This window comes from Phaethon aethereus, assembly GCF_964289735.1.
Source record: "Phaethon aethereus genome assembly, chromosome: 4".
Taxonomy (NCBI): Eukaryota; Metazoa; Chordata; class Aves; order Phaethontiformes; family Phaethontidae; genus Phaethon; species Phaethon aethereus.
This window is the reverse complement of record NC_138578.1, coordinates 30,397,211-30,450,333: the sequence shown is the minus strand read 5'-3', so window position 1 is coordinate 30,450,333 and position 53,123 is coordinate 30,397,211. Positions and strand designations below refer to the sequence as shown.

Below are 53,123 nucleotides of genomic sequence, written 5' to 3'. Positions count from 1 at the left end.
TTCAATGTTTCAGGTCTGGAGTTTCTGGTCCAGCTATAAATGCAATACTTTTAACTCAAAAGATAGAAGACTTCTTTGTAATAGATTACATTTCCCATCTCTACAAGGTTGCAAGATAACAAACTTCAAAAGTATGATATTGTTAGAACTACAAAAGATAGTCTTTGATTCAAGATCACTTCATATTGGCTATGTAGCCTCGGTCGTGTGTCTTTTTTGAGAGAGAAGGGCAATACTTGTCTGTCAGGTCTGGTAGCTGTTGAGAAGAAAAGCATCTGCTGAAATGGATCCATGAAAATAAGCAATATTACCGGTAAATGAGAAATTAATGAAACACATCTATACCATTTGACTATAGTTTACCACGTGAACATTATCCCTGTGTATATTGTTAGAATATTGTTAACACTATGTCTTTGCAAGACCATCCATGGGAGGAAGGTAGAAAAGGGTGAATAATTAGTCATGTGTAGGTTCTGTACCAATGAATAAAAGCACATCACCACTTACAGTAGGGTATGGTAATAATGTATTATATTAAGGTGCTTCAAATATTGGTGACAACCTGTACAAACATTCATAATATTACTGTCATAACACCCTACTAGCACCATGTGTTGACACCCTTTAGCATTTCAATGCTTCACGGGCAACAGGAAAATATTACAGAGTAATATTTATTATGATAAATTCAGTAACAATCTCAGATGGTTTACCTATTAATCCATTCATTCACAATCAAAAACTTAAAAAGAAGTGCAACCTACATCAATTATAGCATCATGTTACATGACTTCACTTGCTTTCTCAATCGAGAATAATATTATTGTTGCCAAGTGTCATTTTAAAGTCAAAAGCATTTCACATTGTCCCATCATCTGATCAGCTTAAGGAGAACTTAGGACATATGGTGCTAATGGTTAGACTGCTCACCTGAAGAGGGTGTTGAACACAGAACCCTGCTCTTTTTAATTCACTTTGTGTGTACAGTTCCCGTGCAGCCTCAGAAATGAGCAACCGGACAGCAAAGGCAACAGAACAGCTTTGATGTAGGTAATTGATCTTTCAGAACGCCAGCTGGAACAGAGTCCTCTGCACCTGCAGCAGCCTCTCTGGTTTACAAACACATTTTGTCTCCAGTCCTAAACAAACAGGGATAAAAGGAACCCATCCTTTGGCTTTGTGCCATCTCTTGTGGATTGCTGCTTACATGCTTTGGCCACCTAAGTCTGGAAACTGAGCAAGATGACTGTGACAGCCCTTTAAATTCACTGTCAGTTACCAGTCAACATCGAGTTCCAGTGAGATGTTTTGGCACAAAAGCCTGAGGCAATACTAAGCAGGAGCTATACTACCTTTCCTTGCAGTATGGCAAGACAGTTACTCAAATTCTCTGTGTTTATAGTTTATCTGACTAGTCACAGGAGTACTCATGGACAGTATTTCAATGACAAAATAATCTTTCTAGTAGCACAGTGTTTTGTAACACTAGGCAATGCTTTGATTTACTACTAACATCAGAGAAAAAGTCCCATCCAAATGATTAAATCTACTTCCTATCTCTAAGGTGTCAATACCAACGGACTTATTGTGACCTAAGACTGGCCAAGTCTAATGCTAGTAAGTGCAGGAAGATTTAGAAGTTCGTATCTTAAAAGGGGTATAGTTACAGACTCTGAAATTCTTACTTCCCACCAAGTGAAGAGCTCTCATACCAATTCCGCAATTCAGTCATTTCTTAGATCCAGCACCTCTGTCTTTGTGTCAGCTCCTGTTTTTTGATCTATGAATTCTTTGACATTTTCCAGGGAAAAAGAAATGCAAGCCTGAGTGACTGGAGATGAGAAATGGCTAAGCAGCACATTGAAGACTCTAGTTCCATGAGTTATCACACTGCTAATCTCACTGCGTGCCACATTTAATGAGATAAAGAGTTGTGGTCTAAGAAAAGTTCAGTGTCTGTGTCCCTAAGTCTAGCTATTTCTTAGACACTTCATTATAGTTGAAATTCATGGGGTAGCAGTATTTTTCCATGGGGAAGCCATAGAGCTTTCCGACATTCAATATTTGTAGAGTCAGAGGTATTATCTACCTCAGAATATTTTTCAATCTAAGTATCATACTAGCTCGTAATGCCATTTGTGTCCCTTTGATAGTTTTATAATCATGAAAACACTTTGTTTTCTGCTTAGCAAATGCGTGACCACTGATGAGGGGGTAATTTTAGATTTAAAAGGAGTTCTGAGATAAAAATTTCACAGGACCAAACTCAAGTGGTGACACAAGTTGTATTGGCCTTGGTGGAATTGCATACCGTGTCCCAGCTGTGAGCACAACTTCAGCTTTCCACAGGCATAACATAAATCTTTTAATTAATGCACAAGTGCAAGTACTGACTAATTACTGTTATGGCAAACACTGGTTAGTGGCTTCTGGTGAGTATTGAGCTGCTTTTTCAGTATGAAACTTAGCTCTCAATACTGCATAATAATATCCTCTTGCAGGACCAAGCCAACATTATTATAGTTTGATAACAACAACATTGTTGTTAGGATGATTCACAAAGCATTAAGCATGCCTATAGATCCAGAGTTAGAGACCAGAATCTGAAGCTAAGACATACAAAATAATAACCAATAACCAATTGCATTATGGCTGATTTTACTTTCTCAAGAGAATGTGTATCTAAGCCTTAATTTTCTTTCTCCAAATGCTGTACTTTTGGTGTAAGGGTCTGTTATTTCATGTGTTCTTAAAGTAACAATAGCTATATAAAGAAAGTGCAAGTTGTGTTCACTCCAGTTCCCACCAGCATTTGGCAGGTTTTGGAACAAAGATGGTGAGAGCTACTAATTGGGGTGCAAATTACTTAAAGAGAGCTACCAATTATCAGCAATAATGGTGACAAAGTCTACTCAGCAAGCTTTACTGCTTGCAGTCTGCAAGCTGGTTTGTTCAAGATGAGCCCAGACAAGTCTTGGAGTAGTCTAAGCAGATAGACATGAAGACGCAGCCTCAGAAGTCCCTTTGGAGCAAATGTAGGCAAAATGAGATATGCAGACCGTTAATGCCAGAAATGCTACTTTGAAACCGGAGGGAAGAATAATGCACCCTGCCATTTCCTTCCTGTGAGAGAAGGAAGAGGTGTTTTTTGTGCCAGGCACCTTGAGCTAGGAGCTGCTACCTCTGCTGCTTGTGGGAGGAAGGGGTGGGAGCGGTGGCACGCTTCCTCCCTCATGCTGTGTGGTCAAAGGCGAAGGAGCAGCCGGGGCTGCAGCTGCAGCGTGGTGCTGCTTGGGGCAAACATTCAGAAACGCAGCTCTGTCTCTGCAGCGCAGTGCCTCAGCAAGCCCCTGTTCTGGAGGGTTTTACAGAGCTCTTTCTTATTAATTCCTCTGACAAGTCTATACAGCGGTGAAGCACGAATGGTGTGACGTACCTGGTCCATAGCTCGCTGTCACACAGTGGCTGCAGGTGTGGTTCCCAATGCTCTTACATCCAAACTGTCTCTGAAGTACATTAACTACAAGGTACTTCTTACAACCATTTTATACACAGGACACTGGCAGATCTTAATGAGATAAAACTTACGCATTATTCTACAAAAGAGACGCAGATTTACAGTCCTGAATTAGGGGTGGCTACAGTCTGAATATAGGCAGTCACCTCCCCTTTCATTACTGGTGCTACAGGACCATGGTTGTTAATGTGGACATAAACTCAGACTCCAGTAAGTGCCAAATTTGTCCTTCAAACTTTGTGTTGCTAAAGGCACTGGACAAACTCCGCAAATTTGGAAACTGTTCCCAAACACAGACTATTGCTTGTGCATACCTAAAGGTTCTGGTGTAATTCTTGACGATGATCTTCTGCCCAAAAGGGAAACCTATGTTTATCCTATGATGGAGCACTATATGATTTTCTTAAGTTAAGGTCCATTAGGTTTTTCAAGGCCCTCTGAGTTGCTCTCAGCCATTCTTCATCAAATAACACAGGACAACCTCACTTCACAGCTCAGAGGTTTAACATATGGTGTTTACTCTGTAATAGCACTCAGGAGAGCGAGGATTTCCTCTGAGTATGTTTTTAATGGTGATAAGATTTTCTGCAAATCCACCATTTTAAGCAATCTTTGAGTATGTTTCCCTTCAAGGGTTTCCTTTACGCAGCCCTAAGCCACCTGAGCTTCCCCCATCCCTTCTGCTGTACAGATTTTTGTTTTTCCTGGGAGCCTGGATCAGAGCTGTCCACATGAACCATCCCTCAGGAATCGGTCAGGCATCTTTTTCCAGGCAGATCTGTAAACCTGTCAGAAGGTCAGGGAGTGGAAGCAGAAGGTAGGATGAGAGAGCGCAAGACTGCAAATCTGCTTGTTGTAGGCTTTAAACGCAAGTTGCAGTCAGAGTGGTGGGAGGTGAGGCTGGCAGACCAATTAATCTCAGAGCCCAGCTTTTAGAAAAGCTTTCAGCCATGGCCTGGCCAAGAGCTCAGCTAAAAGGTATTGGAGTAGAAGTTTGGCCAGCCTGGTCGATTGTTCAGCCCCCAGACCTCTGTTCAGGTGGGGCCTTAAATCATCTTGCTGAGAACAGAGCGGGAAAAGCCGACTGTGCAACAGGCTCTCATTTTAAATCTAAGCAATGCTTTTTCCATTGTTTTTTGATTCAAATGGCTGTAGAGATGCTGTGATCCAAAGGAACCCTACGTCATTGCCTTCACAGCAGAGAGTTGATGCAAAACCTCCTGGGGAGAGTGATGAGGTGCTCAAAGGAGTCAGCACCTGCTGGAGAAGGCCCCAGATCTGCAGTGCAGTCCGGCTGCAGGGAGCCACCTCCCAACCTCTGGCAGGAACATGCTTTCTCATCTGAGCTATGGCAATAGCCGTGGCAAAAGGGTTGCCATCTTTGCTGTGACATCTGTGTCTCCTGTTAGACTACACGACAGAGCGTATCCAGGGCCTCTAACTGTTTATTAGGACCGTGCAAGAGTTCTGCACGTGATCTGATAATCCCAAAGGAAGGTGGTTGATATGTTTAACGTGATTTCCTCACACTTTTGTGTCTCGTTCTTCTTACACATCTTCTCTATTCACATCTGAAAACAGTTACCACATAGCAGGATCAAAGATACCAGTTTCCTTTACCTTTGGTGTTGATGCTTTTGATTTCTCAGCTGTTAGGTAAATACAGCTGCCACAGCAAACTTATCACTTTCAATGGCACCAGGGAACAGGTATTTTACAGCAATATTCTGTATAGTTTATATTGGTGTACCTGCTTAGGAACAAGGTAAACAAAATACATTTTTTTTAAACATTCTCAAAAGGCATAAAATAGCAGTACTAGAGTCATTACAAAACTATGCTGTGTTATTAGGGCTTCTTTCTTCCTGTAGTGTCATGGGAGGAATACTACAATGCCTGTGGTAATGCTACATCTTTGGCAGATAGTCCTCTGTGCTGAGCGATAGCATGCTGTTTGTGACAGGGTTAAGTAGCAGAAGACTCAAGTTAGCCACACAATTCCTCTACTTACTTGGGAACTCCGGTATTTTGAAGAGTTCAAAGAGCAAGCAAACTGGGTCCAGATTTGTTTATGGACTACTTCCAAGTGCAAGGTTACACTTCATAAATAACCTGCACATATTATCCTTCAGGCACCTTTAAAAGGAAGGCACTTCAGAAAAATCCACAATTTACTTGTTTGTGAGTCCAATAAGTGGAAATTTCCAAGCTTTTCATACTCTCTCCTGTTATATTAACAAAATCAGAAACCTTCCTGCAGATGAGAACAGAGTAGCCACCGATATTCTTCCTGGGTTGTACAATTACGTTTGAAGTCTGTTTTTCAGATGCTTGTCATTTGCTGTATGCTTCACTGCCTGTGTTTCTGTGAGTTTGGATGGGTGGAGTTTATTTTAATTTCCTGCTCTTCTTCTACCACACTAATTATACCATCAGCTTTTTTTGCTGTCGTAGTGCTTTAAGAAAATTTGACTGTGACTGACAGATACTGAGACAATATTTGAAAAATAAAAGAAATCCCACCCTACACCTAGTTCTAGATTCATCTTCATCTTACCATTTCATGTACCACCAACTTTAGGCACATCTTCAGCATATCTTCGGCCTCTCACAAAGCTGTTAAAGTGCCCTGAGATTTCCAGGTTTGATATTTCAAATTATACTACCCTGGAGGCAAGGACTATGTCTCCTCCTTGTTCCTGCAAGCGACAAACACAAAATGCTAGTGTTGCAACAGCAAAACAACTAAAGTAATTTTAATTTAAAAATGTACCACTCTGTTGTTTTGAACTCAAGGATACAAATACATGTATAAACACACAACGGGGACCCAGTAAATACAAATAATGGATCTGAAAATGTGAAGAAGGGACTGATAAAGGCAAAAAAGTTATATCTTCAAGAAACAGATGCATACTTTGTCTATTCCTCTTGTCTGCTTTCAGGCAGGAGAACATTTGTCTCTTGAACTAGGCCCCTTTGCTCTGTATAATATATCAGTCTGCAGTCATCTGGGAAGTTGACTTTTTCACCCAGAAGTATTAACCTTTTTGAAGATACCGACCATGAGCAAAATATTTTTTTTTTAAAGGAGACATAATTTTGCTCAGGACAGACATTTCTGTCCCAAATCACAACGTCAGTGTCTGAAAAGTTTTACAAATTTTTACATCACCAAATTCATCAGACTAAGATATGTGGCTGCTATGTCACGAGTTCTCAGGTCTTCATTATGCTATATCCCAGTCTGAGTGGTGAACTGTTATGTGTGTCACACCTATGCATACACCTATGAAATAAAAGACTCAATTAAAGTTGAAAAAGAACTTTTTTCCATTATATTATACATGTAATACAACTTAGGGAGCTTTTTCTTTTTGTCTTGCAAAACATCTATCATTTCCTTAGGTATTAGCACAGCTCTTTCAATATATTTGAAAAGGTTGAACTATTAATCATAAAGGTAAATTTGCTAAAAGCATCATCTTTAAAAATGTTAAGCTATAAGGGGGGTGGGCAGAGAGTTTACAAGAAGTCCGTTGTTCTGCTGTAAGCACTGTCACTCTGAGCCGGGAACAGAACCGAGAGCTGGACAAAAAGGAGGTCCAGCCATCTAGTGGTAAATTACGCTGATGCGCAGCCTGCTGATGTCTGCTTGCCACGAGGACGCTCACAGGGCCTCCATGTGCTCCGCAGAGTGAGAAAGGGACGTTTCCCCAATTTTGATAGATGCAGGGCTCGGCAGCAGTGAGATATCTAGGGAGCAAGCTCAAGTGCATAGGGGACCCTGCAGCCAAATTGGGAGAAAGGTTGGCAGGAGAAGTAACTATGCCAAACACAAGGTCATCTTTTGCTGGGTTGGCAAGGAAGAGCCTGCAGTCAGTGTTCTACACTGTGGAAGTACACCTGTTTACAGATGCCTGCTTACAGGGCTTATTCAGACAGTCTTTTTTTCAGAATATGTCTGTGTCCTTACAAGCTTGCAGTTGCCACCCTGCCTGCACCTGCACAGCAGTATTCAGGGAAGATTTTGGGCAGTTTTCCATAGTTCCATAGCAGAGAACAGCATGTCCAGAGGACACGCGCAACAGAATGGTGCAATACACTTAGATCCACTTCACACAAGGAAAAGAGAGGTGTAAGCCAAATTGTCACAAGTGAAATAAGAACGATGCAATCAAACAGCTACACAAAGAAATCCGTATGCTTAGTCCAAGCTAGGATAAAACACTTACCTACCAAATTTATTGAGAGTGAACTGTTTTATATTTTCTATATGGTTACAAACTAATAGAAAAAGCTTAATCTTGGCAAGGTCTGAAGAGACATGAAAATAGTAAACCATTAAATACTTCAAGGAAAGAATAAAAAACATACAGTCTGTATGCCTGAATACCTCTTGGTATTCAGCCAAGTATGCCAGAGTTCTCATTCCAAAATTGATCTCTGTGCTTAGAAGCCCACATCTCCTTGAAAGCAGTCAGATGCAAGTCTTACAGGGCCTAATATGCAACTTGATTAGGCAGAGAGAAGAGGTATCCAGTGGGATAGCCTGAGCAGTCTGGACATTAAATGACCATTAGTTTCAATGTCAATTGAACCTTGGTAAAAACATGAAGCCAATTATCTGTTTACCCAACTATAGGTGCAGATGCTTTACTTACAACAACTCAGATTAAAGATACTGCCTCTCTAGTGACAAGCAGTTGATTTCCATCTATGTTAACCTGTGGAGTAACAGCATCGTATTAAATTCCCTATTGCTACATTTTACTCCAAGATATTTTGACTGCTACTGAACTCTGTTGAAATATCAAATTTTGTCCAAAGCACATCCCGTTCTTGGCTTACATACACATGAAACTGCATTGCAGTTGTACTCAGCTACAAAACACTGGCCGAAGTACAGTCATGGTTATACCAGGCATAGCCAGGTAAATATGGAATAATTCTGCTAAACTCCAAATACTTACTTTGTGCTATAAGTGGAATTTTTTGTAACTGAAAACAAAGTTTTGTTCCAAGTAGTTACTGCAGCATGAACTGATTTTAGCAGACACATTTGTTCTTTACCAGAAAACATAGTACTGGAGGGAGTACAGCGGGTAATGCTTCCCTTGAGGTAGGGGATATCCGAAGTCAGCTCAGTCAGTGTTACTTGCTGACAGCCACTAGCATAGAAAAGAAATACAGCTGTTTCCTACTAGAATGGTATCAGCTACTATATCTCAAACTCTCTTATACTTGCGTAGTATTTCTGTAACCTACAGTGGATAGCTAAAAAAGCAGGGGCAGGGCATATCTGGTTGTTACTTTGAAGTGGTATTTGCCATTGATTCTCCTACCAAAAACTGGAAAGTAGTTAGGGATGCAAATTCATCATGAAAGTTTTGCCAGAGTTCTGTTCTGTGAGTGTTTGGCCATGGAGAGGTTGAAGCTCCCTATGAGCAATTATGCTCACATTTCATCTGGTCTTTACCAAACACGCTCTCTCACCTGATTAACAGGAGAAATTAACTGCTCAGTGCCTGCAACATTGTGTTCCCTGGTGGGATGGCTGCTTCATGCCATCTGGCTGTGCCCCTCTCGTTTCACTCATGGATCACACCTGATACTTGTGTTGAATCCTACACCACACCACTTTCAGAGCTGTCTGAAACCACAGACTTCAGAAGGAAGATGAGCAGAAAAGCTGTGCTTTTTACTTCTCTGTTTTACCCGCTGAGAAGCTGAGGCAACAGGTAAGGTTGTAATGGACTTTCTTACAGCATCTCAGTAAATCAGCGGTCAGGTTTACTGTCTGTTCCTGTACCCAGCCGTCAGTGAGAGGCTAGGGCAGAATGCTCGACATGGGCATCCTGCTTCAAAATCTCTCCATCTCCTTTTCCTTTTTTTCCAGGTGAACAGGGCCTCATTTTTGGGATGGAGTAGTGTCCAAATCTGCATGCTTCTGCCATACGTTTTGGATATTCATTGAAACAGGGTTATTTTTTAAAGACTTGAAACTGCAATTTAAAAGCTGCTGACTTAAGAAAAAGGAGCTGGGAAGGAGTGCAACAGAGAAGGATCAATGTTCTTGGGCAGAAAATATGGAAACAGCACCTCCTTCAATTTGTAAAACACCCACTGGGGTCAGGGTGGGGTGGTCTGGCAATGAAGTACAAATGTACACAACCCTGCAGCCATTTGGGGCTGTCTGCACTCAGAGCACCACTGCTGTCTTGCTTTCTTCTACTCCCCAGGTTGCCTGCTGCGCTGCGCAAACACACTCCTCTCTTGTAGTTATTTTTGAAGCAGCTCCTTAAAACAGATGTCCACATATGTGTCTCTTCCCTGCTACACAAATAACAGTTTGCCTCATGCTCTTGCCATCCTTTTAAACTAAACCTAAAAAAAAAAAAAAAAAAGGAGGGGGAAAGAAAAGCATCCCTTCCCACTGGCAATTTCTGTTGCAGGTTTCGTGGCACTGTCACTCTGGGGCATGTGTTGCTTTCATGCCCTTCTTAGGGTGAGCTACAAAGGCTTTTTCTTTCTGACCTTCTTTCTTGCTCTTCCCATGATTCTACCCTCTTTAGTCCCTTTCCAACTCTCTTCCACTTCTTCTCTGACTTATGGAAGCACTGCGAACACCACAAGTCTTATAGAAACTTCCTTTTGAGTAATACTACCAAGGAAGGATCCACACATACCAGTTACAATTTGTCCTCCTTGCATAGTCTTCCTGCAGTAGCAGTACCATTGCTTGTCACCCGTGCATGCCTCTTTAGGGCATCTCGGGCTCTTCCCTTGAATGGAATCATTCTTCTCAGTCACTTTGTCCTTCACTTCTCTTGGTGATACTAACATCAGTATATTCCTAAAGAAGCAAATTGACCACATGCAGAAGAGGCTAGCTTGAGAGGCATGGATGCTGATGTGTTCCTGTGAACCTGATAGAACCAAGCGCGTAACACCAACAAGAACCATCTGGTGACATCACTGGAAAATGCTGAGCCAAACTACCATGCTCTCTCTTGATGTCTCATTAGAAACCAAGCTTGGTACATCACTGCCAGCTCTCAGACGATCTGCTCTGCTCTCCCACAAAGCAGCAAGCCCCAGCTTGGACTTCTGGCTTCCAAAGAACATGCAGAGAGCAGCCTTAGCTCCAGGATTATGTAACTTTTAAACATTTATTTTTAGGTGTTGAACCTAGGGGAATCAGCCAAGAAATCAATCAGCCTGTCCATTCCAATGATTATGTGTTGAGTTGTGGAAAAACATATGAAGTAAAATATCCTTGATAGAATATTTGTCCTAAATGTCATTATCTGATGTCTTTTATGCAGAGAGGGACTGATTCTGCTAGCCTTGCTCACACAGTAGCCAGGAAGTATCCTTACGGGTTTGAAGAGGACTGATTAATAAGGTACTTTCCATGAGCAGCGGAGGCAAGCACAAGCCAGCGGAGGTGGAGGCAGAGGAATTACATAGGCCTGTGAACTTTGAGCCAACATGTGAAATCCCAGATCCAAGCAAATCAATAGGAGTTTTGTGATTTTGGCTGGGTTTGGAGAGGTTTTACCACACAGCTCATTGAGTGATGTTCCTACCAACGTAAAAAACAAAACCAATCTGCAGAGCCAAGGGCTTAGAACAAGACAAGGATATTTTCGTCCGTAGCCAAGGCTCTATGTATAATCACCAATTACACCAGTGGAAGCTGAAACAAGAAAATGTAGTCTATAAAATGCAACATCTCTGAGACAGTCCTGGTGGTGTAATAGCATTCCTGAATGGCTGTTGCAGTGCTGTTGTCAACAAGGCCTCTGGAATGCCAAACAAGGTTTCAACAATTGCTAATGCCACTCAGTTATATTTGCTTCGTTCTAGGTGACTGAAAAATTATCAGACTGTTTCCACTCCTCCTCTTTGCTTGATGTCTGTGAGAACAAGGTCCTACAATCTTGGGTACCTGCAGAAGCTTTGTTACCAGTGGCACAGGGATTATAAACAGACCATAATGTAGGGACAGGGTTTAAATTGGATTCATAAGGTTCAGAACTTCTTTTTCTGTTTGTATCTTTTTTTTTTCTTTACAATGTAGTGTCTTTCTCTTAACAGCTGTGCTCCCCCTAATGCCAGAACAGGAAAATAGCCTTCTACTACTCAGTGCTAAGAGGAGATTTAAAGATGCTTCACACACAGACAGGCCTTTCACACCCTGTGGAGGTTTTTAGCCTTACATTACATCTCCCAGCATGACCTGGCCAACAGAAGAAACTGAGAATGTGAGCGTTGCCCGCTAGGCACAACTCTGTGCTATGCTGTAAACTATTACACAACTGCTGTTTTACCATGGAAAACGGATCTCAGTTGTGATTTCAGGAAGAGGTCATTGGCCCAACTGCTCAATAGTGGGAAAGGGAAAACTTCAGCTGCTGCTCTGCCTCAAAAAAAAACCCCAAAAAACCCAAAAAAACCCAAACGCAGTGTGATACGAGCCTGGAGATACACGCTAAAGTTACACTACACCATTCCAGATAGTAGGTGTGTTAAAAAACACCCCCACCCCCACCCAAACAGAAAACGTAAACAAAACAATTTAGTTAGAGGAGACAAAGTAAGATCAAACATCCTCAGCCCCACAGAGCAGCTGTGTTGGGGCACACACAGGCTCCCGCCTCCTGTTTTCTGGCACACGGAACCCACGGGCAGCGATACGAACATGGTTACACAGAGCTAAAAGGACACCCTGACAAAGGGTCAGGCCATAGAACAAGAACAGGTTTCCTCTTCGTGGGCTTGCAGGGTAAGTGCGAGATCATAGCGCAAGCCTTCGTCGGGACCGAGAAACACTCGGTCTAGCTGTGGTACAGCATCCTCTGTCAGAAACACCAAAGCTCTTCACACGTTAGTGGGGGAACGAAGGAAACTAAGGCCTCTCGGTATCCTCACCCACTGCAACGGGCAGGGGCTTAAAATCTCCAACATACCTGTTTCAATTGCAACTCAGAATAAATCGCTCACTGACAGCGCAGTACAGGAGAAGGGAGGAGAGTGCGGACAGGACATTCTCTTTAGGGGAATAGGTTGAGGATGGTGGACAGTGGCACGGGACACCTGCTGTTGCTGGCCCTCCACCAGCTCTGGGACATGCTTTCCCATCCCCGCAAGGACAAGAGGAAATGGCCTCAAGTTGCACCAGGGGAGGTTTAGATTGGATATTGGGAAAAATTTCTTCACTGAGAGGGTGGTCAGGCATTGGAACAGGCTGCCCAGGGAGGTGGTGGAGTCGCCATCACTGGAAGTGTTCAAAAAACGTGTGGATGTGGCGCTTCAGGACATGGTTTAGGGGACATGGTGGTTCTGGATTAATGGTTGGACTTGATGATCTTAAAGGTCCTTTCCAACCTAGTGATTCTGTGATTCTGTGATGACACCTCTCCCTCCCTCCACCCAGACTTCACCTCTCCCATGCAGCCATCCTTGCAGCCAGGAGGCTAGGCCAGGAAACTCATCCCGGGTGGACATGACACCATGCCTCTGGCAATGGGAAGAGCTTGCTGCAGGTCATTTCTCTCTTCACCCTGCCACAAAAGCCTGATCCACCTCCTCCAGACACCTTCTGAGCCCTACTGCCATCAGCTGAGAAACAAAACACACTAGTGCTGTTTTAGTTAATTTTAAACCAGTGAAAGCTGATTATTGCTTAGTAAGCCTAATCCACGCCTGCTCTCTAAATACAAAGGGAAAAGCATTTTAGTTTCCCTTTATATAGCAAAGAAGAGTAGACTAGGACAAGAATCTCTTCAGGAATTACGAATCAGAGGACTGGATGAGCACTGTCTAGTTTGATCCTTTTTCTTTCAAACTACCATTGCAGGCAGGAGTTGAAATTCTGCTGCACTAACACTCTCAGCACAGCGTGGTCAGCTGTGTGCTATCAACACTCCCATCCTGCAGGCTCACTCACACATTGAAAAAAAATATTCCTGCATGTCAGAAGCAGTAAATCTCAAAGGCAGCAGCAGCCAGCAAAAAATCATGGAAACTTAGGTGCCCATGACAGCTGGAACAAAGGTTTAGCAATACATGCTATGCTGGCTGCATCACACCATGGGCAGCAGATGTACTTTGACACCAAATCCTCTTTCTTCACATTTAGGTGTATTAACTGTTTGAGTAAGGGCTTCCACATACCTATTTTCTATCTCCCTTTAATGCATGGCATTCTGCCACCCACAGAGCAAAATACATTCACCTTCTTCTTCAGGTCACAGAACAACTCCAGCCATGCTTGAAGCTACGCAGTCTCCCAGCTGCTGCCACTTGAGTCTCACATCATTTGATGCTGATTTAAAGGGAGCAGACATCAAAGCCACATCAAGCAAAACTGATACATTCCTCCTGCAAAAATTACACAAGGAGAGGCAAGGGCAGGCAATAACAGTCCACAGATCTTTTAAAGAATTCGGTGCGAGGAGCAGAGCTGTACTGAAATGAAAGCAATGCAAGGAGGCTGCTAGGTTGCCCACATCCCCTGGAGGCAGGGGAAGGTAGCAGCTCCCTCTGCAACCATTGCCAGTCTTGGCCCGCTGGCAACAGAGCCAGAGAGAAAAGAGCAATACCTGCACTCTGGTTCCCTTCTCTCTTTCTGCAGATGGCAAATACTCAAATTTTCAGACTGCTTTTCTGCCTTTCCCTGCCTCATCACAGCAAATATTTGCAGGACACTCAGTGCTTCTCTGTTTGACCTGTCTCCTCCTTGGACCCAAATCTTCCCTTCAGCCTCTTCTGCTTTGTGGTCTTTGCTTTTCTATTTGCATGGTTTGCTGGAAGGATGAAGGTGTTGCTCTCCTTGCCTCCCTGCAGTGGTGAAACCTGACAGATTTAACCTGAAGCCATAGCTTCTCTGTTGCTGTCATTGTAATGAGAAAACAGCTCTCTCCTCATCTTCTCAGGGTTTTCATTATAGATGCACATCAGATAAACTTGGCCCACCTGTACAAGGTTGAATGACAGTCTTAAAATACTTGGGTCCCTTTGAATTTGAGCTACAGTACAATTTTTAAACAGCATGAGGACTAGCAAAAAGGCCCCAGCATGACCTCATAGGTCTATGTAATCCCTGAATGAAAAAGCTTATATTAATCCTGCAAAGCTTAAAATCAGCTTCTGGTACAGATTGAAAAAAGTTAATGGAACCAGCTGCACTCAGTCCTGATGTCTCATACTAGGGGTGGACACCTTTTCTAGTACAGGCAAGATCTATATGAGTAACCCTTTGATAAGCATCACCCAAACTGGTCTGGAAGGGACTTGGTATCATTCACTTTGTTGCAAAGAGCCATGGAAAGTTTCTTGCAGGCTTCCAAACCAAAGCAGTGATTCTGATGAGAATGAAATAATGAGCATCTGGGGCTTCACGACATACGGTGACAGCAGAAAAACTGCAGATGGGTGCCATCATCAGTAACAAGATGCTGTAAATGTTCATAAGTTTGTAAGTGCTTTTCTTTAAGGATAGTCGTATACCAGAGCAGTACAAATCTGCCACCGAGAGCCTTGCTCCCCTGCAGACATCAGCATCTTCTAATCATCTTCAGTGCAGTTGCTTTATCGTTATCAGCAGGGCCCACAAAATTGTTTGCAGAACAGCAGGCTGGTCAGCTTATCTGTCAGCCTTAAAGCCGTCTCTTTCTGACAAATACCACATGTTCTGCTCTAGCAAGGGGCTAACCTTTACTTGGAAGAGTAAAACAAGCCTAGTGGTAAATAAGCTAAAGTCAGATCCCATGAATATATCCAAAGGGAAGTCTGGTAGCGTCAGGCAGCCAGGTGAGTTTGAAACCTGGACTTCTGCAAAATAATGCTGACAGCAGCTGCAGATCAGATCCGTTATCTGCTGTACGGCCCCAGACTGGCAGGAGCCACGTGCACTGTAAAAGCAGCAAGAAAAGGTGTCACCTCAGTTTATATCATCTGAGGCAAGATAACTAATGCAAGGTAGGTGAGAGAGCAAGCCAGCTCTTTAACAAGAGCTAACAGGATGAAACAACTGATTGGCACCATGCAGTGCTCAGTCCCATGTGACTCATACCAAAAGTGCAAACAGCTCTATCCTTTGATAGGATATGAACTATCACACAGTAATAACATCTTTTTTTCCCAACCAAATGTGTATCCATAAAGTCAAAGAACAGGAAGCACGTCCTTCCTCCCTTGGGTAAACCCACCTAAAGGCATGGAACATCCGTCGCTATGGAACTTTTTCATGGAGCCGTTTCCTATGGCAGACGTACATTTGCAGAAGGCCATCCTGGGACAGATACCACAAGCAATTGCTTGTGGGGAAAAAAAACCACTTTTGTCCTGTGATTTCATGTCCCTTTTCCACTGGTTTTTCATGGGCATGCCGGAGTTTTAACCTGACTCATTGCATGAAGAAAATAATCTCATCCATTCACAGTACGCTCATATTTAAGTAGTATATTTTATGTGTTCCCAGAGCCCCTTAGTAGCAACATCATCCTCCAGTGCAAGAATGCCTAATCACATTTAGGGAAAATTATAGAACAACAAGCCATGCGCTTTGGGCAGAGTCCCTGAAGTCAATGAAAATTTACTTACACCCTCAGTGATATCCAACAGCAAAGGAACTGCTCAGATTGGTTTAATAAGATGTTACACACAGAGTCAAAAAGCCAAAGCCCTACTTAACGGCACCAAAAACCTAAGTTTCAGAAGCCAAATCCTTTCCCTTACCGTCAGGTCAGAGACTAGCACGGCAGGTTAGTGCCTGCAGGACTTCTTCGGTCTTACCTCCTTGCTCAAAGAGATGCCCCGTTGCACTCTGAACCTTCGTTAAAGCTAACTGGGCCAAGCCATCAGCATGACTCGGCAGCAGTCACATCCAGTTTTCACATTTAGCTTTTGAATCTCCTGCGCGCAGTTTACCGTTGCATTGCACGTCTCTCAAGAAACTTTATCCAAGCTAAAGACACTGAATACAGCCTATGCATTACATCTAGGTCTGTAACAAGAATACACTTATTTCAATTAAATATGAGGCCTAAAATAAAATGCAAACCTGGTGTATCTATAAGTCTTACAATCTCCACCCCCTCCCCTACTTTTTTTCGAAGGAAAGTAGATTATAGCTGGAATTTTCTGTTATTTGAGCTTGTCTTCTATACTTCTTGAAAGATTTGTATCTCCTTACCTTGGAATGTAAACAAAAAGTATATTAAAGAAGCTATTATGTGGAATGGCTGATATTTTTATAAGCTTAAGCAAAGTTTTATTAATAGATTACAGTAAAGATGTGCAAAAGTTAATTTTATGGAGGCAAGATGAAGGATACTCTTGAAATTTCTCTTACTGGTAAAACTTGTGCACAAATAATGCACAGTTGGTTTTGGAAGTGTTTCTGTCTTCAACTAGATGTGTTTAGGTTTTTCAGTACTTAAACTTTAGTTAAGTTTTTCAGTAGGCAACACAATACATCAAAGTCTGATAAGACATTTCTTCAGCAGAGAAAAATTAACAGTTCTACATAGGAGAGTTGTAGCAATTACACCAGGGTGAGGCTTTTAATCCTTTGCAGACACAGAATCTCTCAAACATGGAAACTCTATGCACCTGAAATTCAGACTCCCGTAACAAGTCACATTCCCTAAAAAGTAAAATGAATATCTATGAGAAAGTGAGGGTTTTGTACATATTACTATTTATAATTAATAGCAGTTCCTTCTTTTTTGCAAGCTTCACCATGAACTAATTTATTCTAGAACAATCAAAGAAAAGAAAAAAAGACCCTTCCCCTCAAGCAGATCCAATCTTTACTGCTGTAAATTCACATTTCCGCTACATTTCCAGGTCTGCCGTTCTGTCATCCAGGAGAGGCAAGATCTTAATTGGTGACATAAAGAGCAAGTAGGAAAAAAAAAAAAGTATCAGAACATCCTCAAACATCTCTCTCACTTCAGCCTTTCTTCATATAGCACAAAGTAGACAACACAGGGTTCAGCTGACAGTGTTTATTCCTTTGAAGGTCAGCTTTAATATAAAGAGCTACTGTAGCTACCTCAAAAACCGGTGACACATTTTTTAGGGAAGAGGGAGGCTGAACTCTGGAAGAAGGCAGCATGAAGACACAAGCATGTACTCACCTGGGGAGCCACCCCCATGGAAATACGCCTCGTGCTTCAAAGTGAACCTGCCCTGCACCCAGGCTTGGTCTGCAGAGCCCAGAGAGAGAGGGGAGGAACATCTAAAGCTCCCTCACCCTGACAGAGAAAGATGAGTTTGCATGATGAGTCATCCCTCCCCCGTACCTTTTCTGTTTGACAACAGAGTTGAGCCAGCCAGCGCTGACTTTCCATGGCAAAATGCCCAACGTGAAGAAATGAAGCTGGCTGTTTCATTTATTAGGTCACAAGGTTCTCGAAGTAATCAAGAACCCAGGAGGCTGTTTGAAAATAGGTAACCACAGGCACTAGCAGAAGAGAGAAGGTTCCTTTGCAAGCATACACCATCTGAATTTGTACATTTTTAACTAAAAGAGGACTTACAGCTGCAGAAAAGTGAAAAGCACATGGTAACTATGGACAGGTCTCCCAAGCGAAACCTGGGCTTAATGATCCAACTATTACCAGGGTCAGAAAATAAGCCTTGCGTTTGAAACAAACCTGGTCCTTTTTATGAGGTGAGGTGGACTCGGAGGGGGGCAGAGGGTATTATTTTGGAAAAGTACTGCCAATTATCAGAGAGAGTTGCTGCTTCTAATTCAAAATCAGATTTTCTGCTTCTGTAATTCCATAATTTTAAGGCACAGTCTGCTAAATTGCAAGACTTTTATTTATATACTGTAACTGTGTGGTTTGCATTGCCCTAGGTGGAAGAAATGAAGTTGTTAACCAGATTTCCAGAGCTCAGCAACTGAACAACCCAACAGAAGGGGAGATGCAAACTAAGCCGTAAACAGGATTGGTAGAGAGAGCACAGATTAAAAACAAACAAAAAAAAGCTAAAGCAAAGATTAGTATCTCCACCTTCTTTTGTGAAATGGTAGTTCTGGCATGTCTGTCACCAGACTGAATTGGAAGGGGAGGCTCAATCTGAGACAGGTTTGTTTGTGGGAAGCTACTATGAAGGATGATACAGATGGAACTGCCAACATCTAAGACCAATACTATAAATTCATTCACAACGGGACTCACCAAATTAATGGAGATGTATCAATCAGTAGCTATTAAACACAGTGTGGGATTTTTTGCCAAGAACTGACAGGGTGTCTCAGAGGAAAGATCACACTATGGATCTTTCATTTCTTCAGCTGTTTTCTAATCATCTGTCATTAGCCACAGTTGGAAACAGTACACAAAGTTAGGTCAATATTTTAACCAAGTCAGTATAGGAGGACACCCTTGCTGTCAGCTCCAAGTTTAAAATAAGCATGGTCACGAATACAGTATATATAATTTTTTTTATACATATATATATAAATTTATAAAATTTTATATATATAAATATATATATAAAAACCCACAAAGGCAGGTAAATAGCAGAGCTCCAGGCTCCCAAGTGCACCAGAAAAGCAATTTTCTGCATGGAACACTCCAAGTAATAAAGTATCTTTTTTTGTAGCTCTACTAGCAGTAATGAAACCTTGGTGTTTGGGGAATTTTTGTTTTTTTAAACTGCCTCCAAAGAATAAACAGGCCCTGGATTTCACCAGATGGAAAAAAGTAAAGAATATCCCCTTTTTAGTGACATTTTAGTCTATGAAGCATGAGTTTAATGAGAGAAAACTCCTGTCAGTCCAGTGTTATAATTACACATAGTTTATTTTTCCGACTTATAGCACAACACATAGTAATAGGTAACAATTAACCATGAACAAAAATACCACATTTTTGTTTTCCTGAACTGAAGGGAGAGTGACAGGTTGAATGCTGAACACAGATATCAACACTTTCAAAAACATCTACTGTGGTTTAAGTTACCTTTCTAATCAGGACAGCTACAGAGAACTGCTGTAACTGGCATCTCCTGCTTCTTTGGACAGTGGCAAGGCACAAGAACATTTTCTCTAACAGTTACTTTCCTCTTGTACATCTCATGCCAGTAGACAAAAGAAACAAGCTCTCTAGAAGGGCTCAATGCAAAAGCCACCTCACGCCACATCCCCTTGCAGCTGAAGTCTATGGATTTTTCCAAAAGTGTTGTTTAAGTCCCTCTTGCTGGGGCAGATATGAACAGCTGTACAAGAGAACACATTTTGTGTGATCCTAAACACGTTACGGATAAACACAATACTGACTCTCGGGAAAAGGCAAAGCGCTGTTGGTTTCTACCTTGCTCCGCCTGTGCTTTTTAGCAAAAGTTCCATTTGGGAAATGCTGCCCACTGCCGTAATGCAAAATGTCTACCCCCACGTGTTTACCACCTGAAATTTTCTGTGTCAATATGTTATTACTGCTTGTGGGCAGATGATAGCTGGAGGCCAGCACCTGGAAAATGTGGTCTTGCAAGCAGTTGAATTCGTATCCGATCATTTTGGCCAGGAAGGAGGTGGGAACAGGCCCAGCTGTTAAGCCTTTCCAGAGCATATCTGGAAGTGATATGCGCAGCTGGTGCAGCTCTCAAACACTCCTTTGTGTGTGATCCGCAGCCTGCTGCAGCGAAATGCGCGGCCACGGTCTTTCAGCAGCTCAGCTCTGCTTGGCACGTGGAAGGGAGGATGCCCAAAAGCCAGGGATGGCACTAGAGTCGGAGAGGGATTTTGCAGCCCAGCTGGACTGGAGCTGTTCTAACCTGTGCCCTTGGCATACCGTCACCCTGAGGGAGCACATCACGCTGTTAGATCTCCCTAATATCTGCCAGTTTTGTGCCATTGAAGAGCTGCTTCACCCAGGGCAGAATTCTTAATCCACACACTCCTATCCCTGCCCCTTTTTATAGCCTCTGCAGCAAATCCTAGATCACAATAGACTGTCCCCATGTTGCTTAATGGCAAACCACAAAAGGAACTTTGCATAAATGAAAAAACCCAAGAGGCTAAATTTTTTAAACTGTCAATGACTGTTTTCTGCATGGGTAATAATATGGTAAGAACAGACCAGACCAGATGAACTTCAAGCCATAGGGCTGAAATTACTGGAAAACAAGAACTCAGTTGTCAGTGTTCACCAATATTTGGGGGGAAAAAAAAAATCACTAGGTCTCACTAAGTGACTAAACGATTTAAGTAGCAGCTTACTTGAATTGTTTCCCCTTCTACAAGATCTCAAACTCAGTTGAATTTCCCTCTGTAAAATATCACAAGGACACAGATAGACAACTGGTAAGGAAGCCCATGGATTGCATTTTCTACCCCAGCACTCCCCACACAGACATGAAGACCTGGGTGGACTCAGGCAGACTATCAGGAAGTCACAGAAATCTGTTTTTCTCTGCCTTTCCTACTTTCATGTCACCTAAGAGCCATCTGCTAACACCTGAGGCACATATTGGACTAATGCTCTCTATCCAGAGAACAAGTGTCTTTTCTTTTCTGGTTGAGTACTTGTCCTGGCTTTGCCTGAGACAGTTAATTTTCTTCACAGTAGCTAGTATGGGGCTGTGTTTTGGATTTGTGCTGGAAACAGTGTTGATAACATGGGGATGCGTTCGTCATTGCTGAGCAGTGCTTACACAGAGTCAAGGCCTTTTCTGCTTCTCACCCCACCCCACCAGTGAGGAGGCTGGGGGTGCACAGGAAGCTGGGAGGGGACACAGCTGGGACAGCTCACCCCAACTGACCCAAGGGATATCCCATACCATATGACGTCATGCTCAGCATATAAAGCTGGTGGAAGAAGAAGGGAGGGGGGGGACTTTCTGAGTGATGGTGTTTGTCTTCCCAAGTAACTGTTACACATGATGGAGCCCTGCTTTCCTGGGGATGGCTGAACACCTGCCTGCCCACGGGAAGTGGTGAATGGATTCCTTGTTTTGCTTTGTGTGCGTGGCTTTTGCCTTCCCTATTAAACTGTCTTTATCTCAATCTATGAGTTTTCTCACTTTTACACTTCTGATTCTTTCCCCCATCCCACCAGGCAGCTGCATGGTGCCTAGTTGCCAGCTGGGGTTAAACCACAACAGTACTAATGTTTACACAGGGACTTTGCTGCACAGAACTGCAAGATCATTCCCCCCCCACATCTTTGGCAGCTAAAAGGCCTTTACAGTCACTTGTCTCAAGCTCAAGGGAGAGCTCAGACTGCAACCTGGAAAATATGAACTGCCCTGTCCAACAAAACCATTTCACAAACTCCGACTCCTGTCTGCTTTAGTAAGGGAGCAGCACGGGGCGAATCAGAAAAACCTGACGCACTGCATTAAGGTGAACGCCTGACAGAACTGTTGCATGCACAGTAGTCACCTCACAGAGCAGGTGCTGTATCAAAAGGTTTTGATGCTGATTGAGGATGAATTGTAAAACTTGTTCAATCTGTGTCATGTCTGATTTCAGGCTCAGCATCTGCCCAAGGCCCAGGGGAATACTTTGGCTCAGCTGCCCTCAATTTGTCTTCACCACCACCATTAATACCTGTTTCCTCACTGGAATTAATGTTGGGATGATACTTGCTTGAGAATACTGTAGCTCTTGTGCCAGAGTACGAGTCATCCATCCCCTGATGCCATCACAAGGTATGGAGCCGCTTACACATACTATGCCTCGGAGCCCTTTTGAAACTTCACATCCAGTAAAGGGCTACTGATTGCTTACAGCCCAGCAGCTGGATTTTAACTACGCAAAAGACTACCTGAAGAGACAGTGCACAGCTAAGCCCAGTGCTTGAGGCACTCTGGCTGGCTCAAACACGCTCTACACGCAGCTGCCCTTGGTGCAAGACGGCACCGTGCTGCTGCCCACCTCACACAAACAGCTCTTCTGCTACTCTAGCAACGTTGTGCCAATTGTAAAAGCCTGAAGTGGCCTCTGAAACATGCAGAACAAGGTATGAAATGTTTCCTTGAAAGGTTAACGTTCTGAAGTATTTAAGCTCACACCTATAAAAAGGAGGTATTGAAATGTCTATGACAAAACCTACAGATTTTAGTAGTATTTTGGGTTGATCTCGTAGATCCAGCAGTTCAGTCACTGCTGAGTTAACAGTTTCACAGTCCTTTGACACACTCCTGTGAGCCTCTGCTCCTCCTCTACCTGCTGCTGGCCACCCCCCAAGAAGATACTCATGAGCACAACTGAAAGGCCATCATAACTACAGGCATTCTCCATTTTAATGTCACAGCTCAGTTTTGGAAAAAAAACCGAAATAGATGCACCAGGCAGCAAGAAGGGTCTTCTCTCTTCCTTTCCAAGCGAGCCAAGCCACACTGCAGCCAGCCCAGCCTGCAGGTGCATTAACCTGCACGCTGTTCAAGGACTGTTCAAACATCTCAGTGCTCTGGTGTTGCCCATACAATTACCATTGCGTGCAGCAATTTCTCCAGTAATGCTGGGGAAATCCTGAGAAGCTGTTATAAAATAGGCAAAAAGAAAGCCTCTCAAAACTGACACAACATGGGGAAGAAACCATGCTTTTTAAGCCAGAAGCATACTCAAGCCTAGTTAAGTGTCTGTACAAACCTCCTTACAAACTCAAGACCCAGCACTGTAAGGCACCGCAGCCAGGAACGGGCCAGCCAGCAAGTGACCTCACTGCCAACAGCTCACACAGCCCAAGCGTTTTATTCCCTTCCTGACACATGCCAATTCTGCTGCAAATTCCAGTAACTGCTTCCTTTAGTGGGCAGGAAGGCAGACCTAGGCTATAGTTGAAGCTCACCTATATTATAATGAAGGTATATACACTACAGCATTTCAGGAAAGCCAAGTCTCTGTTGTTCAAACCTAGAGAAACTATAAAAAAAGACGAGGAGTAGGACTGAGTTGCCTCAAGGTAATTTTGCTAGAGATGACCCTAAACCATACACTTCAGTGCAATTAAGATGGAGGCTCAAGAGGATAAACGAGGAAAGGTTGTTGGGGTTGCATTCAATTCAGAATTAATCATGTTCTGGCAGAAGACCTAGAATGTCACAAGAATATTCATCTTGGATTGTATCACAATATTAAAAACCATGCAAGTGACAGGGTTAGTGCAAGAACATGAGACGCACCAGAACTGGGAGCACATTGTTACGCTGTAATACGCATATAGTCAGAAATTACCTCAGAAGGTAGAACGGAAAACCTCATCTCTCAATCCTGGAGTTTAACTGACAGCACCCATAGCAAAAGCTTACAAAATACAACCACGGCTGCACGGCTGCACAGGGACGTCTCAACACCACCGCATCTATGGGGAAACAATGGCCAAGGAAAAGCATCAGAACTGCTAGAAAAAGCCAGCTCTCTGTTCTTCAGCATTTTCACATTTCACACACATGTGCAAGAACCATCTACTGCTTAAGTAGTCATCTGTATTTTTTTCTTTCAATACATTCCCAAAACAGTTCACTGATGATGCAGCTTATGACTCATCTCCACCAGTATTACAAACCCCCCAAACATTGGTAAATCCCCAGCTTAATGAAGATAAAATGAGACAAATCCATATGACCTAGTCACATTCACAAACTTTGGAGAACATTAATTTGAGGATTTGGGGCTACTTTTGCCATACTTAAAGGAATACCAGTTCCTCACAAAGGGAATTGACCTTACAATTACATTGCTTTTCAGCTCAGCCTGTTGGTGCTTAAATCTCACCTTCAATTTTTATTTCTCCACAAAATACCTTTGAAAAACCCTCATGGACTGAGAAAAATCAAATCCCAGTTCTGCCCTTTATCCCCCCCTCACCCCCGCACCCCTGTTTGCGTGTACAGGGAAGATATACCTCCACTGATGAATTAAGAAAGACTTAAGAGGCCTTTTAAGCTTTTTTTTTGGTTTTTACCCAACCGATCTGGAACATGTCTGTCCCCAGATGGCCGCCTGCAGGAATTTTTCCTTTGCCTTTCGGGAATGAACTCAAGGATGAATTTTCCAGGTCCAGGGAAACCTTGAAGCAGCATCTCCACTTCGGGAAGTCAGTAGTCACCATTTCCTCAGTACACAGGAACACTCCCATTTCAAACGTGAGAGATTAACTGAGGACACGTACTGAAATCAGTTTATAGCAGTCAAACATTTACTCTTGTATCCAAAAAATCTCCAGTATTAAGTGCACAGCTGTGCAATAATACACCTACAGAGACAGTTTCTTTCTGGCCTTAATACCCTTAATGGAGAGCATAAACAGACTAAAACCCCTCCTGCAAGTTCAATGTACTGTCTCCAGCTGTTCAGCATCAATGTGGCACAAATGGAACACAGGCACTCCTGTTTGGAGACCACCTGCAGTCTTCTGCTAGCTGGTACCACTATATGAACGTATTTAGACTACTCTTTCCGACTGGGAAAACTATAGTAAACAAGGGAAGAACAGTCAGCAGTATTTTTGCAACCACGTTACCCAAGATTTGTTTAGAACCAGGCTGATCTGTGGGCAAGCTGCAGAAGCCCTAAGCTACGCACAAACTCCAAAATGAAGAGTGAACACACATTTCAAAGCAGTACCTTACTCATTTATCTTTGGTTTGCATTTCTCTACACCCCATACAGAGTCAAGAAGCTGAGACGTTCAGTTCCTCAGAAGCTTTATTTTCATTCAAGCTACAGAAATAAAGTAGTACCTTCCAATTTCCCATTATACTTTCTGCGTATTGGTATGGCTCAGGGCGAGATGCACTAGGATAACTACCCTGTACATACGGAGGAAGATAAGGCTCAAAAACTAGCTTTACTTCAAAGAACACCAAACCTTACCTATGAGGTTGGCTCCAATTCCTCGATAACATTGCTTAATAGGCACAACATAAGGAAAAAAAGATTGACCTAAACTACCCACTGTAAGCAAAATCCAATAATTCATTACAGAAAGCCATCCAAAGAAACCTTTTTGAAATAACAAAGTTTTCTACTTTGAAAAAAAAAATAGAAAAAATAGATGAATCATTTTTGCTTTATATATGATATATTCACACACATGCTTTCAAGTATCATTTTCACTATTATCATACTTACATGGCTAGAGATAAAAAAAGTGAAAGTCCCATAAGCAGATTACTATGCCAAAGAAGTCACACACAGTCTTTATCTGGGTTTAGCAACACCTGGAATTCTCTGTGGTATCATAGTGACCAAAAAAGCAGTTACTCAGTATAATTTTCCCTTTATTAAACATGTTTTAATAAGGCTTGAAAAGTATCAGGATTTAGAAAAACGGGAGATGGGAAAAGCACAGGAAGTCATAAACCCCACAAATTCACAGCTAAGCTTGTCACAGGCTCAGTACTAGCAGGGAATAAAAAAAAAAAATCATATCTGAGTTATGTTTGGCTAGCAGGCAAACTGATACCAGACTGACTTCAGCTAGGATGTTTTTACATTTAAGGCAACACACAAAATAACAAATTAATGCTAGGAAGCATAATAACCATCATGTGCTTGGCCACAATTCACATTTAGCTCTGGACATCCGAACCTGCTTTATTTCAAAATAGGAAGGCTAGTAGGGCATCCATAGTCTTTTGGGAAAGTGCCAGGCAGCCACCAGGCAACAGCAGAAGTGACCATGTTTTTTGTCAGACAGGAAGGAATTTAAGTGCTTATTACAGGCTTTGCTGCAGTGCCAGAGCTGGATGCCTGAACAGAAGTTCTGGTGGAATCCAAAACTTTTAAGAGCTAAAAGGCAGAAAGTCTGTTCAAGCAGCTACAGTGACGAGTGCCCTGCAAAGAGATCAAAATGGAAAGTCTTCAAGATTTAAGAGCTTCTTGGAGATTTGAAATGATAATGGAGAGGTTCAGCCAGGCACATTCAATAGCCAGGACTGGGACTGGTTCCACACTTCTTGCTAATACACTCTGCATGCCTGCTCTCCAAGTCTAATTTGGATAGACAGGTATGAAATGTCTCAGAGGAATAAACTACTTCCTTACTGGTGATGTCATTTTCATTCATCTGTCTCTTGCCTAATATGAAAAGGCACAAATTCTGCATAAAAAATTTATTGTAAGACCTAACTAAAACCTACTCACAAAAAAAATTTGCAGACTGTTCTTAAGAGGGCGAAGTCCTAAAAGTTAAGTGCTAGGCAGTCTGAAAGCTCTCTGGGTTTAGCTATGAAGCTCAACTACTTGGTTTCGTACTTCAGTACAGGATGTTCTTAAAATCTAGTTTTAAAACCATCAGGCCCAGACTCAGAAGTAAAGCTTCTGGGAAGCAAGGAAGGCCACGTATATCAAAGGGAAGGTCCACATCACTTTACTAGGCTGAAATGCAATGCTTTTTTGCTTTTAGTAAGGGTCCCATGGAGTCCAGAATATTTTTTCCAAGCATTTCTGTAGGAAAAGATTCCATTTGGTGGGATAGAAGTTTTGAGCTCAGTCCAAGCTTTGCTAAAAGCTACTATTCCCAGTTCCCAGGATTTGGGTAACATTAAAAAATAAGTTTCCTGAGCTAGAGACAGCCTGAAATGCAAGACAGTGACAGTGCAGCAGAACAAACAGAAAGTGACAATGAAAAGCATTGCACAGCCCAAATCTGACAGTACACCCAGAAGCTGTTAATTCACAAATATTCCTCATCTTTTACCCCTTCTTCCCAGGCTACATTTTGGCACATTCTTACACCTCTCTGAACACAGCAAGTTTCTGTTTTCTTTCTGTGCTCTGGTGGTTTTGTACCATATAAACCCACTTTTGAATAGATGCTTCAGACATTTATTCTTTAATTCTTCTCAGGCATATTAAAGCTACACATCATCAACGGCTACCCATTTAGCTGGAAGATTAATGACACTGAATATTTTTTACCAAAACTAGGTAAATTTAAATATTTACCACTTTCTCCTCTTATGAGCCTGTGGCTGTTTTATTAACACGCAGAATGGAGAGCTCTCAGCTCTCTCCCATAGTGTAAGGATACAAACTACACCAGGATAATCAGAACAACATTAGTATGTGGCACAAAGCGATTTACAAGTTGGAGAAAACTAGGTTCATCGTCACTTACTGCTTCTAGCAATGAGTTAAAGGCATAGGTTATTTAATTTGATAAAGCAAGTACATAATATAATTTTCACTCAAGTCTTCTAGAAACATAGTTATGGTTATTTGAGCAGTGACGAGCCTCAAATCAACTTACTGGAAGTTTCTGTATTACAGTACAAGTCAGTTGGCTGCTTACATAGGCTCAGGCTCAAAAACCTGAGACTGTACCAAAAAAATCCAAACTATCAATCACCTTTCTAGATGAACAAAATGCTGCTACCCTGAACAATATTCCAGTCAGTCCTGTAGTGATATTAAACAAAACCAATGCTATGTACTTCTCACAACACTCAATTTAAGCGCAACACTCTTTGCAAAAGGGCAGCACTACCTATGTTTCCAAATTACACACATTTTACCAAGGCTTGCCCCAGTGCTCCCAAATAACATACACATAGACAATCTAATGTTACCACCCAGGAAACTGATCCACCTTTACCTTCCAATGCATACAAGCATTACTGGTTTATTCAGAAATATCAAAGCCTTTATAAACACTACTCAGCCTAAGGCCAATGATATACAACAGAAATAGTTTAGAGGAATTTAGTTCCAAAAGCTTACTTCAACTGCAAAGATGATTAACGGAAGCAGTAAGCTGGAAAATACGCAGGGGCTGCTATAGTCTACTACGAACAGTCCTATTAAACCTGACTTGCTTTGCACACCTGCGAACTCAGGGCAGGTAGCCAGTTACACCAGAATCTGCAGAAACCAGCACACAAATGGCCTAATAGCGCTCTCCACATCCAACATCTATTCAGGTTAATGACCAATACCGAAGGCATAGTATCATTAGATATCAATGCCTACTCTAAGTGTTTCTATTAAACAGACATAAGGATAATCCTGAAGTTAATGTTAATACCTTTTCGGTACAGCCTGACACGCTATTTACAACACACATGTCTTATAAAATGTGCAAGAGTGTTCAAGTCTATTTTAGCACATAGAAACACTTCAGTGCCTTAGGCAGATTTAAAAGCCTGATTCAACTGAAGCTTCACTGCCACAGTGACTAAACTTGCTTTAAGGAGTTATCACAAAGATCAAACCCCCAATATAGGCATCTGCCTTTAAGTTTAACTGAAGAAAGGCTATATAGCCCCATCAAGATCTTAAAAGTACGTCATACGCAAAAAATCAAGAAATTAGCAATAAAGCATTGATTTTGCTGCATGCTCTATTAAAGAGTGGAAAGAAAAAGCCTCTCACATTGGGCTCAAAACAAGATGTTAACTCAATGGCCTTCAAAATTTTCCTCCAATCCTGCAAGTTCAGCAAACTCAGAGCTTCCACAGCAACTTTCAAGCCAATGGAAGTTTTAGTTCACTGTAAGACATACATAATAGCAGACTACCTAGATCCTTATATACTTTTATTTTGTAGCCATGTCTCTAGTGCGCCTTACTTGTACTTGATACAGGAATTACATACTTAAAGTAGAATCACTCACTTCAGCACTTTTAGTGTAGTTTCTACCCGAAACTAGACAGCTTTCTACATAGCCTCAAATTTCTTGGTTGGCATAAACCAAAGTCAAAAGAGAGAGACAACGCAAACCATGATCAATTAGTCCAACCACTAAGAAAAAACAGTAGCCACATCAATATAATCTCACTTTGATTTAGGGTGCTATCTAATAAATTTATTAAAAGTTTCAACAGACTAGAGCTCCAGACTTTATCTTTCTTGGAAGACACTACAATAGAAGCCACAGAAGAGACTGCCTTGTCACAAGAAGTACAAATACTTGCTGTATAGATGGAGAAATAAAAGGACAAATCTAGTTGTCTAAAAGACAATTCACTGTACACATTTTATTTACAGTTTTGTACACTGTCTTAATATGAGTGGGACCGCTTTTCTACTTGAGCCATTTTAACCAAAGCAAAATAACCTAAGTAATACAAAGTGTTAAAATACAGCATAAGATACAAAACCAGACATACTATTTCTAGTAAGGAATGTAAATTATGGTGTTACATTAAAAAAATCCACAATTATGTTTAGGAAATCACACAAACAGATCACTGATTTGACTGAAATGCATAAATTTGTAGCAAAGCTTTGATGTTACAAAAAACAAAAAAATTACCAAAGAATGCACAAAATTAATGTTTATTCCACCTTTGTCATATTCCCAGATTCTTCACCAAATGTTACATGAGCAAAAACAACTGAAATCAAAATATCACTAATGTTATCCAATAGGGAAAACAAATAAATTAATCTAGCAGCCATCAGCATAGGTTACAGCAAAGATGATGCTGTATAAAAAAATTGCTAGAAAACTGTATGCACCATACTCTTTTTTTCCCAAACCGGCAAAATGTTACTGCATACAATGCAAATGTAAAAGAGTAATTTCCTGCAAGTACAGAAATGCAACTTCTTTTCTGAATACTGTGGATAAACAAATGTGGGGTTTTTGTAATAGTAATGTTTCTACCAAGCTATTACAGAGTGGGCCAGGAAAACATTTATGGATTCAGGGGGTGAAGTGTACTAAAATTCTGATTGGTAATGGTTACTTCAGCCAAAATAGAAAAAAAATGAACACAGAAGTACAAGACAAAGGCGAATGAGACTTCTCACAAATCTTAGCAACACTTAGATGGAAATCAAATTTAAATGTAGTCCACTCTGCTTCTGAAGAGGCTTTGGTTCAGCTCCCAAATCTCGATTGCTTGACGCAGTCTCCTATGAAAGAATACTCAGAAGGTGTCTTCTTAAACAACAAACCTATTTTTAGTGGTGGAGCCGCTCTTAGTAGCTGTGTCTGCATGGGACTGATAACCAATCACTATCTTTGGAGGAAGTCCTAATCTTTCTTTGTATACTCTCCTGGAGAAAAGAAATAGAACAACAGTTTAAGGTCCACAATTCTAGAACTACTGAGATGATAAAAGTCACCTGAACCAAACAGAACAGCAGTTCCCTGGAACAGTCAGGTTTTATCACCACACACATCTCAGTTGCACAGACTTGCTTGTCTTTAACTATTAACAGGAAGCAGGTCCCCATCCTCCCAATTGATTATGATACTGGTCACAGGCAGCTACTCAACAGAAGCTTTAAGAAAATCAGCTTGGATTTTATGACTTAAGAGAAAGCAGCAGCAGTAGCCCCCTCACACACCCACACAGAGTTCCTTAGCATAGAGTATGAGTGAGATGCAAGCCACTAATGGCACTAGGCTGCAAGCTCTGACTAAACCACAGAAAAAGCCTGTTCATCTATACAGTTTTGTTAACAACCTGCAAAGTTGTTGTTTTTTAACTCACCCTAATAATAATGGAGCAGTTTCCAGGACCATAGCTTAACCCAATTTTAACCGTTACATAAAAGCTTGCTATATTGCTTTTGGAATTATAGCAACTTGACAGCAGGCAATCAACATAACTTACCTTAGCCACCGTGTCAGTCAGTTTGCAAAAATCTTAACTTTTTTTTACAGTTCTTTAGTTCTCTAATGGAGTTATCTTAGCTCCTTACTTAATGGCTAATACCATTCTAAAAAAAAATGCACTCCTATGCCTACTAGGTTTGATGTAAAAGTTATTCTCTACTAGCAAAAGATGAGCACCACAGTTCTGTTTGCCTGTTGTTAAACACTTTTCAAGTCTGAACATGATTGTATAATACAATTGTTAGTACAAGGCAGACCCCAACCATATTCATAAAGGTCCCAATGAGGAATGTGTCAAGAGAGCCATCCAGTAAGTGAAAACTGTTAGCAAGCCACTATGCCTGACAGATAAAGTTTGGTCTAAAACAGATGTGCTAAGTCAGGAGGACAAATATTTTCATTGGCTTGCATAGGTTAAGCAGCCTACAATGACTGAATTTAACAGCACATAATTTTGAAGCATCAATACTACAGCATAAGGAATCCACTAACTTTAGCAATATTTGCTGAATAGCAGAGCACAACATGCATTTTCCATAGTAGAGACACCTGATAATCTGAGATGGCTACTGTTTCTTACCAGAATGAAGACTACAACATGCTATTACAAATCAAACAAATTAATGCTGAGTTTTGTGAATTGTTTGATTTGTACTTAAACAGCAACAAAACTGTGGGAAGTTTTGTAGAGTTTCATGACATCATTGTCCAGCTTCTTTCAAATATAAGGACATCCTTGTGAGCTTAAGATTTACAGTACCTTTCTTCTCTTATTTGTAAGCACCTCTTTCCTGAGAAAAATCTTACCAACACTCTACTGTTACTGGCTACCCACCTTTACAAACTGTCATGCTGCACCAGAATCTACACTATTGACAGGTATTAATTACAATGCCTCATCATGAAATGAAAAACTTTTGCGCCAAGATTTGTGTTCAATTCTTCATTATTTCTAAACTACATTGAAGGCAGCGCAGCAGTACAAAGAAGTTACTAACATAAGGCCCACAGAAGAAGCTACACAGTAACACAAATAATTTGGTGCTGAGTTACTTGAACTTGGGATACAGCTCTGCACAGGCTGCATTTGCCTGAATTGCATTCTCTATCAAGTCAGCTGTCTTTAAATGCATTGTTACACTTCATATATTCAAGACATCAATAGCATTACTTACCCTATATGTGTAACAGCATCCCTGTTTTCACATTCAGTTGTCCATATTGCTATTTTATCACCCTTAGTTCTAACATTAACAACAGCACCACATACATCATCACTGTAGTCATCAAACGACTCCCCAATAAGGCACAGCAGCTACAAAACAAAGATTAACCATTAAAAGTGGCAGTTCAAAGTCAGAATCCTGCTGCATTGGCAAACACTCAGTGTACACCAGGGACTTTGAAGAATACTACATTTTACTGCTTATAGCCACCTGCCATACAGCAATCATTTTCTGTTTATTGCAGTATCTTCTTGAAATTCCAAATGTTACAAGTGAATGCAAACTCAGTTGTAGCAGGGTATCTTCATCCTATTTTGAGTTTCCTATCTCTCAAGTTCTGACACAGTTGATCACTTATGTAGTGTTGCCTCTCATCCCATCCTCCCAATCCAAAACCAGGTAAGAATTAAAGGAATTTATTCTTTTTTCTAAAGTACATTTAACGCAGGTAGACAAATCCAAAATTTCAAGTGTTGACACTCATTATCCAGGAAGAACCTGTGAAGAACTATTTGGGCAACATGTCAGCTACATAAGGTCCAACTTCAGTTCTGAAATATATCAATTCAGAGGCAAATCAGACTGCAGCTTAGATGAAAAGTGCCACCTAATGAAGCGTTGCTTCCTATCAACACTCAGGCAGCTTCAAAGTTGCCACAGCCTCTAAAAGTGGGAAGCAGTCATCCGGTACAGTGTGTAATGCAAGCACAACAATACAAACATACAAGTGATGCAAGATTCTCCCCCACAGATTTCTCATGGTGAAGTTTGGAATTGGCAAAGGTGGTATACTTCAGGAACATCAGACCGAGTTAGGTCACATCCCTGTACAATATGCTAACTGTGAAAGTGATATTTAAAATCTTCAACTTGCAACTTGTAAAACATGCAATTTTCAGATTTTCAAAACTGATATATTTCTTGTGGTTAAGACAGACTCATCTAGTCCATGCTGAATTAAAAGTCCTTCTGCACGCTGAAGTATTAGTCTCGAAATGGGCACTAGTTTACTTCACTTGCAGAGTACCGTTAATATAATGGCAGTGTATTTATTTTCCAGAATCACTTATAACATTTGGAAATTCAACACACTTGTAACTTTTTGAACAAAGCAGGTCTTTCAGTACCTATGAGAGTTGCAAGGGCTGACTTCATCAAGAAATACAAAAAGGACAAAGTGTGCTACTGAATAAATCAGGTATAACTACACATACTTTAAATGTTACACCCAATTGCAGGATGTACACATTCAGTAAGTAATGAAAGCTGTAAACTTTTAAGTTTAAATCACACACAAACATCCAAAATATTGATCAACAGCCTTAGTACACATACATGCAAAGACAACTACCATGCTCAATAAACACTTAAGTACATTCTTCATGAATGCTGCACAACAGGGGGAAAAAAGTCTTCTCAAATGAATTTAGTTTACAGTTAAAGAATGGTAAAGATCATTAGGTTATAACAAAAATTTGTTCCAAAGGGAAGCGATAAAGGAAGAGGTTTTGATTTTTATTGGAGAAAGTTGGTCACAAATAATTACTGGAATTAGAAGTGAGAAGGTTGTTTTAGAGTACATATACCAGTCACCTGGGTATTTGGGCTCTGTGCCACTGCTTGCTGCTAAACAAAGAGCAGAGCCCTCTAGCCTTAAGCCTACATAGACTATCTACATGTTTCCAATCCATATGTAATGGTTATTAAGAGTCAGAAGGACTTATATGGGCATTTAGGGAGAGAGGCCAAGAACACACAGCAAGACATTTATTTACTCATGTGCAGTCATATTGCCTAGTAGTGTAATGCTCATTATCCTTTCTTCAAATCACTACTACAGTGACTAGAAAGATCTTAATAGCTCTGGTATTTTGGACACCTCTGCTTCGATCCTGAAGGCCACTTTTCCCTCTCAAAGGGGTGCAATACTTCTTGCCTCTCACACAAGCAGGGAAAAAAGATCAGAGATTTGAAAAATTGCCTTGCATTGTACTGCCTGCAATCCGTGCCCCTAAAACCCAGATCACACCAGACTCTTCAGGCTATTCCGAGTCAGTTCCTAGACAGTACAGTTGTATCCTTTTCTACAACACATTTACTGCAACCCACATAATCTCTAGAAGTGTATTTATAAATAAAAAAAATCTATTCCAAAAAGATAACAGCAATGGAAAAAAGTATTTTTATAGTGCATAGGAAGATTGTGCTATTACTTGCCTATCCTAGTGTCAAGTACAGAAAGAACAAAAATAAATATTTCTTTCAGCAAGACCAAAACCTGACAGCCATTCACTTGTGACAATTTGTTTTACAAATACTCTTACATTTTAAGCAGCTTGGGAGCTGCTGTGACATTTGGGAGTCACACACAAGACGAAGTATTATTTTCCAAGTAGCTCGACAGCTATTCTGTACATTCCACAGGAAGCCATTAATCGGTCCTGTACAATCATGTCTATTGCTGCCCATTGTAAGAAAGTATTCAATAGAATACAACACTGAGCATCACTATTGAAAATTATGTTCCAAATACAGCCTGTCAATAAAAACTTACAGGATACTGTGCTGCCAGGAAGTTAGAAGTCTAATGTGGCACAGGGAAAGAACAAAGCAGTTAAAAGTATTAAACACAAATGCAAGATTCTTCAGTTGCAACTTCTAAGGCCATAGAGCTTACTGTCTCTAGCCAGAAGCGATCTAGGTCACTTCGTCTCTGCTGTTTGTTTAGTGTAATTAGCCATCGTCCTCCTCGCTTGTTTTTTTCATCTTCCCACATGGGTTCAATCCCATCCTGCAAAGAACAGCCAGAAATTAAAACAGAATTGATCTGTATTTTTCCTAAAGAATAACCAAAAGGCCAGTGATAACTGAAAGAGCAACTTAAGAAAAGAGTATAGTTTAAGATACATACCTGTCCAGAAATACTGTCTCATACCGATACCAAAGTTCCAAACCAGCTTAAAAAGTGAACTTTCTCTAACAAATTTTTATTTCTACAGAAGAATCACAGCCCTGGCAAAAGACTTGGCTACACAACACTACATAAAAAACCCCCCTGTGGAAACAGGCAAAGTCAGACATCCACTTTGCCCCATATGAAACCAGATAAAATTAGCAGCTACATTCTGGAGTCCTTATTTTAAGTCTTGGTCTCACTGCAACACTGGTCAAGTGCTTTGCTTATGCATAAAGATTACTTCACTGAAGCAGACACTGTTGGCAGTCTCTCTCAATGACTTCCTGCACACACAAGGTGAGAATAAGAGGGTTTTCATTGCCAGGGCCACAAAAATCAACACACTATTTTGAAGCAAGTTGCATTCTGATCCATGCTTTACCAATGGTCCTGCACTGAATTAAATGACTCTCGATGCACTGATCCAGCAAAGCAGCCAGCTGCCACTCCCATAACCACAAGCTACACTGCACTCCAGGAAAGTCAGTCATTAAAAAAAAACAGGTAACTGTCTAGACAGAGAAATTTGGTTAAGAAACATCTATTAAGAGAGCCAGACTACAGAGCTTTGGCTGAAAACTAAGTGTTCAGCATGCAGGATGGAGTGGTGTCAGCTCACTTAAATTTAACACTGGCAGCTGCAGAGCTCAAACTACTTCACCACCTTTAAGAGGAACTCTTACGAGGTCACGATTGAAGGACAACAGCAAGAGACTGCTCAGAGGCCTGCAACAGTTGCCAATTCTGTACCTGTTCCATGCAGTTAAATAATTAAATTATTGCTGACTGATGATATGCAAACACAGAATAGATACACATACTTAAAACACAAATTGAGGATTCACGCAAAAAATACAAGCATAATCCATTGATATCCTAACCTCTGAAGGGCCTACAGCTTCTTAAAATTTAGTAGTAAGGTTTCTCAGTCACCAAAAACAGTTACCTTCAAAACCCAAGCATCACCACCTCTTACCCACCTAAAGCTGCTGAGATTTACAAACCTCAGTTACAAACTACGTACACAGCCTACTGAGGTATCCCAGCAAGTAAGTATGTTTCATATGCAAAGGAGGAACCAGGCACCAGTACTTAGGCCATTATTTAGGTATTTGAATCCAGAAAGGAAGCAGTTAGAAGCACTTCGGAGAGGTCAGGATTTAATTTAGAGCTCCAGTTCAGATCCTAACTCCAGCAGAGACAAGATTGCATGTACACTTTCTCATCAGCGTTTCCTACTCACTAGTCTGAACACTTCCTCAGCATGCTTTAAGTGTCAGTGTTGGGTACAATTTTCTATTTCATGCATCAGTAACACGGCATGTACCTGGTGGTGTAAAAATTAATTATAGGAGCATTGCACATCAGCCTAGTAGTGCTCATAAAAAATACTGGAGAAATTGCAGCCTCACACAGAACTCAGACATTTTAACACATTTCATGTCACACCAAATGACAGAGCTGGAACACTTTTCATATTATAAAAATTATTGAGACTTAATTATTTGCACAAGCATCTCGAACACAGAATGAAGACAGAAAGAGCAACAGAGTAAAATGGACTGTCTTTGAAGTGTGTTGAAGAAAGTACTTGAATTTTCAGAACTAGTGACAGCCTGATTTTCAGAGGGCATGTGGTTGGGACTTCCTAAGAAAATTAACACCTTCAGGACATTCCCAACCATGTTCCTAAATATCTGAAGTACGATATTTGGACAGTGTCTTGCTTAGCCAAGAAAGCATTGATCAACATCCATAATTGAAGAAAAAAAGGTTAGCAAGCATACCTTAAAGAGCGAGTAGTCACAACCAGGCATTAAATTACTAGAGAGCTGGATATGGTTGTATAAACTATTGGAGGGAAAAAAGCAGGATTAAAAACTAAGCATTATTTTAAGGTACAAAATTCTTCAAGAATTTAAGACATATGACCAAATAAAATACAAAAAATTGAAAAACACTGAATTTATTTCAGAAGCAACCCTATGTCCTAAGTATTTTTCAGCAGTATGAAAACATTAGCTTTAAGATGTTCTGGGCTTAAAGAAGCGTAATGGAAACTGGTTTATGAACACTTGCTGGATTCCTATGCAACAATACCAATGCTTCTTTTATACCTAGTCCGAACAAAGTTATTAGGAACATAACTCACTAAACTTTCATGTCAACCAGTTCTGTGTGCATGTGTATTCTGTACATATACATAAATGAAATAAGGGTAATTGTTTATATTTCTAAGGCTACTCTCTCTGCAGAGAATGGTTTTAGGAGAAATATTCAACCTTGTTGTTTAATACAATACCCTAGCAATCAAGGCTGTAGGCCTGATAATTCAAATTGAAATAAGGACTCAAAAGGCAAGAACAGATGACTGAAACAACAGAATCTAAAATATATACGCCAAATTAAATTTACAACTTTGCAATTCAGAGAAAAAAAAAACAAACCCAAAGGAGTACATACTGTCACCTCCTCTAGCAAGAAGATAGATGCTTTTTTTTTTCCCCTTGAACTTTTAAGGTCAGACTTCAGAAAAAGGACTGTACATATCACAGCAACCTGTAGTCCAAGACCAGGTATGGTCCAGCACCAAAAAGGTAACTAATTACTGCTATGTTCTAACAGTTAGATTTCAAGCATAGTAATTTATAAAGCCAGTTACAGATTTACCAGCTTCCCTCCTTTAAGTTTACCTTAACCTTAGTATTTTCTCCCCAGAACAATACACCTATTTCCCACTCTGACCACAATGGCCTACCTTCAAAGGCTTTGTTCTTGCTGTTTGAGCCTAACTGCTTTCGTAGACCTTCAATTTAGAATGAAGGTAGTGTCTTCTGTAACCTGTAATGAACTTCTTTCAAGGATGCCATTAATCTGCATCAATCTCCCAAGTACTATACTCCAGATTCAGGCACTCTTGAACATAGTGAGCCAGATGTCTGATAATTTAATCAACTAGCAAAATTTGAGGCCCAGGAAGTGACAATCAGTTGGCTACAAGAATTTACAAATTCATGTTATTATGAAATAGCTATGGCACAAATACAATTTTCTACATGTATGTCATGTACATATGAATGTAAGTAGTGTTGCAGTGTTAACAGAAAGACAATGTGCATTTGAAGTATGAAAAATTTCTCCAATCACATTTAGTCGAAAGGTTACATTCTACCACATTCTGAAGAATGGGGCAGACCTTACCTTCAATTTTGCAAACATTTCAGATTACACCCAAAAAGGAGCCGCTAATGAAGTCCTTTATGGTTTTTTGGACTTTGGTTTAAGCTTTGCCAACGTATGCCAGGATTATTATGCAGATTGAAAAATCTTTACTTACGCCCAAAAATCTTCAACAGTATCAAACTTTGAGATAAGACGAAGATTTGCTTGCCAAGTTTTGCTCTTGTCATTTTTAAAAAACCAGAGTGCCCATCTAAAGGAAAACAAAATAAAACAATAGCATCTAGAAATTGAAGTATACTAAAAATAGAATTATTTGTATTGTTATATCCAAACTAATTGCAAATCTTAAGATATTATCAGCATGGAAGTTAGTTTTCATCAATAAGCTACACGAGAAACTCAGTTCTCAAATCCAACTCTTTGCAGATCAGCAGTATTTGCGTTCCCATTACAAGAATCATGGCAAACTTGATCAATCCGTTTAGGCAAATATTTTAAGTAGCTTTGAAATATTTCTAAGACTCTCAACCTCTAAACCTCAGATGTTTCTCCTTGCTGCTACTGCTAAACTACAATGCCCTACTGCAAATAACTGATTATGGTCCAAAACACCACCAACTATTCAAACTAGGAATAGTTTGCACAGTTGCCTTTCCAGTAATTTCTTTGTAAAGGTTACAAAAGCTCACTCCAAAACTATACAGGACATGAAAGTTTCCCAAGCACTCATACTAGGAGAGCATAAATTTTTAAAAGGGAAGCTGCATTAAGCTTAATGGCGACAGTCTTAAAAAAAAAAACCCACCAACTTTAAGGGTTTCAAGTTTTTAACTCTGCATCTATGAAGACAAGACTAAATGAAAATTTTTCCATCCAATTTTCTTCATCATTAACTCCAGAGTACTAATCTCAACACATATTATAAATTAAAACTTTTCACACAAAGATGCTCTTTCTGGATCTAAAAAGGATGATTTAAAATGCTAGAACAGGATACCTGATGAGGCATTTGACAAAACAGGATTATTTTTCATTCTGATAGTTGCAGTAGTGTTGAAATCACTCAGGTTAGTACTGGAGTAGATTTATCTTCTCACAGTAGAGTACTTTAAGGTGTCAATCTATTGTTTTAAGACCTTTTTCCTGACATTTCAAACCTTGTTTTAAAACTTTACTATTTTCCAGTAATAGCTCCACTACCACTTGTAAAGGACTGTCAGGACCAATTCAATCAAAGTGTTCAGAAGAAAAAAAGGAAGGATGGAAGCTGAAAAACAAGGGAAAATGGGATGCACACAGCACAGCACTACAGTGCAGTTGGTTCTCCACACTTGCTCAAAACTTAGAAAAAGGGTAAGATGTCATTTGGTAAAAGGTTCACTTTGGGGCAGGCACCTACCTACCAACATTAAGTACTGAGCGCTCCACATCAGCTCTTCAGCTTACTTGGAGAAAATTACTTCCTAACTGCTCTTTTTGAAGTACGTGTATGCTGCTGGAGTAACTTTTGTGCACATTTAATGGAATTCAACCTGTAAGCTTATATCTTGACTGCAGAAAGATAGTTCAAGTCAAGATTTTCAAGTACAAAGCTTCTTGGTAAAGTCCTCACTGTCTCTACAGCTCAGGAAAAAGCTGAGTAGAAACTTTTAAGGATTTTAAGACATACCTGTTTTTGCACACTGAACACAAAATTCAGTAAGAGGGCTTTGATTTTTTAATAACTTTCAGCTATACTTTTAATTACTGCTCCATGTTTTTCTTGTGAAACAAGAAAAATCTAAGTGCCTGACAGTTTTTTCTCTTGGTGACACATTGGTACAAATGTATGCATTTGCACTTTGCAGGGTTTCTCCTGCTGTGCTTCTTACAGATAATGAAACAATATTACTGTAGACACCAACCACTCATATGGTCAAGTCTAACATGTTCTTTGGCTGATTAACAGCGATTCTACTACTTTCAGATCCAAACAGGCAAAAAAAAGGTTAAGATATGAAGGAGTAAGACTCTGATAAGAAATAAGAATAAGAAAGTCTTTATCACTGGCACCTTAACTGCCCAAAATACAAGGCAGAATGGAAGGTTTTCCAATTGTGCTTGGCAGCAACTTCATCTCAGTGTCAGTCTCTTAAACATCACACAAAAGTAACTAAAGCTCTGCTTGCCTCCAGCTAAAAGCAAAGCCATGCCCTTTCCAATTACCTGGCTGCATTATGAAAATTTGCAAAGATTTTCAGCTTCTGTAACAACACTACATGAAAAGGCTCTAAATTACAACAGGATCAGATTCTATTTCCTCTACAACCTCACTGCAAAACATCTTCAAAAAAATTGAGAAGTCTCACAATGCTGCTAGAAAACATAAGGTAAACAAAAGAGCTGTAAAGCCACAGTCATCCTTCTGTCTTTGGTGAAATTACAATCATGCTTCTGTACTATTTACCTGTTTTGTAGTGGATGCTTAATATACTGTTCAGGGCTGGCAACCTCCTGACTAGGTGCTGGATCAGTTTTCTCCTCTTCTGAAGGCTGAGGGTTGGGAGTGGTTTCCTGTTTGGAGAAAGGAGTTATTAATACATTCCTTCTCAATTTTTATTGAGGTAATTTAGTTCTTTGAAGTAACTTTAAGAAGGTTGAAGCTAAGAATTCCTCTAATTCACCTTGGATTAGAGGCCCAAATCACATTGTGGAAGCACAATCTGCATTCCCTTTATTCTTCAACATCTGAACAGGTCCTACAATAAATACTAACTGCAGGAATTCACATTCTGCTGTTCAGTGATTTGCTTCCTGTATCATTTGTTACCAGAATGGTTTACTTGACACATTTGTCTTATTTAGAAAAAGTTCTGAGAGTTATTGCAGAAATATATGGTATACTATGTTATCTAGAATATGCACATCCAAAAATTAATTTCCAGAATAATAATTTCAGAAGGAATTTTTTACCAGTTTCTGACAAAGCATCATTGGAAACTGATGTACAGGCCCTGTTTACTTAGAAAAAAACCCTGTTACTACAAGTAGGATACATGCCTACAGTTCTCAGGTCTGAAATCAGCTATTACAAGCACCTAGAAACCAAACCAGTAAGTAGTTTTCTTTTTGTTTGCAACATCACTGCTAACAAAACTTCAGGCACCAAACAGCAGAATTTAAACACCTATCAGTTCCCAAATTTCAAATTGAAATAAATGTAATTACACATGTTTACCACAGATTAGACTGGTTCCAAATATTATTTTTTCAAATCTCTAGAGACAGTGCTAGAGATGTCAAATATACTTTAACATGAACGAGTGAAATAATACATGCCCTTGGCATGCAACCCCCCTCAAGCTTGTCATTCAGTTCGAGAAGCCACTGTGTCAGGTTTGAAATTCTAATGCCATTCCTTCAAAACAGGGAACACAAAGCTTTATTGTGAGGCCAACTGTCCCTGCCAGTTACCACCATCCCTCCCTAATCTGTGATCTGTGCTAGAATATGAGAGACAAGAAATGAGAGCTAGAGCTCATTCCCTACGGCTAGCACAAAAATGCCTCTACAGCTGACCCTGTGAAAGAAAAAAAAGCACTTCAGTAATATAAACAAATACTAACTACAGCAGACCCAAAGACTCTAGCCATTCCTAAATGCAGCAATACAAAAGTAGGACTTAAAAATTAATTTAAACTTAAGAGAACAAAGCAATGTAGGGGTAGATTAAGTAATGGTTAAGTCATCTAATTAATGGAACAGTTTACTCCAGACTTCCATGTTACTCAGTTTATCATCGCTAAAGCTGCTGAAAAGTGGAATGGATTTGAAGTGATAACATAAACACTGTTTAACCTTCACAGTCCCCAGCTGTCAAACTCTTCTGGTAACACCTAAAGATCTGTCTTAATAGGGATTTTCTTTTCATATATTTACCATTATTAAGCATGATACTACGTTTTACTTCAGAGAAGTTACACATTTATGCTTGAAAATAATTAAGTGTGCTTTAGTTTAACAGCCCACCTAGAAAAAAAATCTCAGTTCAAAAGCTAATTTACATCATATTTAAGAATGCTTTCATATGCTCCCATGTTCACAGTGAAAAGACTGAAATGCGGAGGTCTTATCAGGGGCAGTGACAACTAGGACAGTGCTTTGATTTACACAGCACAAGGGGCAGGTAGTACAATTTCCTGCCTCTTAATAAAACTAAATGCTTTCTGAAGATTCCCCACTGGGGAACATTACTGACAAAACCCACAGAAGTAGTGTTGAACAATCTGTCAAATCTCCTTCAGTGTAATACTATGAAAAGCTAAACGGATCTTCAAAAAGCTTAGCAAGTGCTTCAAATTCTAACTAGAATAAAATTCCTAGTGTTAGCCTCATTTATTTTTATGTTGATGAGATCCAATAGACACCTTTCCCTTTAGTCACATATAACAACCCTACAGAACAAATTAAGATGGTCAATGCACGAAGGCTGTAAAATACACCAAAGAAGCATTTAAATATTTCCTCCTCCAAGTTACTGTTTGTATTATACTACAAAAAAGTCAAGTACAGACAACTACAATTTAAGTGCTGCCCCTTCAGGGGCTTTTAACTAGAAGAGTTAGAAATATTACATGTGCAAATACAATGAGCATACAAGAAAAATCTTGTTGATATTTTGGAATTAAACTAAGCACTAGGTTTTGTGATAAAGCTTGCTTTCATTCACAACACTCTGAAAGTTGTGACATCTAATATTCACAACTGATTTACAAATGCTATTACACTAAACATTTTTACATGAAATAGACTCACTCTTGACAAATGCAGAGTACATTCCAAAAATAATTTCAGCTGAGAATTTCATTTGTGTTTGCTCAGCAAATAGCTTTCAATATACAAAGAGCTAATTCAACATTCTCCCTGGTCAGTCTTCCAGAAGTACCGTAACTACATAAACTGGAAGAATCAATACAAAACTACCAAGAACAAGCAGGGCTATGCCATTTCATAACTTCTAATACAAAACAATGTCAGAAAGGATTAAGGTAGCACCTCCAGACAATTAAAAAAAAACACACGACCCTCAATACCTGCCCAGTATACCAATGGTCACCCTTCACAGCTACATGAAAATGCATTTCTGAACAAATGGAAGCCATCTGACTCAGCACAGACATTTAGTCACCACAATAACAAGTCCCTTAAAATACTTTTGAAAGCTACGTAGCATTAATGAAACTCAAACTAACCACTATTTCAAGCTCCTGTCCAACACAGTGCATGACACCTTACCTCCAAGGCCCAGCTAACTATGATAGTGACCCAAGATTATGCCACTCTCCTCAAAAACTAGCCCAGCCAGAAGAGATTTTTTTTTTTCTTTCAGCATCAGGCTGCCCATCAAGCTGTACACACCAGAATAAACCTGGAAAAAGGTGTAAAGTTGGAAGCAGAGCTTTCTACCACAAAACAGTTGTTTGGCTGGTCTCAGACAGAAGCCTAAAGCAGCTTGTTTTCACTACCTTTTATTTCCCACTGCCATCAAGAACAACAGAAAAAGGACTGTTTTCATTTTTGGCTGATTAATCACATCAGCTCAAATTTCCTTTCATCCTACCTTTATCTCACTGTTCTGGCCACCAAGCTAAAGTATTTGTATAGCAAAGCACTTTTCATTATTAGTCAAATACAAAGTATGCAAGTTCATTAATTGGCATTCAAAGTCTATTTCTTGTATCCACCCTCTTTCCAGCTACTGAAATTCTACCCCAAACCACAAGCATGCAGGTTTTAAATTCATATTGTATTTATAGAATCTTTTAAGTGGTATTGTATACGTTTTACCAATTCACACCTTGAAATCTTGCAATTGCTACACTATTAACTTAAAGCCAGACTGTCTCCACAAGCAGTTTCTGGACTACTAAATTTTAAATCCTTCACAATACTTTACTATTGCTCATAACGACTGCATTCTTTAACTTAAAATTGACTTTGAGTCTACTATTAAAATAATCCACCACTAGGTTTGCTGCTTCTAAAATAGATGTAATAAAATAAGGTAGTATTACCAGATAAACTGGAAAGCTTCATATGGCCAATCCTACTCCTCATACACAAGACGGCATGTAATTAAAAGTGACATTTATTCACTACCCACATGTTTTTTTGATGTAGGAATCAGCTTGCAGGAGTCCACGAAACATTTGCCTACTCAGCTTTTAATGACTGTGCATATCCGCACGTTACTTGGATTCTGACACTTGCAGATTTAATTGGTGTTATTTATTCTTTCTCCACAGCACATAATGACCAGCGTATCAAAGGAAGGTGTTCATGTCACAGGACAGGAAACAAATAGCACTTACAGTAAAAACTGCTTAATCAGGTTTTTCTGTTGAAGAGAACAACTAGCTTGACTAGGTTTCACCAAGTGTTTCCAGGTGCTGCCCAGATCACATTCATGTCATGTAATTGTCTACAGAAGTTTTTTAGGAAGTCCAGTTGAGAGAGCACACTATTTGTGTCCCAAAAGGACATAACCCAGCACTATTATGCATTCATGGTGAAAGTCAAGAGAATCAATTAGTGGAAGAGGCTTCCAACGTTTTCTTGCATTAAGCCAAAGTAAGTTACATTTGAGAGTTTCCACCTTCTTGTTTAGGTTTTCTAACAGAATGAGAAAACTGCACATCCCAGTTATCAGATGACATGCTTTTTTCTCTAGACAACTATCTGGTGGCCCTTATGCTTCTTGCAGAGAACTGCTACTACACTACAGTTAGGACAGCAATTCACAAGGCACAAATCGAGAGCTATTTATTTCAAAGTATTCTGGACGAAAAAAGGATTTAAGTCCACCAATAAGTATTATGTGCTGTAAGAAAACAAACCAAATAATGATCTGATGCGCAACTCTGAGAAATTAATATACAGAGGTAAAAAAAATCATACATAGTCTGCGTAATACCAACTGGAAGAGAGGTACCAATAGCCACCTGTTACCAATTAAACAGTGTTAAATAGCTTTCCAGACACCAGGACAGAGAAAAGTTTTCTAGGCATAACATAACAAGGCCTAATATGGAACAACTATCCTAACTGCATATGTTATTACTTAGACCACCACAGATTTTTAGAAAGGCATTCAGTTAGAACACAGACATGGGACATGATTTTAACTGAGTGACATCCCACCAAACTAGAAGTGCAACACACATGGGAGGACAGGAACAAGGCTGAAGTAGAAGAGTCACATGCTTCTGCCACAGTCAAAGGGGCATGCTGGTTTGTTTTTTTAGGAAATATATCACATTTTAAAAGATGGAAAGAATATTCACAGCCCTTTGACTTCTGAAAAATGAGTTACATACACTTGAAAGTACCCATCAGATTTTCAACATTTAATTCAGAACTTTATGACTAGAATCAGCAAACAAGTTACATGCTATATCAAAATACTTCAGTATCTTTGTGTTTTTTCTAGCTGCCCAAGCAGGCTGCCCTTGTGCTACCACTTCTTAACCCAGTTTGCAGTCTGCTGTTGCCTTTGCTACTGGAACATGAAATCTACTCATGGGCTAAGCTGACTTTCCACATCCATTTGACTCACAGAGGTCTATGAGGCCAGATAGGATCCACCCAAGGGTACTGAGGTAGCTGGCAGAAATGCTCACCAAGCCACTTTCTATCATTTATCCAGCAGTCACGGCTACCCAGGGAAGTCCCGGCTGACTGAAGTTAGCAAATGTGACACCCATCTACAAGAAGGGCCAGAAGGAGGATCCTGGGAACTACAGGCCTGGCAATGCGACCTTGGTGCCAGGGAAGGTTATGGAGCAGATTATCTTGAGTGCCATCATGCAGCATGTACAGGACAACCAGGTGATCAGGCCTAGACACCATGGGTTTATGAAAGGCAGGTCCTGCTTGACCAACCTGATCTCCCTCTATGACAAGGTGACCCACTTAGTGGATGAGGGAAAGGCTGTGGATGTTGTCTACCTAGACTTTAGTAAAGCCTTTGAAACAGTTTCCCACAGCATTCTCCTGGAGAAACTGGCTGCTCATGGCTTGGACGAGTATCCTCTTTGCTGGGTAAAAAAATGGATGGATGGCCAGGCCCAAACAATTCTGCTGAATGGAGTTAAATCCGCTTGGCAGCTGGACACAAGTGGTGGTTCCCCAGGACTCAGTATTGGGGCCAGTTCTGTTTAATATCCTTATCAATGATCTGGACAAAGAGCCCAAACAATTCTACTGAATGGAGTTAAATCCGCTTGGCAGCTGGACACAAGTGGTGGTTCCCCAGGACTCAGTATTGGGGCCAGTTCTGTTTAATATCTTTATCAATGATCTGGACAAGGGGATCCTGGTACCTCAGGAAGTTTGCAGACGACAAAGTTGGGTGGGAATATTGATCTGCTGGAGGGCAGGGAGGGTCTACAGAGGCATCTGGACAGGCTGGATCGATGGGCTGAGGTCAACTGTATGATATTCAACAAGGCCAAGTGTCAGGTCTTGCACTTCAGCCACAACAACCCCATGCAACACTACAGGCTTGGGGAAGAGTGGCTGGAAAGCTGCCCAGTGGAAAAGGACCCAGGGGAGTTGGTCAACAGTCAACTGAATATGAGCCAGCAGTGTGCCCAGGTGGCCAAGAAAACCAGTAGCATCCTGGCTTCTATCAGAAACAGTGTTGCCAGCAGAAGTAGGGAAGTGATTGTGCCCCTGTATTCAGCACTGGTGAGGTCGCACTTCGAATACCATGTTCAGTTTTGGGCCCCTCACTACAAGACCTTGAGGTGCTGGAACGTGTCCAAGGAAGGGCAATGAAGCTGGCAAAGGCTCTAGAGCACAAGTCCTGTGAGGAGCAGCTGAGGGAACCAGGGTTGTTTAGCTTGGAGACTGAGGGGAGGCCTTATCACTCTCTAAATGACCTGGAAGGAGGTTGTAGCAAGGTGGGTATAGGTCTTCTTGCAAGGAAGAAGCAATGGGACAAGAGGAAACAGCCTCAAGTTGCGCCAAGGGAGGTTTAGATTAGATATTAGGAAAAATTTCTTCACGCAAAGGGTCATCAGGCACTGGAAGAGGCTGCCCAGGGAAGTGGTTGAGTCACCATCCCCAGAGTATTTGAGAGACATGTAGATGTGGTGCTTAGGGACCTGGTTTAGTGGTGGGCTTTGCAGTGCTAGGTTAAGGGTTGGACTTGATCTTAGAAGTCTTTTGCAACCTAAATGATTCTACGATCTGTAAGTTCTAAGGCACTCAGACAAGAAAACAAAAACTTCCCAAAATTTCTGAAAAGAACAGTTCAGATGACTCAATGGACAAAACACCTCTAATCTCCCTGCACGCTTCTACACAACAGACACAAAAGCACTCGAAGTTACTGCAAGTACATTGGGCCACTCATACAACCAAGCATAGAGTTTTTTTATCAGCTGAAAAATTAAGACACATTCAATCTTCAGAAGAGATTTTAAAACAAAAATGTATAACATATACATGCTCAAGAGGTCAGTCTTCAACCCAAAAAATGAAGTACTAGACATACTACTGGTATGCCCGATTATTGTAAAGGATGTAATGTACACCAGCTACTTTGATGAACATCACTGAGCACGATGAAAACTGACCATGATTTAAAAGACTATGTTTAAAAAATTGTTTTGCACATTTAGAAGAGATCCTTAAACAGTAAAAAATTTTCTGCCTTACATCCATTGTATAACATTCAAGAACAACTGCCACTTTCAGACAGCTAACAGTTAACACAGCTAACACTTATATTACATAGCACACCTAAATCTGTAGATCACATACTTAATACCTTCATAATGTGAATGTTTTAAAGAGGAACAGGTTTTAGGACTTAAAAGAAATTAGTGACTGCTTTAAGTTTCTAGGTTAAAAATAGTCTCTAAACTTATGTTTAACCTTGACATTAGAATATTTCAAAAGTGAAAGACAAATTTATTTGAGGAAAAGAGTCACATTAACTCACTTTTAAAATCCATATTTCTTTCACAATGCAGGCTCTCTACCAATATACCTCATTTGATTCTTCCCTCTATCCCCTCAAAATTCACCCTGAGCTTTACAAAGCTGCCAGAAGGGTCACATTTTCTCATCAAAATTTCCCATATACTTCTACAACTGCAGGTAGTATTAGGAAATGAAACACAACTCAGTCTTATATCCAATTTTTATGCCTTGCCTTGAAATAAGCTTGACATTTATACACTCTGTGAAATATATTTTTTTAAAATTGCTTTCAGGAGAATGTTTATCTCAAAAAATTTACAAGTTGTCCAACATCATCCTCCTCTTAGAGGAATCTTTGTATTCAGTCAGAAACATAATTTACAATTCTATAGTTTTTGATGATATTCTCAATTATTAAACAGCAGGCAAGATACATTTATCCTGCATCATTTCAGAAAAATGTGATGAGCAAGCAACTGTGTTCACAATACTACAGCTGAATACTACACTGATTTCAACCATAGCAGGTCACCTACTATGTTACAACAGAAATACCTCATAATAAGAGTAAGTCTAAAGTTAAACATGGCTTGCACTTAATTTGCATGCTGTCTGTCAATAATACAAAAGAAATATCTTTCAGCCTACCTTGAATTTTAGGAGATATTTTGAACTTTTCAGAATTTTGAGGCCCTACACCACTATGTTTATAACACCTTAAGATAATACTGTTTCATTTAAATAAAGTTTTGAGTCCTACCTACTGCTGATTAGCTTTTTAAAGAAGCATTTTTCAAATTATACGTAACAGAAGTTTCACCCATGTATCTTAAAATGTGGAGTTAAATTCACAAGACCTGTATTTGCGCACCTGTAACAATAACTGCCATGAAGCAAAAAAAAAAAAAAAAATCAAAGAACCATGATGCCCATTTCCAATTTGAATGATGAGGGATCAGATGCTCACGTGTAAGTTACTTCCACATGATTTATACGCACTTAGAAGTTACAGGTTTTGTGTGGCTACATTTTAAAGTCACCTTTGGTAAATTACTGTTTACTAAAGCATTGCTACTGGTTTTGTTGTTGACTTTTTGGACTTTTGCACAGTGTTATCTGATCACATTTAATCCTCAAAGGCTACCATATAACCACACTCTAACAGGACACACTCCTGAACATTCTCACAAATTAATCTAGAATAATCTTAAAAGAAAAACAATCCGGATAGCACAAGGAAAACTTAGTTTTAACCTGTCAGTGTTGCAGAGGCTTAAGTTCTCCCTGCAGCGGAGAAGTACAACACTGTGCAACAGGTCTATATTTATTTACAATAATATTGCTTTTCTTAGCAACTTCCATGGGACTCTCTACAGTACTCTCAAGTTTCAATATTCCTAAAGAGTTTGAAGCATTTTTTCCAGCCTCTTAACAAGACTTAAAATGTATATTATATTTGAGAGCATGGAAGTACTAGAAACATCACTGATTTTAGTAGCAGCCTACATAAAAACCTAAACCACACAACACAAAGACAGTTGTGTTTTGCATTTCTTAAGACACATTTTCACACGAGGGAAGCATCACAGATGACAGCTCTACAAACCTAGGTCCAGATCCTGAAGGTCAGCAACAGAAAGGCTTCCCTATGATCAAGAGGTAACCCAATCCCTAACCACACATACAATTGTTGTATGTGTGTTCAATTGAAAAGTACATAGTATTTCCACAACATTATGCATCTATGACCTCAGTCACTATGCAAGTCTAACTTTAAGCTTAGGTAAGAGAAACGTGAGACACCTAGAAGGACAATAAACAAAAATGTTATTATTTAAATAAATTTTAAAATAAGCAAGCATAGCTGATATTTGTTTCCTGAAGTCAAACATACTTCAACTATGGCAGAATATTCAACAGCAGCATTACTTGAACTGTTGCGAGTGTTGGTCTATCTTCCACTTTTACTGCTTCAGCATAGCTGTTTGTTACTGCATGGTGAACTGGATCTGGGAAATCAGTCTTGCTTGGAAATGGAGTGGCAAAATCAATTGTTTATTTTCGACTAAATTAGGCCCCAGATATAGCTCAACATGCAACCTCATGCTTATGCAAGCACAATGGAGAGAACGGTGCAGACACACTTTCGCCAGTACCACAGCCAAGAAAGACACCAACCCATGCCTTTAGAGTCGTTTCAATTTCCAGTGGACATCAGTATTACAAATTATTTATCATAACCCCTGCTAAGCTCCACGGTCATCACAAAACCTGGTCTAGTGAAAGGAGCCCCTACCCATGCCAGGGGCATTGGAACTAGGTGACCTTTAATGTCCCTTCCAACCCAAACCATTCTATGAAAACACTGAGCTAAGAGGAAGCCCTCCTCTTCAGATGTGTGGGCTATATCTCAGAAAGATTAGTTTTTGGATGGGAATACAAAGTTTTTAAGACTGTGGCAGGAGAACGTGGGAAGGGTGCTGCCGGTGGCCCAGCTCACTGTCTTAACAACTGACAGTCTTCCTGTTCAGAACAGCTAATCAAGCAATTTATAAATGCTGACCAATTTCAATCTCTTCCTTGTAAGTAAAGGTGGGTTTTTTGTTGTTGTTGTTCATGGAAGAAAACTGTAACAGGAGGATCAATGTCTCTTACACAAAAGTAAAATTAGTCTTTATTGAAAAAGAGTGATTTTCAAACTTCAACGCATTTTGTCTAAATGTTACAAAGCCTCTCCAAAGTACACACTGGCTATTTATTCATAGTTGATAAGCAGCAGCAAGAAACTAGCCTTCCTGAAGTTTCTCATTTTCTTGAAACCCTAATACAGAGTCTTCTGCTGTCTACTCCTCATGACAGCATGCAGGATGAGAACAACAACTATACTTGGATCACTTCCAGCTGCTTCAGTTCTTTATGGAACTACAGGCTGGGACAATGTTTATAAAATAGTGCATAATATAATAAACATAACTTAATAGCTAGAAAAAGGGAAAAAAGAATTACCATGAAAACTGTTAAGAAAACTTGAGTAAAAATACCATTTTGAGCCAGAAAGATGACATAACCGGAAAAGGCCAATTTCGTTTGCAACACGCCTCGCGTCTTACCAGTCACACTGTTTTCTTGTTTCAGCTGCCAAACTCCCCAGCAGCGCATCTGCGAACTGGCAGCTCCTCGCCCCAGCGCAGCGACCCCGCGCCTCCTTATCGCGGGGCCTCTCGCCGCAAGCCCTGCGGCTGCCTGGAAACCAGGCCTTCACCGCCCCCCGCCCCGCCGGCAGGGCGCTCGCCGGCCGGCGAGGAAGGGCCCGCCCCCGGGTGACCGGCAAAGTCTAACCCACCGGTCTCCCCGGGCGGAAAGCAACATGGCCACCCCCACCGCGCCACATGCGCCGAGCTCGGCGAGGAGCCGCCCGCCAAGGCGGCCGGGCCGGCTCGCCGCCGCCTGGGGCTGCTGCTCCTCCCCGCCGCGCCTTCCGGCCCCAGCGTCCCGTCCCCGTCCCCCCCCCCACCTTGCCGCAGCGCCGCGGGGGCGGCGGGGCCGGGGCGGGCGGCGGGGGCCGCGGGCGGGGCGCGGCACAATGGGCGTCGCGGCGGCAGCCAGCGCCGCCGGCCCGCAGGCCTCGCTCCCGCCCGCCGGGCCTTGTCCCGGCCCGGCGCGCCCCGCACCCGTGCGGCGGGCGGCGAGGCCGGCACAGCCCTAACGGCCCCCCCATCCCGCGCAGGCTGGGGCTCCCCCTCCCCCCACTCCGTCCCCCTGCGTGCGCGCGCTCCCCGCCGGCCGCGCCGCCCATCCGCCTCCCGCCCGGCCGGGCCGGCAGTCCCCGCGGCCTGGGGGGCTGCGGCTCGAGGAGGCAGCAGCGGCGGCATGAGGGCGAAGAAGGAGAGAGAAAGACGGGCGGGAGAAGGGAATGAAACACTCACCGGTTCCACCGTCGCCATCTTAGATCGATCTGATCGCAGAAGCGCTGTGGGGAGGGGAAGGGGCGGAAAAAAAAACCCAGGTTCAAACCCGGTTGGCCGTCTGGCGGTCACGTGAGCCCGGCGGCCGTTTGGGAGGGGGGAGGGGAGGTGCCGGCCTCTGGGCGCCGGGCGGGGCGCGGCGCCTACCGGGAGCTGTAGTCGGCGAGCGCGGAGGAAGCCGGGAGGCCCCCTGCCGGCGAGGCACTGTCACGTGAGCAGGAAGAGGCGGGCACCACCGAGGGGGCGGGGACACCTGGCCGCCGCGGCGCGGTCGTCTGAAGGCACAGCGAGGTGACCGGCCTGTTCAGGGCCGCACCGGTTTAGGGCCCTCCCGTTCCCCTGAACTGCGGGCATGGGGCCCGTTCAGTTTGTCCGTACAGGAGGGGGCGCCTCGAAACAGCTGAGTTTCAGCTCTTGCCGAGGGAACACCTCCGGGCGCCCGAGCACCGATTCAAATGCATCATTCACCAGACAAGTCCAGTGTTTCAGATCATGCACTTTATTTGTTTGATCTAACCTGATATTCTGCCGATTCTACATTTAATTGACTCGGTACTCAGACCGGACTGAGACACGGCCAGTGCTTTGGACTCAACCAGGAAAAAAAAGGCAGCAAAGAGAGAAACCTGCTGCTTCTCAAACCCCATGGCCTGGACGCAGCTGCAGCTTGGCGCCGGGAGCCAGCACGTCCAAAGCGTGAGGCTGCCGGTGCCTGGGTACAGTCAAGACTCCTTGCAGGGAGGCAGAGGACAGCAGTGC

The 53,123-nt window shown here is 41.2% G+C and overlaps 1 protein-coding gene across 1 annotated transcript; it reads right to left on the bottom strand.

Moving 5' to 3' along the window:
* Positions 1-30,173: 30,173 nt before the first annotated feature.
* On the bottom strand, positions 30,174-52,343 carry EIF4E (eukaryotic translation initiation factor 4E; the record flags this gene model as incomplete). Its single annotated transcript, XM_081998959.1, has 7 exons — positions 30,174-30,500; positions 32,241-32,380; positions 34,969-35,082; positions 37,035-37,098; positions 38,585-38,680; positions 40,877-40,983; positions 52,326-52,343. The coding sequence occupies 7 exons, from the start codon at positions 52,341-52,343 to the stop codon at positions 30,386-30,388; spliced, it is 654 nt and encodes a 217-aa protein (XP_081855085.1). The 3' UTR covers positions 30,174-30,385.
* Positions 52,344-53,123: the final 780 nt, after the last annotated feature.